At 41.3% G+C, this 72,089-nt stretch overlaps 1 protein-coding gene and 2 long non-coding RNA genes across 5 annotated transcripts in view; 2 read left to right on the top strand and 1 right to left on the bottom strand.

Moving 5' to 3' along the window:
* Window positions 1-26,165: 26,165 nt before the first annotated feature.
* LOC124884206 lies at window positions 26,166-49,982 on the bottom strand. The gene is made up of 3 exons (XR_007042399.1): window positions 49,897-49,982; window positions 49,782-49,826; window positions 26,166-26,381 (listed from the first exon to the last, which is right to left on the bottom strand). It is a non-coding gene; the product is annotated as an uncharacterized LOC124884206 (long non-coding RNA).
* Window positions 49,983-63,362: 13,380 nt separating this feature from the next.
* On the top strand, window positions 63,363-63,959 carry LOC124884205. Its single transcript, XR_007042398.1, has 2 exons — window positions 63,363-63,619; window positions 63,700-63,959. It is a non-coding gene; the product is annotated as an uncharacterized LOC124884205 (long non-coding RNA).
* Window positions 63,960-69,397: 5,438 nt separating this feature from the next.
* Window positions 69,398-72,089, top strand: part of LOC124884200 (zinc finger protein OZF-like) — a 22,173-nt gene continuing 19,481 nt past the window's right edge. For 2 of the 3 annotated variants that reach the window (XM_047391970.1, XM_047391969.1), the window contains exon 1: window positions 69,398-69,673. In XM_047391970.1, coding sequence (XP_047247926.1) covers window positions 69,571-69,673 — 103 coding nt within the window. In that variant the 5' untranslated portion in view covers window positions 69,398-69,570. The remainder of the gene's footprint in view (window positions 69,674-72,089) is intronic. The other variant, XM_047391972.1, reaches the window with a different exon arrangement.

The raw sequence follows: 72,089 nt of genomic DNA, 5'->3' as shown, positions 1-72,089 counted from the left end.
TAAAGTATGCTCAGAGCTAACAATGCCACTACAATAATCCATGCAGATAAAGTCATAGTTAAAGAGGTTGGGTGTGAATCTCACTTTCAAAATCCAGAATGTGTTAGATGGAGGTAATGCACCATTAAACAATGTGGGCTACATTGATAACTGGCGAACATTTTGGGGAAAACCTGGTCTGATCCGGAGAGACGGCATCCATCCCACTTTGAATGGAGCAGCTCTTCTTTCTAGGAATCTGGCTGAATTTATCAGTTCTCCAAACCTCTGACAACCCAGGGTTCAGACCAGGAAGCAGGGTTGTAGTTTAACACTCCTCTCTGCAGCTTCTGTACTGCTACCCAGCCATTACCCTATTAAGGGTAATGCCCACGGCCAAAATTGAATAGGTTAAAAAATAATCTGAAAGGAGAAAATCAGGAAAATCTCATAAAAATAAACACTGTTTGTTGTTTTGTACCGTCCACCAGGGCCTTACTCTCAATTTTTAGATCAGTTTTCAGACCTTTTATCTGATTTAGTGTTAAATACAGATAAAGTTATTATAGTGGGGGATTTTAACATTCATGTAGACGCTGAAAGTGATAGCCTAAATATAGCGTTTAATGCTATCTTAGACTCAATTGGCTTTGCTCAAAACATTAACAAACCTACCCACCTTTGTCTTCATTCTCTGTACCTTGTGCTGACATATGGTACTGAGTGTAAAGACATAACAATATTCTCTCATAACCCTGTTCTGTCTGACCATTTCTTAATAACCTTTGAGTTTAATTTAACCAAGTACTCCCTGTTAAATCCAGAATAGAATTTAAAATTCTCCTCCTCACATATAAAGCCCTTAATGATCTAGCTCCATCATACATCAGAGATCTGATTGTTCCATATGTTCCTAACAGAGCACTTCGTTCTCAGACTGCAGGTTTACTGGTGGTTCCTAGAGTCTCTAGAAGTAGAATGGGAGGCAGATCCTTTAGTTATCAGGCTCCTCTCCTGGGGAACCAGCTCCCAGTTTTAGTCCGTGAGGCAGACACCCTGTCTACTTTTAAGACTAGGCTTAAAACTTTCCTTTTTGATAAAGCTTATAGTTAGAGTGGCTTAGTTTATCCTGAGCTATCTTCCTTATTTATTATTCCTTATCCATCCAACAGGGAGGGAGCCTTCCTCCCTCCCTGTTGGATGGAGTAAGGGGGAGTCAGGTTTAGCCTAAACTGGCTCAGTTATGGTTGAGGTGCAAACACACCCTCCATTTCTGCTACCTGTATGACCCCTTCTCTTTTCCAATGGTTATAATCAGGTTTTTAGTATAACAATGACCATCAGTGGGACCCTTTGTGAGGTGCTTTGAGACGACATTGTTGTAAATAAGCGCCGTTTAACTAAATAATCTGAACTGAAACTATCTGTGTAGTTATGCTGCTATAGGCTTAGGCTGCTGGAGGACATAATGACCACTTTCACCCTCTTCGCTACATTCTCAGACTACTCTCCAATTTTGCATTATTTGCTGTTATTTCAGCTTTTAACTTTGTTCTCTCTGTTCTCTTCCTAGAAGCTACACCTGGCCTGGCTCTGTGTCTACCTGTGACACCTTTCTGGAGAGGGGAATCGTCCGAGCTTCTGCTGGCAACAACTTAATGCTCACCTTCTACCAATGATCCACATGGCCCTGTCTTTTAGTGTTTAACCCTTTCTCTCTCCTAGACATGGCTACTGACTGAGCTTAACTGTAACTAACTCTATGTGCTCTCTTTCAGACTCTAACTTTGAAAACTGGCTCAGAGTTTATCTGTTCTTTCTTTCTAGGTGAAACGACTAAAGGAGCTACATCCATTAACATTTACTTTTCCTTCCCATAGAAAGTACTCCTGGATCAGTGCTTCTTTGTTCTCTTTGTGTCTCTGCTCTGTTCTCTCAAACCTCCAGTCGGTCGTGGCAGATGGCCGCTCACACTGAGCCTGGTTCTGGTTCTGCTGGAGGTTTCTCCCTGTTAAAAGGGAGTTTTTCCTCTCCACTGTCGCTACATGCATGCTCAGTATGAGGGATTGCTGCAAAGTCAACACCAGTGACTGTCCACTGTCTCTACATGCTCATCCAGGAGGAGTGAATGCTGCAAGTCACTGACTGGATTAAATCTGCTGGGTTTCCTTAGATAGAAAAACTTGTTATCCAATTTGAATAAATAACTGAATCTGACTGAACTGTTCAATGGTTAGGTTTAATAGGAATGTATGAACCTGACTGTTGTGAAGAACCTTGAGACGACATGTGTTGTGAATTGGCACTATATAAATAAACTGAATTGAATTCATTACATTGGTTGGCATGCATCATAAAATGAAATGAAGATTATGTGATCTTAAAGTTTGTAAAGACTGTGTTTAGTTTATGTTTCCAACTCTCAGCTTGACAGTCTTCATACAGATATCAGCTATAAAATCAGGATAAGCTTTATTTGCAAAGTTTGTGACTTCAGCTCCACTTTGCTCTCAATGTAGAAACATTTTAAACATCAAGTGGGAAACACATACAGATTTTTTATGTAAATGTGTTCATATATTGTGTTTTGACAAAAGAAAAGGAAAAAGACAATGTTGAACTAGTGCAAATAGGCCTGGAATCAATCTGTGGATTCTGACTGTTAAGGGCAGAACATAGTCGTGCGTACTGTGAGCAACGCGTACTCCACGCAGCCTTCATGCACACTGTCCGTGGATGTTTGAGGTTTTATATAAGAGCTTACCAATTTCCAGCATTTCTGGTGACAAATTGCTACATTTCCCACATTTTCTGCCATTACGTCACTGGATGAGAGGGTAGAATTAATTTTCCGTCTATCTTTCAAAAATCAAAAAGAAAAGAAGGTGGCATATAGGGCCATTAAATCACAGTAGGAACAACGAAGGGGAATACACCTGTCAGTGCGGTGCAGAGAGTGGCAGTGACATTGAGCGTCCGGCAGAGGCTAGACCACAGCTGAATCACAATAAAATCAAGGATGTAAGCCGCTGCTACTGGTCATCTGATTCCTGGAATAAGGTATAAAAGATCAAGCTGGCTGTTAAATTTTAAGAAAATTTAATATCTGGAACATCTTGCTAATTAAGCAATGTTAAATTAGTTAGGAAAATATATAGCGCCTTTCTACTCATAACAACTACTCTAAGTGATTTCCACTCGAGCCACATTCACTCTATCACTCTCACAAACAAGCAGACATTCATTCACCGATATGCAGATCGGTAGGCAACGTGAGGTTAAGCGCCTTGCCCAGGGACACATCGACATGTGGCAGAAGGAAGCTGGAATCAAACCCAGTGCATTTGAATTGCAAGATGACAACTCTACCCATTGATCCACAGTTAACCTCGTTCATGAACAAATCTGCATGAATGAATGTGCAAATAAGTATCCATGTGCATGAGGCCAGGCCTGCTATATTGTGCATGCAGGCTTGACAGTGGAAGAAAGGAGCTATCAGGGAAAGAGGCTGGGTCACATCTTTTCTGTCACTTCAAGTAAACACTATATTGTGCAGTTTTTCGTGCTATCATTTTCTCCACCTGAAACAGAATAATGGGGCCTCGTGGTTGACATGAGGCACAGATTTATCTTTGCATAATCACTGATATACAATAATATTAAAAAGGAATATTATTTTTTGCTTGGTCCCACAGTGATGAAGAGTTTGATTCCTTCTATTAAACAATAGGGAAAATAGGACAGGTGAAACATTCATGCTGAATCCATTTTGGTACATGTTGGTATGCACTCGTACCTCAGCTTAGAAGAGCTACATGTACGCTCTTCTAGTTCCACAAGTCTTAATGTTTCCTTCTTATAGCTTACTATGTGATACTTGTGTTTTACTTCAGACAGCATGAATAAAAACTGTGATTATGTCAAACCTGCTGATCATTCATGATCTAGGTTACTAGTGACAAGTTCTGCTCCAAACTGAAACCAGTAAGGGGATTACGATTTACCTCTGCAGATTTTCTATTACCAGAAGGAGAAGTCAGTAAATCAAAGCAGTGAACTGGCAAAATGATAGTTATAAGACCCCATTATAGTTTTATTCAAGCTTCGTAACAGTCAGTGGCTTGTGATAACAAGGTCAAATTAAATTATAGACCAGCCTTTTATGGCTTCCAGCTAATGTTGTTATTGAACATGTTCTAATAAATGAAACTTCTGAACGTCCTCTGAAAATGTCTGCCGGCAAGAGCCCATTTTTAACTCTGTGGAGTAAAACTGGCTCAGTGTCTTAAAGAAACCTCATACTATTTGTCTGGATTATTGACAATGTGTTTGGATCATGGACTGTAGAATTTGCCTGTTTTATTTTGATTGTTTGGTCATGAAGTCACCACTTTGAAAGTAAATACAAGCAAATAAATTGACTCTTCATTAGTAACACTTAACATTCTTGTCATAAATATGCAACATATTAAAAATAAGGTGTAAAGAAATACATGCTCTGTATATTTTATCTGGACAAACTTTCTGGCTCTTGTCAGACTTAATAAAACCCTCAATAAGTTTGAAAACAAGACAAATTATGATTGTATATCCATTTTTAATAAGTAAAAACCACTTTACATTCAAAATAAAACCTGCAAAATACTTCTGCTATGATTCCTTTCTTTATAGTTTGTATTTACCTTTTCAATCCTGTCCTTTTACTGCACCAAAGTCAAAAAAACTATGTGCTTTTGTAATTTTTTAGGACAATTACATTTTGACCTATGACTCATTTTCACAAACTAAAAATGCCCAAAATGGACAAATGGTTCTTTTGAATGAACAATGACCTTGAACATCCTTCCAAATGAGTGGCTCAGTGGCTTAAGAGAGACCATCACAGTCCTGATCTCATTTAAATAAATCTTGTGTGCAGAGCTGAAAAGCTGTGTATGAGGAAAAACGCCTACAAACTTGACCAGTAATACCAGGAGGGGTGGGCCACAATTCCAGCAAACTACAGTTAGAAGCTCATGGAAGGACACCAAAAACATTTGTATGGGCTGAAACTTGTTCCATGAGAAACTGGATTTGAATTGCTAAGATTGAATTTGTATTTGTGTAATTTGAAATTCAATGCGCAGTTGGTAGCACTGTTGCCTTGCAGCAAGAAGGTCCTGGGTTCGATTCCCAGCCTGGGGTCTTTCTGCATGGAGTTTGCATGTTCTCACTGTGCATGCATGGGTTCTCACCGGGTACTCTGGCTTCCTCCCACAGTCCAAAGACATGCCTGTTAGGTTAATTGGTCACTCTAAATTGCCCTTAGGTGTATGAATGAGTGTGTGCTTGGTTGTTTGTGTGTTGTCCTGCGATGGACTGGCGACCTGTCCAGGGTGTACCCCGCCTCCCGCCCATAGACTGCTGGAGATAGGCACCAGCTCCCCCGCGACCCACTATGGAATAAGCGGTAGAAAATGACTGACTGACTGACTGTTTTGAAACTTAATGTCACTAAACTGAAACGGAATTTTATAGTTTGAAACTGAATTCATTTGCTTTTAAAATGTATTTCGTTGTATTAAAGATTCAGTTGGACTACTTTCACTTTCAGGTCTGTAATTCAATTTCAGTTCTAAAATTCAGTGTTTTGTGTCACACATCCGGGTCCTTGAGGATAGCCTTAGATTAATCAAACACAGATTGATCGATTTACGTTTCACATCAGGTTCAACTTCCTTAACGGCATGTTGAGCTGCAGCAGTGCAGCTACATGAGCTTGGCGGATGTCAATCATTAAGTCAAATGAGTATCTACAGGTCCTTCTCAAAATATTAGCATATTGTGATAAAGTTCATTATTTTCCATAATGTAATGATGAAAATTTAACATTCATATATTTTAGATTCATTGCACACTAACTGAAATATTTCAGGTCTTTTATTGTCTTAATACGGATGATTGTGGCATACAGCTCATGAAAACCCAAAATTCCTATCTCACAAAATTAGCATATTTCATCCGACCAATAAAAGAAAAGTGTTTTTAATACAAAAAACGTCAACCTTCAAATAATCATGTACAGTTATGCACTCAATACTTGGTCGGGAATCCTTTTGCAGAAATGACTGCTTCAATGCGGCGTGGCATTGAGGCAATCAGCCTGTGGCACTGCTGAGGTCTTATGGAGGCCCAGGATGCTTCGATAGCGGCCTTTAGCTCATCCAGAGTGTTGGGTCTTGAGTCTCTCAACGTTCTCTTCACAATATCCCACAGATTCTCTATGGGGTTCAGGTCAGGAGAGTTGGCAGGCCAATTGAGCACAGTGATACCATGGTCAGTAAACCATTTACCAGTGGTTTTGGCACTGTGAGCAGGTGCCAGGTCGTGCTGAAAAATGAAATCTTCATCTCCATAAAGCTTTTCAGCAGATGGAAGCATGAAGTGCTCCAAAATCTCCTGATAGCTAGCTGCATTGACCCTGCCCTTGATAAAACACAGTGGACCAACACCAGCAGCTGACACGGCACCCCAGACCATCACTGACTGTGGGTACTTGACACTGGACTTCTGGCATTTTGGCATTTCCTTCTCCCCAGTCTTCCTCCAGACTCTGGCACCTTGATTTCCGAATGACATGCAGAATTTGCTTTCATCCGAAAAAAGTACTTTGGACCACTGAGCAACAGTCCAGTGCTGCTTCTCTGTAGCCCAGGTCAGGCGCTTCTGCCGCTGTTTTTGGTTCAAAAGTGGCTTGACCTGGGGAATGCGGCACCTGTAGCCCATTTCCTGCACACGCCTGTGCACGGTGGCTCTGGATGTTTCTACTCCAGACTCAGTCCACTGCTTCCGCGGGTCCCCCAAGGTCTGGAATCGGCCCTTCTCCACAATCTTCCTCAGGGTCCGGTCACCTCTTCTCGTTGTGCAGCGTTTTCTGCCACACTTTTTCCTTCCCACAGACTTCCCACTGAGGTGCCTTGATACAGCACTCTGGGAACGGCCTATTCGTTCAGAAATTTTTTCTGTGTCTTACCCTCTTGCTTGAGGGTGTCAATAGTGGCCTTCTGGACAGCAGTCAGGTCGGCAGTCTTACCCATGATTGGGGTTTTGAGTGATGAACCAGGCTGGGAGTTTTAAAGGCCTCAGGGATCTTTTGCAGGTGTTTAGAGTTAACTCGTTGATTCAGATGATTAGGTTCATAGCTCGTTTAGAGACCCTTTTAATGATATGCTAATTTTGTGAGATAGGAATTTTGGGTTTTCATGAGCTGTATGCCAAAATCATCCGTATTAAGACAATAAAAGACCTGAAATATTTCAGTTACTGTGCAATGAATCTAAAATATATGAATGTTAAATTTTCATCATGACATTATGGAAAATAATGAACTTTATCACAATATGCTAATATTTTGAGAAGGACCTGTATAAGAAATCATGTAAACAAATGATGGTCAAACAGCAACTTTTGTTACCTGTAGCTATTAGCTAAACATGCCAGATTAGCATAGTGTGCCGCCGGTGTTACGTCAGCCTGCGTTTCCCCGCCTTTACCTCAGCGTAACTTCTGTTGCCTAGCAACCGTGTTAGCGTGAAGCCGAACAAATGGAGCCTGACGGTTGATAACGCTGTCTCTAGTGTAAATAACTACATGGTTTTTATTTACCCTTTTACATATTGCTGATGGCTTACAATGTTGTTTTGTTTAAAATGTTCTTGTTTTATGACCTTGTTAAAATGTTCAAAATATTTTTGTGTCCATAGATATAAAAATCTAACTCTAGATAAAATACATTGATGACAAATACCATTTGTTTAATTTATTTGTAAAACGTTTAACAACTTAAACTAACATATTACCTTAGGAACAAAGTTTAAATCAGTTTATTTGTAGAGCATACTACTAATAATAATAATAATCATCATTATTATTATAATAAATAAAACAAACATTATTATTAGATATAATCTGACTGAATTATATCTTTTTAACTTCCACCCAGCTGGATTTTGAAAACAATATGCTGGGAGTCAGCTGTTCTCTCGGGGTTTAGGCTCCTCAACCACCCGTCAGCTGACAGTTGGTGAGGCGAGCGGCTGCTGGGGCAGCAGACAAACACATCGGCGCATTTGTGTAATTAAGTGATATCTTGATAAACTGATCAGATATTTCAGGTTTACATAACTACATTCTCGTCTAAAAACATTGTAAAAGTTATTTTTGCTTCACAAAATGCGCAATATATCCAACTTTATTGGCAGCTTTTCTCTCTCCTCCGGCCTTTGCTACTTCCGTTTGAACACTCTACTTCGACCCGCAATGAATCATGGGATAGGGGCTATGGAGGACTGTCCCAATACCCGCACTTCCACCCTTGTCTCCCTAAATTGCGCGTTCCCGTTGATGGGTTCGAGTGCGTAGTGTGTCGGGTTTCAGTCACGTGATTTTGATGACGCACGAAGAGGGCGCGATTTCAGATGGAGGGCATGAAGTAAAATGTCGATGTTGGCAACCGTTGCGGAGAGTCCGTATTGTAGGAATTTAGATCCAGTTTCCAGGCGAAGATACAAACAGTTAATTCACAGATGAGTGAGTTTTCGAGAGAACCACAAGATTTGCCTTTAATCGAGGCTGTTGATATCACGAACTATCTGGCACTTCAAACGTCTTACTACACTAAACAGCAGATGAAAGCCTACAAAAGTCTGGAGGCATAAAACTTTTTTGTCAGCGGGTGGGTCCAGAACCTCGGCACCAAACGGCTCCGCGAAAATAATCGTTTGGTCTTTGCCAAGGTGAGTGTGAGTTCATATATTCATATATTAGTGGAGATGTTAGCGGTTAGCAGTAGTGGCTAAAACAAACATACAACGCCTCTCTACGGCTACATTAACTTAACAATCATTACTACATAAATAGGCATTTCACAACAAACTAATGGTAAACAGAACCACAAAAAAAGAAGTTGGACTGCTACTTACCGCTGACGAAGTGGTCACTACAGACGCTTGCATTAGCAGACTCTGCTCCTCCCGACCGCAGATGTAGATTTGTAATCCACTTTTTAAGTCGTTTTTCGGTTAGTTTTTTACATCTTTCACCTTTATGAATGACAACCTTTGGCCCTCGATAATAATGCTTTTCCTTTTTTCTGCTGGAGCGATTGAAGCAGCCGTAAACGGCACAAAACATGGGCGTGTTTACAGATGGCAAATCCTCGGCTACTTCACTTCCTGCCCTCCATCTGCATTCCGCGCTCTCGCGGCATAGCTATGTGACGTCACGTGAAAGCTAGCCAATCTCCAGAGTGGTCCTTAGCCCCGCCCCCTTTGTGTCCCACATCCACCCTTCGGCGAAGCCCGCATCTAAGCGGACTTCGCCGAAGTATATTACCCACAATTCACTGCTGTAGATCGCGTTTTGAGCAAAAAGCAATCACAACCATCAATGTAATCAACCATCAAATCAGAATAATAAGAACTCTGTAAACTTTAGACAGCAAGCCGACAAATATATTTTTTTACTGGTTTTCCAGGCTCAACACTGTAAGATCCCCTCCTTGAACCGTCACCTTAACGTGGTGGAGGGGTTTGAGTGCTCAAATGATCCTAGAGGCTATGTTGTCTGGGGCCTAAATGCCCCTGGTAGGGTCTCCCATGGCAAACAGGTTCTAGGTGATGGGTCAGACAAAGAATGATTCAAGAACCCCTCATGAAAAACACAATATCGAGGCACGTGACGTCGCCCGGTACGGCGGAGCCGGGGTCCCACCCTGGAGCCAGGCCTGGGGTCGGGACTCGTCGGAGAGCGCCTGGTGGCCGGGTTGCTCCTCGCGGGACCCGGCCGGGCCAAGCCCGAACGAGAGACGCGAGGCCATCCCCCAGTGGGCCCACCACCTGCAGGGGGAACCGTGAGGGACCGGTGCAAAGAGGATTGGGTGGCAGACGAAGGTGGAGACCTCAACGGCCTGATCCCCGGATGCTTAGGCTGGCTCTAGGGACGTGGAATGTCACCTCGCTGGGGGGGAAGGAGCCTGAGCTTGTGCGGGAGGTCGAGAGATATCGACTAGAAATAGTCGGGCTCGCCTCCACGCACAGCGTGGGCTCTGGAACCCATCTCCTTGAGAGGGGTTGGACTCTCTTCTACTCTGGAGTGGCCCACGGGGAGAGGCGGCGGGCTGGTGTGGGTTTGCTTGTTGCCCCCCAGCTCAGCCGTCTCGTGTTGGGGTTTACCCCAGTGGATGAGAGGGTTGTATCCCTGCGCCTTCAGGTTGGGGAGAGGTCTCTGACTATCATTTCAGCCTACGGGCCGAGTGGTAGTGCAGAGTACCCTGCCTTCTTGGCGTCCCCTGTCGGGGGTGGACTCCATTATTCTGCTGGGGGACTTCAACGCCCACGTGGGGAACGACAGTGACACCTGGAGAGGCGTGATCGGGAGGAATGGCCTCCCCGATCTGAATCCGAGTGGTGTTTTGTTATTGGACTTCTGTGCTAGTCACGGATTGTCCATAACGAACACCATGTTCAAACATAAGGGTGTCCATCAGTGCACTTGGCACCAGGACACCCTAGGCAGGAGGTCGATGATCGACTTTGTTGTCGTATCATCAGACCTTCGGCCGCATGTTTTGGATACTCGGGTGAAGAGAGGGGCTGAGTTGTCCACTGATCATCACCTGGTGGTGAGTTGGATCCGCTGGAGGAGGAGAAAGCCGGACAGACTCGGCAGGCCCAAGCGCATAGTGAGGGTCTGCTGGGAACGCCTGGCGGAGCCCTCGGCCAGGGATGTATTCAACTCCCACCTCCGGGAGAGCTTCGACCAGATCCCGGGGGATGTTGGAGACATAGAGTCCGAGTGGACCATGTTCTCTGCATCTATTGTCGATGCTGCTGCCCATAGCTGCGGCCGTAAGGTCTGCGGTGCCTGTCGTGGCGGCAATCCCAGAACCCGGTGGTGGACACCGGCAGTAAGGGATGCAGTTAAGCTTAAGAAGGAGTCCTATCGGCTGTGGTTGGCTTGTGGGACTCCTGAGGCGGCTGACGGGTACCGTGAGGCCAAGCGTGCTGCGGCCCGGGCTGTGGCAGAGGCAAAAACTCGGGCCTGGGAAGAGTTCGGTGAGGCCATGGAGAAGGACTACCGGTTGGCCTCGAAGCGATTCTGGCAAACCGTCCGGCGCCTCAGGAGGGGGAAGCAGTGTTTTGCCAACACTGTTTATAGTGGGGGCGGGAGACTGCTGACCTCGACTGAGGACATTATCGGGCGGTGGAAGGAGTACTTCGAGGATCTCCTCAATCCTGCCATCACGCATTCCGTGGTGGAAACAGAGGCTGGGGACCCGGGGTTGGACTCTTTCATCACCCAGGCTGAAGTCACCGAGGTGGTTAAAAAGCTCCGCGGTGGCAAGGCTTCGGGGGTGGATGAGATCCGCCCTGAGTACCTCAAGTGTCTGGATGTTGTAGGGCTGTCATGGTTGACACGCCTCTTCAACATTGCGTGGCGGTCGGGGACAGTGCCTCTGGACTGGCAGACTGGGGTGGTGGTCCCCCTTTATAAGAAGGGGGACCGGAGGGTGTGTTCCAACTACAGGGGGATCACACTCCTCAGCCTCCCTGGTAAGGCCTACGCCAGGGTATTGGAGAGGAGAGTCCGACCGATAGTCGAACCTCGGCTTCAGGAGGAACAGTGTGGTTTTCGTCCCAGCCGTGGAACACTGGACCAGCTCTATACCCTCTACAGGGTGCTCGAGGGTTCATGGGAGTTTGCCCAACCGGTTCACATGTGTTTTGTGGACCTGGAGAAGGCATTCGACTGTGTCCCTCGTGATGCCCTGTGGGGGGTGCTCCAGGAGTATGGAATCGGGGGCCCTTTATTAGGGGCCATCCGGTCCCTGTACGAGCGGAGCAGGAGTTTGGTCCGCATTGCCGGCACTAAGTCAGACCTGTTCCCAGTGCATGTTGGACTCCGGCAGGGCTGCCCTTTGTCGCCGGTCCTGTTCATAACTTTTATGGACAGGATTTCTAGACGCAGCCAAGGGCCGGAGGGGGTCTGGTTTGGGGACCAGTGGATTTCGTCTCTTCTTTTTGCGGATGACGTGGTCCTGCTGGCCCCCTCTAGCCAAGACCTACAGCATGCGCTGTGGCGGTTCGCAGCCGAGTGTGAAGCGGCTGGGATGAGGATCAGCTCCTCCAAGTCCGAGGCCATGGTACTCGACCGGAAAATGGTGGCTTGTCCTCTTCAGGTTGGAGGGGAGTTCCTGCCTCAAGTGGAGGAGTTTAAGTATCTCGGGGTCTTGTTCACGAGTGAGGGAAGAATGGAGCGGGAGATCGACAGACGGATCGGTGCAGCTGCCACAGTAATGGGGGCGCTGTGCCGGTCCATTGTGGTGAAGAGAGAGCTGAGCCGAAAAGCAAAGCTCTCAATTTACCGGTCGGTCTACGTTCCTACCCTCACCTATGGGCATGAACTTTGGGTCATGACCGAAAGAACGAGATCACGGATACAAGCGGCTGAAATGAGCTTCCTCCGTAGGGTGGCCGGGCACTCCCTTAGAGATAGGGTGAGGAGCTCGGTCATCCGGGAGGAGCTCGGAGTAGAGCCGCTGCTCCTCCACATTGAGAGGAGCCAGTTGAGGTGGCTCGGGCATCTATACCGGATGCCTCCTGGACGCCTTCCTCGGGAGGTGTTCCAGGCACGTCCCACCGGGAGGAGGCCCAGGGGACGGCCCAGGACACGCTGGAGGGACTATGTCTCTCGGCTGGCCTGGGAACGCCTTGGGCTCCCCCTGGAGGAGCTGGAGGAGGTGTCTGGAGAGAGGGACGTCTGGGCGTCTCTGCTGAGTCTGCTGCCCCCGCGACCCGGTCCTGGATAAGCAGAAGACGACGAACGAACGAACGAACACTGTAAGATACCACTGGGTTCAGAGTGAGTCTGGGCAGTCAGTAGGTCATAACACTGAAGTTACCTTTCAAACAAACACTGGTAAATAAGCCTCTTTTGTTCCTGCACCTTCTTCTCCTTAAAACAATTGCTTGTTGCGGTTGTACAATAGTTGTTTTAGCAGCAAGACTGTGAAAACAGCGCCAGTTCCCGCTCTTTTTGATGTTGCAGTTACGGTGCAGAGGTGCAAGTCGATGACGTAACCCCTACTGCCCGAATCCTCTAATTTTGCACACTTATAACCTGAGCACTTCAACCCCTACGTGCACTTGTACAAAGTACTCACTTCACAGAGAGGCATAGGGTGTAGTGTGGGTATTGGGCCAAGGACGCATTTGAAGGAGCCTTCGAAGTTGGATACCCTTCGTCGCCTCATCATGAAGTAATCGGCCTACAAATGCGACCTTCAAAGGATGCAGCCCCTGCATTTGGACCCAGCAATAGCGAATGACATCCGTGAATCGGTGAATCAGTGTTTGATTAATCTGTGGCTTTAAGGAACAGAAATAGAATTATAAAACTGAAAGTGAAAGTAGTCAAACTAAATTTTCTATACAAAGCAAAGCAACTTTCAAAGACAACAGATTCAGTTTCAAACCATTAAATTCAGTTTCAGTTTAGTGAAATTCAATTTCAAACCAATGTATTTAATTTAAAGTTACGCAAATACAGATTCAATCTTAGCATTTCAAATTCAGTTTCTCGTGGAACAAGTTTCTTCCTATACGTTTGACTCAACTCATAAAGTTTAAAAGGCAATTGTTCCAAATACAGTATGTAGTGTTTTACAGCTCTGGTGTCACAATTTCATTTTCTTCCAGACTTAATCTAAATTCTTGTGTTTAAACAGAAACCCATCTGTCTTTAAAACCCATAAACTTATTTTCTTATATCTGCATGCTCTGTGCATTCATATGCAGATTTATTACCAAATGGACTGACTGACAGTGATGCGTTCCCACGATACACCCTGAAGTGTCCCCTGAAACACTGAATAATGCATGCTGTCAGTCTCTGCCAAACACTGCTTCTCCAAAAAGTAGGCATGTAAAGTGATGGCATGAGTAATAGATTCACCTCCCAGTGATCAGGAATATATTGCAAGACAATACATTATTGTAGATTTAGTTTGGTGATAACATTACAAACATACATCAAGTATAATAAGCCAAAAATTTAAGTATCTAATATTAAACTTAAATGAAGTGAAAGAAGGTGCAATGAACCTATTTATTTTAAAGGAATGCTGGTTACACTCAACCCGTCCAGGGTGTACCCCACCTCTCGCCCAATGATTGCTGGAGATAATACATCAACCCACTGGGCCAGTCCACTTTTAGGCCAATAAATTTTTTCATGTTAACACCATAAATGTTTCATTCCATCATTTTCTGAGATGGATGGCTCAGTAACATCTCTTAACACGCCCTCCTCACCGTTATACTTTCTCTTTCTGTCCTCGTGCACAGACACAAGTGCCAGACATGCATTCTCTCTTTTCGTGGGGTGTAAAAGATCACCTTTGCTGAAGGCACACATCCCTGAGAGTGCCAGTAGTGCATTTTTACAAGCATGTGCACAGTTCACTATAAATACAGAGAGAATAATTACAGCGAAATGTTTGATAGACTTAAAGTTGTGTTTGGAATGCACTTCCTCTTTAGGCTTCTCTTCTGTTAGCAGTTGTTTATTACAGGTAGATTTTATTTGCAGCGCCATCCACTGTTTAAAATAAGAACAACTTCAAGTCTGCCTCAAACTGAGCAATAAATGCCAAGAGGACATTTGTTGCAGCCGAATTTTCAAGTGTCAACTTTTGAGTGAATCTTCAGCAGTAACTGGGCACGAGTCGGAGGACACCCTGGACAGGTCACCAGTCATCGCAGTCAGAAAAACACAGAACAAACAACCATGCACACATAAACTCACTACAAAGGATAGTTTTGAAAGACCAGTTATCCAAACAGTCATGCTTTTGCAGTGTAGGAGGAAGTCCCAGTAAAAAGAGAGAACCCTAGGAAGCAGAAGGACCCCAGGCTAGGAATCAAACTCAGGAACTTCTTGCTCAGAGAACGTAATAAAATTATGGAAAGACTTTCTACCTAAATAAAATGTGTTCTTTTAACAATATACTATTTTGTTGAGTGACCTAAATATAATTATGTTGGGGGAACATGATGTATTTGCGTTCTGTAACATAATTCAAGGTTCAATCCAACTAGTGTCAGGATCTGCCAATTTGGTCTTTGTTTTTGTTTACTTTGCTGTTAGAGGTTTTCCCTGTTCCTTTGATTAGTAGTTTACTTTTGTCTTGTTAATATTTGTTTAGATCCTTGTGCTTGTGTGTTTACTTTAGATCTATTTTCTTCCCCAAGTCTATTTAGTTTAGTTCTCTTTTGTTTTGTTCCTTATGGTTATTTCCCCTCTTTGGTTTTATTTAGTTTCAGTTTCTCATTTAGTATTCTTGTGCTTGTTTACTTTTAGTTCTTTCCATGTCCTTAGATTTAGTTCCTTCTAGAGTTACTATTGATGTTAGCTTATGTTCTGTTTAGTTTCTTGTTCCCTGCTTTGTCCAGTTAGTGTTTCCTTTCAGATCTGTTTCCTTAAGTTTGTTTAGTTTAGTCTCTCCTCATGTTTCCATATCTGTTTTCCCTATAGCCATAGTTACCTAATTCCCTCAGTTCCCTACACCTGATCACCACACCTGTCAGTACTCACCCTGATTACCTGCCTCTCCTTCCCATTGTCTCACTACTCACTTCCCTCTGTATAAAAGCTTATCGGTTTCACTTGTTCCCTGTTGGTTCCTCCTGTTATCTTCCTGTGTCTCCTGCTCCGTATCCTTGTGTAAGCCTTTTTGTTTATTTGTGATTAAAGAAGAAGACTTCTAAAACTATGTGGCTTCCAAGCATCTGTCTGCGTCCTGGTTCCAACCAACCACAAACCCAACTAGGTGTGTAAGTGTAAATATTATGAACTAACAATTTCCATAAGCTGTTTAAATGTATATGATACACTTATGAGTTACTGTATTTTATAGGGTAGTTGCAGCTGCTTTAACAAAAAATAAAGTGTTAGTGTTAAATTTCTAGGACTTGTTTGAGCTCATCAGTGACTGCTGACAGAAGATGGCGTCTGCTGTTCAACAGAAACTTAATTGTTTTATTTAATATTGAAATTTAATTGTTTTATCGTTGTATACACAGTGTGGACCCAACAGGTCTTCATGCCAACTATCTTCCTCACTCATTCAATTCAGTTTATTTATATAGCGCCAATTCACAACACATGTCGTCTCAAGGCCCTTCACAACAGTCAGTTTCATACATTCCTATTAATCCTAACCATTGAACAGTGCAGTCAAAGTTAGTTATTTATTAAAATCGGATAAAAAGTTTTTCTATCTAAGGAAACCCAGCAGATTGCATCCAGTCAGTGACTTGCAGCATTCACTCCTCCTGGATAAGCATGTAGAGACAGTGGACAGTCACTGGCGTTGACTTTGCAGCAATCCCTCATACTGAGCATGCATGTAGCAACAGTTGAGAGGAAAAACTCCCTTTTAACAGGAAGAAACCTCCAGCAGAACCAGGCTCAGTGTGAGCGGCCATCTGCCACGACCGACTGGGGGTTTGAGAGAACAGAGCAGAGACACAAAGAGAACAAAGTAGCACTGATCCAGGAGTCCTTTCTATGGGAAGGAAAAGTAAATGTTAATGGATGTAGCTCCTTTAGTCGTTTCATCTAGAAAGAAAGAACAGATAAACTCATAAATATTTCTAAAGACTAGATTCTTGGATTCTGATCAAGTAGCCATAAAAGCTCAAGTGGCTGTTGAGAAATCAGTCTACAATATGCAACCTGGACAGGTCGCCAGTCCATCGCAGTGCAACACAGAGACATACTGAACAAACAACCATGCACACACCCATTCCTTTTAGAGAGACCAATTAACCTAACGGTAACCCACACATGCACAGAGAGAAAATGCAAACTCCATGCAGAAAGACCCTTGGCCAGGAGTTGAACCCAGGACCTTCTTGCTGCAAGGCAACAGTGCTACCAACTGTAGCAACATGCAGCCCAAAGATTATACAAATAACTGATATAAGAGACACTAACTCCACACTGTGAGATGGGCACCACCCCATACAGCCTTTCTTTTCCCACAGATTTGATTAAACTACCTCTATAAAATGTACCCAGCACTTCTTTTATTTAAACCATTACATGACTCTAATGAGGCTGATTTATGTTTCTCCTTGACAAAATCAGAAATGTTCTTTGTGTTGTGATGTTTGCTCTACAGCCTAGTATAAAACAATTTGCCTGGGCTGCACTGGGAGACCAAATAGGTTATTTTATGGCTTCTATCAGCTAGTAGTCAACCCTTTATTTTAGCCTGAATGGCCCCATTAACCTTGGCAAGCCCAGGGGCTCGGTAATAACACCAAGATTTAATGAACTGTCAAACTTTACAGTGGGATGATGGGTAAACCTCAGTGGAAATGCTTGTAATGAGATATGTGTGGTATTACTGAAGCTGTTAAGATAAGGCAGCGGAGGTACACCTGTTTGCACCCACCTGAAGTGTGTAAGCAAATAGGATGCACAAGACTGCTTCGTCCAACCATTAAAACATCATTCAGAGCTGCTATTTGCTTCATCACTTCATATCTTTCATGCTTTGCTTCCAGTCTCTTATCATTCCCCTTCTCGCATCTTTTAATATCCTGTCCTGTCAGGTTTGGCTTCTCATGTCCTCTGTGTCTTGTTCCTACCGCTTAATGTCACACCTGATTTTGTTCCCATTTATGCATCAACCTCTTTATTTTAGGCACTTAAAACACAATAATTTAAATTCAAATGTATTTTCACACACATGTATATACAGACAGAAAGACAGAGGATGGCTGGATAGATGGATGGATACCTACATGAGAGCGAATAAATCAAGAAATAAAAACAACCAGTTGTTTAAAAAATCTCAAGAATATCCAGAAAGTAATCAAACCAACCAACGGAGGAAAACCAACAAATGATCTCCCCAATTATGTCAGAGTTGGCAGTCAAGCGGTGTCAGATAGGACTACGATTCTTGATTCTTTTAATAAACACTTTGTTTCGTCTGGGCACCTGTTTGATTCTGAACAACCTGATCTGTCAAGACAGCAGGATGTTCAGTCAGTGCCTTCACTAAAATAAAGGCCGCTTCATCATCCATCTCTGAGGATAATGAAGCGGCCTTTATTTTAGTAATTTTCGAAAGTGGGAAGACATGCAGCATAGTTTCAACCCGGGACATCTGCATCGAGGACTTAAGCGTCCGTATAAGGGTCGTGCGCTGCAGTGCTACGCCACACGCCACCCCCAGAAGTTCAGAGGATTTCAAAGAATCTTGACACAGACAAATCTGCAGATCCTGATAAGCTCCAGACCTTTTTTGTTAAGGTTCCTGCTAACATCATTGAAGAATCACTGACTTATATTTTTTAATCCCTGTTATTACTACAACTATCGACCAACTTCTGAACTATGTGTCCTGGCTAAAATCCTGGAAGAGCTCATTTGTGAACAACTCAAACATTTTCTAAACCCAATTGATGTTCTGTCACATCATCAGTCTGGGTTTCAAAAGCTGCACAGTAAGATCACAGCTACCATCATAGTGGACAATTATATTATTGAGTCTCTAGATGACAAGAAACACTGTGCTGCTCTGTTTATGGGTCTGTATAAAAGCTTTGATACTGTAGATGTCTTGTTAAATAGGCTTTTAGAAAGTAGTTTGTCCAGCCAGGTTGTTGGCTGCTTTAGAGACTATTTATCTGGTAGAACACATTGTGTGCAGTCAGCAGGGTCCCACTCTTCAGTTGTCTCCATAACACAGGGTGTTCCTCAGGGTTCAACTCTAGGACCACTGCTATTCAATATCTATGTTTATATCCTTTGTGAGGATTTGCCCCATGCCACCACTGTTATGCAGATGATGCTCTCATCTACTGCGCCTCTAATTGTGTGGTGCAAATTATCTGGTCCGGTCACGCCTGACACAACTTAAACTGATACTGAATCTTGAGAAGTCCAAGCTCATGTTTTTTTCTGGAGGTAAATCCTTACCAATAACACTTACTAGGATTACCGTGCACAGGACAGACATTGAAATTCTTAACTCATATAAGTAACTAGGTGATAATAGATGCACTTTCAAGGAGTACATAAATAATCTTGTGTGTAAATTAAAGGTCAAAATTGGTTTCTTCTTTAGAAACAAGTCTTGCTTCTCTTGGCAAGTCAGATTTTTTTCATTTCTGCAACTTCTCTACCTCTGCTGACCTATGGTGACTTGTATATGAATTAATTAGAGCAGAATCTAAAGAAATGAGACTCAGTAAACCACTTGTTACGTTTCATTACTGGTTGCGGACATTATGTTCACCATTATTATTTGTACACTACTGCTGGTCGTCCTTCTCTGTGAGTAGATAATCACACTGGCTGCTTTTTGTGTACAAATGTATTCTGAGACTACTTCCTTTTTACCTGACTGCTTTTATGGCAAGACCCCTCGATCATTACTGACTGAACTCTCAGGATTTTTATCACCTGACTGTTCCCAGTCAGCACCGAACTGGGTAAGAGAGCTTTCAAATATGCCGCCTCCTCTGTCTGATGCGTCTTCCAGAAACACTAAAAGCTGACAGAGCTAATGAACTTTAAGATAATCCTAAAGGACCCGGAAAGATACAGTTTAACTTCTTGTGATTGTTTTTGAGTCGGCACCTTGATCCTGTGCTCCCAGATTTGTTCAGATTATGCTGTGAATGAATGTATTTTGTTTTATCGTTGTTTTATTGTAACTCTGCTGCAATCTTGCGAAAAAGAAAAGAGATTTCTAATCTCAAAGATGTTTTACCTGGTTAAATACATGTCATATAAAGCTCATAGTTGGAACAACTTATTTTTCATCATTAATAGATTCTAACAAACTTGATTAACCAAAGAACAGGTGGTGTTTACAATCAAATAAGGAAAGAAAATCTGTTTTTGTTTCAAATTTTCAGAGAAATCACTAAAAGATTTAATCCTCAAACTGCAGCCAAATAGCTTCTTAGTAGTTTCTAAATAGAGTCTGAGTCCGAAGCTAATAAAAAGTCATTCACTGCCTTTGTGAGTGATGTCTTTGTGGAATAACTAATTTAAGGATGCAGGACCTTCTGGTGCAAACACAACAGAAAATATATATCTTTTTCCTGCCCTTAACAGGTACAAGTAAATATTCACAAATCACTCTAGTGCTGCATTGATAATTGGAGGTTGCAGGCCCAGGCAGAAAAGACACCAGGCACCCCTACAGAATAGCCGTACACCTGACACAGGCAGGTCAGCATCAAAGCACAGGAGCGGTACCCCCTAGGCCACAGGGTAGAGATATGGGGTACAAAACCCCCTTCCCAACCCTGCAGCCATGTCCCCCAGTGCAGGTCAAGCCCGCAGCCTGATCGTCCTCAGCAGCCAGGCATTGGCACAAGCCCCCTGCAGAAGAACCACCCAGTATCAATGAGGAGGAACCCCCAAAGTGGCTCAAACCTACTGAGCAGGCATTGGTAATCCACGGTGGCCGAGACTGAGAAAGATCAAGGGGGTAGCGGGGGCCATATCATCTCACCTGATCAGACATCCCCAGGAAGGTCAAGGGAGCAGGAGCCCCACCAGGGCCAAGATGAGTACCCACAACCCACAGCCAGCCTGGAACATCCCACAGAGCCGCCAGCCAGGAACCCCCCATGCTGCGGCTCTGCCTGAGTCCACAGTCCCTCCTAATTCAAGTGTTGGTGAAGACCCCACTATATAAAATGCAATATAAATAAGTCAAAACTTTCCACTGAAGTCCAGTTCCATAATATAAAGAATCTTGTGAAGTTACCCACACCAGTAAGTGTGATCATAAAAAATTGGCTCAAAATGTAGTTCTGACTCAAATGTGTATTCTGAGAACCTAACATTGCATTCTATCATATCATGCCTGCTTATTTAGCATAATACAAGACTGGTTTGTAAGCAGGTAATTAGTCTATGGTTGCCTTTCCCAACCCCAAGAACAGTTTGGTACTGATTCAACAAGAAGGAAAAACACCAGAGATTAAATAAGTACATTTTCATTTTGTATGGAAAAACAGTGCAGTAAAAACAGTCTGACTCACTTTAATCACAGAAAGACTGTCTACATGTCAGTTCTAAATCATGTTTTAGCTTCACAACATCATATATTTATACAAAGCAATAAATCAACCACCTGCTCTAATAAATATTTAAGGAGCCCTTTCAGCCATCATCTGTTCAGCATGCAGCTTCTCAAAGAGAGGCAACAATTTGCTCCTGTCCTCAGGTTGAACTGGATCATGCCCCAGGATGGTGTCTGTGGATGAGCGTTCCCTTGATGTTGTGTCCCAGTGGATCTGAGTTACTCTTAAACAAGAGAGAAAGGTCCATACATTGCTCTTGCATTGCTCAGAGATCTTTCTGATGTTTTCTTTTTATCCCTGCTCTGTGGCTGCCATCAAGTTACTGTTTCAATCCCACAGGAAGCTAGATGACTGTTACTTTTTTATCTGTTTTTAACTTTTATTTACATTGTATAAATTACAAAACAAAACAAAAATTACAGAACAAAGTGTCTGGTGCCATCATACATCTTTAACATGTTCATTTGCTTATTTTGTGACAGTTTCAATAAATTGTCCATTTTCTCCACAAATCTTCACATTTTGGTTGTTGTAGTCTTAGTGAATACCAGAAAAATGTGCATGTACTGACCAGCAGTGGTGTGTGGTGTGAAGCTTGTCTGTCTTTATTTTAAATTTATTGTTTGTTTTTATCTATTTTGTATGCTTTTACCTAGATTTAATTTGATTTTTACTGTTTAAATGCATTAGTATTTAAATCAGCAAGGTAAATCAGCTGGTGAACCTGCTGTGTGCTGGTGAAGTTACTGGTTGCTCATAAGGCCAGAATTCATTACTCCAGAGACGGACTTCTGCAGCTAAACTTTGGCACTTTAGCTCGAGAGTCATACATCTGCTACCTGTATGACCCCTTCTCTTTTTCTATGGTTATAATCAGTCTGACAGAGAGAGGTATCCCAATCCTAGTGGTTTTTAGTATAACAATGACCATCAGTGGGACCTTTGTGAGGTGCCTTGAGACAACATTGTTGTAAATAAGCGCCGTTTAACTAAATAATCTGAACTGAAACTATCTGTGTAGTTATGCTGCTATAGGCTTAGGCTGCTGGAGGACTTAATGACCACTTTCACCCTCTTCACTACATTCTCATACTACTCTCCAATTTTGTATTATTTGCTGTTATTACAGCTTTTAACTTTGTTCTCTCTTTTCTCTTCCTAGAAGCTACACCTGGCCTGACTCTGTGTCTACCTGTGACACCTTTCTGGAGAGGGGAATCGTCCAAGCTTCTGCTGGCAACAACTTAATGCTCACCCTCTACCGATGATCCACGTAGTGTTTTAGTGTTTAACCCTTTCTCTCTCCTAGACATGGCGATTGACTGAGCTTCTACTGTAACTAACTCTATGTTCTCTCTTTCAGACTCTAACCTTGAAAACTGGCTCAGAGTTGATCTGTTCTTTCTTTCTAGGTGAAACGACTAAAGGATCTACATCCATTAACATTTACTTTTCCTTCCCATAGAAAGTACTCCTGGATCAGTGCTTCTTTGTTCTCTTTGTGTCTCTGCTCTGTTCTCTCAAACCCCCAGTCGGTCGTGGCAGATGGCCGCTCACACTGAGCCTGGTTCTGGTTCTGTTGGAGGTTTCTTCCTGTTAAAAGGGAGTTTTTCCTCTCCACTGTCGCTACATGCATGCTCAGTATGAGGGATTGCTGCAAAGTCAACGCCAGTGACTGTCCACTGTCTCTACATGCTCATCCAGGAGGAGTGAATGCTGCAAGTCACTGACTGGATGCAATCTGCTGGGTTTCCTTAGATAGAAAAACTTTTTATCCAATTTGAATAAATAACTGAAACTGACTGAACTGTTCAATGGTTAGGACTAATTGAAATGGATGAACGTGACTTTTGTGAAGCCTTGAGACGACATGTGTTGTGAATTGGCGCTATATAAATAAACTGAATTGAATTTCATCTAGAAAGAAAGAACAGATAAACTCTGAGCCAGTTTTCAAGGTTAGAGTCTGAAAGAGAGCACATAGAGTTAGTCACAGTTGAAGATCAGTCAATCGCCATGTCTAGGAGAGAGAAAGGGTTAAACACTGAAAGACAGGGCCATGTGGATTATCGGTAGAGGGTGAGCATTAAGTTGTTGCCAGCAGAAGCTCGGACGATTCCCCTCTCCAGAAAGGTTTAACAGGTAGACACAGAGTCAGGCCAGGTGTAGCTTCTAGGAAGAGAAAAGAGAGAACAAAGTTAAAAGCTGAAATAACAGCAAATAATACAAAATTGGAGAGTATTGTGAGAATGTAGCGAAGAGGGTGAAAGTGGTCATTATGTCCTCCAGCAGCCTAAGCCTATAGCAGCATAACAACAGAGATAGTTTCAGTTCAGATTATTTAGTTAAACGGCGCTTATTTACAACATTGTCGTCGCAAGGCACCTCACAAAGGGTCCCACTGATGGTCATTGTTATACTAAAAACCACAAGGATTGGGATGCCTCTCTCTGTCAGACTGATTATAACCACTGGAAAAGAGAAGGGGTCATACACCTAAGCTAAGCCACTCTAACTATAAGCTTTATCAAAAAGGAAAGTTTTAAGCCTAGTCTTAAAAGTAGACAGGGTGTCTGCCTCACGGACTAAAACTGGGAGCTGGTTCCACAGGAGAGGAGCCTGATAACTAAAGGATCTGCCTCCCATTCTACTTCTAGAGACTCTAGGAACCACCAGTAAACCTGCAGTCTGAGAACGAAGTGCTCTGTTAGGAACATATGGACCAATCAGATCTCTGATGTATGATGGAGCTAGATCATTAAGGGCTTTATATGTGAGGAGGAGAATTTTAAATTCTATTCTGGATTTAACAGGGAGCCAATGAAGGGAAGCTAAAATAGGAGAAATATGATCTCTCTTTTTAATTTTCCTCAGAACTCTTGCTGCAGCATTTTGAATCAGCTGAAGGCTTTTAACTGCATTTTGTGGACATCCTGATAGTAAAGAATTACAATAGTCCAGCCTTTAAGTAACAAATGCAACAAATTTATCCCTGATAATTTGACCTATTGGAAGCATATATATAGTAAAGAGAATTGGCCCAAGTACTGAGCCCTGTGGTACTCCACAATTAACCCTGGAGTTTAAAGATGATTTATCATTTACATGAACAAACTGGAATCTGTCAGACAGATAAGATTTAAACCAGCCTAGCACTGTTCCCCTGATCCCTACAGCATATTCCAGCCTTTCTAAGAGAATATTATGGTCGACTGGATCAAATGCAGCACTGAGATCTAACAGAACCAGAACAGACACAAGTCCATTATCTGAGGCCATAAGAATATCATTAGTGACTTTCAGCAGAGCTGTTTCAGTGCTATGATGAGCTCTGAAGCCTGACTGAAACTCTTCAAACAGGTCATTGCTGTATAAATGTTCACACATTTGATTAGCAACTATTTTCTCAAGAAGTTTAGATAAGAATGGAAGATTGGATATAGGTCTGTAATTTTTCAAGTCATCTCGATCAAGCGAAGGTTTCTTAAGTAAAGGTTTAATTACAGCTAACTTAAAAGCCTGTGGTTCTGATCCATTTACTAAAGATAGATTAATCATATCTAAAATGGGGCTGGTAATCAGAGGGAACACTTCCTTAAATAATTTGGTTGGGATTGGGTCTAACATACAAGTTGAAGGTTTAGATGAAGCTAATATTTCTGATAACTCAGGAAGCTTCACAGGATCAAAACAGTCCAAACACAAATCAGGTTCTACAGTTACTTCCAATGTTGTCTCACTTGCTGAGGATGAAGTAATCATCTTCGGGAGTATGTCAAAGATTTTCTTTTTAATAGAATCAATTTTATTTAAGAAGAATCCCATAAAGTCATGACTGCTAAGAGCTAAGGGAATGGATGGCTCAACAGAGCTATGACTGTGTAAGTTTATCAACTGTACTAAAGAGAAACCTAGGATTATTCTTGTTCTCTTTTATTAATGATGAGAAATAAGCTGTTCTAGCTTGGTGAAGTGTCTTTTTGTACAACAGTAGGCTATTTTTCCAGATTAAGTAGGAATCCTCTAGGTGTGTAGAGCGCCATTTTCTCTCCAATTTTCTAACATTGTGCTTTAAAGTACGCAGCTCTTAATTAAACCAAGGAGTCTGCCTCCTGTAAATAATTACCTTCTTTTTCAAGGGGGCTGCATTGTCTAATGCATCACGCAATGATGAAGAAACACTATGAACAAGAGAATCAATTTGTGAAGGGGAAGAAATGAAATTATTGCCCTCCATTGTGCTTTTCAGTGATAATGAGGAAATTAAAAATGGAACAGATTCTTTAAAGGTTGTTACAGCATCGCCTGATAATGATCTACTATAATGAAATGTTCTTTCAGGTGTGGAGTACTCGGTTAAATTAAACTCAATGGTTATTAAGAAATGGTCAGACAGGACAGGGTTATGAGGAAATATTGTTATGTCTTCACACTCAATGCCATACAAGAGTGTATTTGTACGCTATATGTTGACCGGTGGAAAGTCGCTGCAACCATTTTATCTTCCCTGTGAATTCCCCCACTCTTTACCACAGTTGTGTACATTCATCTGAAACCGGACCCTGCCTCTGCCTCCAGCACCATCTTTGATGTAGCACAGAAACGGTAGTCCATCTCCCCTGATGCACCAAACATTGTTTTAGGTCATTTTAATCATGTTTCTCTCAAAAGACATTAAGGAACTTTAAGAAACAGCATGTCTCCTGCACAACATGTCGAGAAAAGACACTCGATCTATGGATCTTAAAGAATGCCCATAAAGCTGTCCCTCTCCCTCCTTCAGGCTCTGCCATAACTGTGTGCAGACTGTTCTGCAGAGAGAAAAGCCTAGGACCAAGGATATAAAACCCTGGACTTAGGACTCAGTTCTCTCTTTGTATGATTGTTTTAAGTGTACTGACTAGAACATCCACCACTCATTGGTGAATGTGACATGTTCATATACTGCATTTTGCAAAGATATAATTCCATGTAAGCAGGTTAAACACTATCCAAACAAAAGGCTATATGGGTTTAAAAAAATCAAGTCCTATTTACAGAAGAAATCACTTGCTTATGAAGAAGGAATGCTCTCTGATCTGCATTCAGCCAGGAAAAAGTTAAAACTGAAAACGGAACATGAATTGATATTCCTGCTCTGTGGATTCAGCAGAGTCTTCCTCCCATGTGAAACGATGAAGGGGGTCTGATTACGGTCAGCTGTTCTCTGCCTGCTCCCTCCTGCAGATGCTGGTTCTCCTAAGGACCATCAATACATTTTAGAACCAAACACTCTGTTTCATGGTGGTATTGTTTTGTGTTTTTATTGGCAAATGTTTGTCCATCTGAACAGATGATTTTATATGTGATCAGCTCGTTTAAGATGTTATTAAATACAGCGCCCCCTACCTGCGTGTATTTCAGAAAGCTAATGTATCCTTTGTCTTTTCTTTCAGCCTTCAGGCTGATTTATGATTAAATAGTAAAATTATATATGGGTTTGCCCCGCTCCGGCCATTGTGGTCCTTAATATTATTGATTTATTAATATTATTAATGTTATTGTTTTATTAACTTTTCCCTGCACTACCTCGGCAAAAACCTTCTCATTTATCCTGGTCCAATGGCCAATTACTGAACAGCAGTCTGTTAACGTCACATGTAGTCCCTACTCACCCCTGATGGTACCTGGTGTTTCATTTCATTTATCAACTCTTTAGAAACAGACCATAGTCTGTGAAGTTTCTTTTTATTAAAGAGCTTATTGTCTGGGTAAGTAACCCTTTTTGGTAGGAATAACAGTATCAACACACAATGTTATAAAAGCTAAACTGCATCATACAGTTCATCAATGTCTTCAGTAGTATAATCTGTCCGATCCAAACATGCCTGGAGAGATGAGATGCCATTCTCAGATCAACACTACACAGGCTTTACCCGTTTGAATGAGGGTTTGTATACAGGCACCAAAAACACACCAGCTTCCCCATGACCCACTATGGAAGAAGCGGTATAGAAAATGACTGACTGACTTTCAACATACACGATAGGTAGGTGTAACCCCATTATAAAGGCATACACTCACTAAAGCCTGCTTTGAAAGAAAATGAACTCCAATTGAAAACATTAGGGCTTGTTATTGTGAAACTTAAAAAGCTCGAGGCTAAGGTAAACTATTTAACAATGCACTCAGGTAGCTAACTGCTGAATTGATGGATCTCGTTATTAGTCTGAGACAAAACACTGAATTGCCTTGCTACGAATGAACAGAACGCACACTCAAATATATTTCTAAAGGACTGTAACTTAGACAAGAGGTGCACCACATGTTATTTACGCCATAATCCAGAAACAAATCAGCAAACCGGTTTGAAATCACCACATTTTATCTACTGAGAAGGTGGCTCAGTTATGGGGCGTGGTTCTCAAGCAATGGCATGAGACATGATTTAGAGAGCTCTGCACCAGCCTGTAAATTCTGAATTAATATTTAGGGTATTCAGAACATTACTAATGTTGAAGTACCCCTTTACCAGGGCCTTCTGCACGTTCGTTTATTCACCGTAACCTGGAGGAATTCACAACACATTAGAATAAATCACACTCAGACACCGTTGTATTTAAGTTAATTACCTGGGCCCAGGGAGAAGATAGCTCATGTGATCAGGACACACCGAGATTTCTTCTGAGCTTCTCACTGGGCTCATTGCTTTTATTAAAACACACATGAAAATGGGCAGTGCCCTGTTTACAGTTTTTTCTCACATGTAGTCACGTACACACTTTTCTGGCTTACCATATTTAGACAGTCATTGTCCTGCACCTGCACCCTGTTTTCTACTGATATGAGAAGGGAGTACTCAGCTAGTTAATCTTTTCACATCCCCACAGTTCTCAGTATTTTTCTGCTTCATCACACTCAAGGCCAAGTTTGTGTAATAACAATTCTGCAGGCCACATAATGTCTTATACTAACACAGGTTATACATTTTATTTCCCACACTGGTTATGAACATAATAATAATGATGCACACACATAATATATCTCCACACTAATCACAGTGGTTGAGATGTGTCAACAGAAGACCCGAGTGTGTCGCTAGCAGAGGAACTCAACTGATTCTTTGCTCTCTTTGAGACATTACCACAACAGTCGCCCCACCCACACGTGCTTGGATAAAGAACATTTCAACCAACAACTTTGTAGTGACAAACTCAGACCATACTAAAGTACATTGCAGTGGCATGATAAAGGAAAGTAAAGAAATGTTTAAAAAAAAGTTGCACTACAGACTAAAATTTATAATTTTTTATATTTTAGGGCTGTTGGAAAAATGTTTTTCTTGAACCCATTAATTGATGCACGCGGTCCTTTCAGGTCCATAATTTTACCATAAAGTCAAATATTTATCCTTAAGGAGGAGCCAATTCCTTAGAACTCTGATTGTCTCTCCAGGCAGAACTGTGACGTGTCTGGGTCATGGTCCTTTAAAACCTGCAGACGTCTCCACGGGAGTTTAGAGCTTTCTGGCACTCTAATAGCCTTTCTCCTAGAAATCTTCTCAGGAAAACCTCAGAGGGGTTATACACCTTCAGGTTTCTTGGTGTCATCATCTCTGTTGATATCTCATGGACAGACCACATCAGAGCGGTCATAAGGTGACCTGCACTTTTTGAGGATTCTCAGGAAGAACAACCTGGGCTCCAGTCCACTTCTGATCTGCTACCACTCGTCCTTTGAGAGCCTGCTGACATACTGTTTCTCAGTATGGTACAGCAGCTGCACTGAAGCCAAAAAGGGAAAGCCTCAGAGGATAGTCAGTACGGCACAGAAGATCGTTGGCTGCCCTCTCCCCTCGCTGATATATATCTACACCTCCCACTGCCTCAGCAGAGCACACAAGATCACCAAGGGTAGCTCACACCCCAACTGTTTGACCTGTTTCCCCCCAGGAGGCACTACCAGTGCATCCAATCAAAAACCAGCAGGCTAAAGAATAGTTTCTTTATAAGGGCCATAACCACTCTGAACTCACATATACACTGATCCCCACATTTACCCTCTCAACAGCTCCCCCTAATGGACCTACCCTCTAACAACCACTCTGCAACATATTCATGTTCATTTGTGCAATATACTCACATACTTCAATACTTTTAACCTATGCAATATTACTCATTTGGACCTCATGTAATGTACTTTTTAAGTATTATGATTTTCTATTTGTACTGTGTGATTCTACGTTTTTTTACCTAATACTCAGACCTTTCCGTACTGCGAAGAGGCAGCTTTTAATCTCATTGTACAGTTGTATGATGACAATAGCGGTACTCTATTCTATTTTATTCTATTTCATCTGTCAGGTGGATGGGTCTATAGTAAGTTTCTGCAGATCTTGAAAGCATTCTGCGGTTATGCACTTATTTGAATTAAATGTGCACACCTGAAACATTCAGGTCAGAGGTTCCTGAGGATTAGGGTTGAGAACCAATACTGTGAAATTCTGCTTTCACATTCTGGACATTTTTTTTTATGTTAAAGGGTTAAAAAGAGTTAATGTAGCATCATCATGAATAGCATGAGTAGCTCTATTTTTTGGACTGGACACTAAAAGCCACCCTTTAGCTCACTGTTAGGATCCTTAGGAACCAAAAACGTTTCCTTGAAGAACTGAACTTGATGTCTTATATACCAGTGTCAGATACTCAGATCATGTTTGGGCTTTCAGTTGTAAGTGGCCATTATGTTCTAGTTGTCTGTCTATGTTAATGTTCTGAAAAACTTCATGCAAACACACCAAGAACTTTAAGATTATTAAACAGTTTTATTGAAGACCTGAATCTGTGTATTAATTGAATTTGCAAAAATGTTGATAATAAATCTGTGAAAAACTTGAACTTTCATTGGAAATGAAAAAATATTCATCCAACTTTTTTCTTATAATTTTGCATAGTATTTTGACAAAATACTACCTGAAGTGCTGAAAACAAAGCAGGTAATGGAAAGAATGGAGCAGAGGTGTGTCATTGGTGCTCTTTTTAATGAATACCCTAACACGAATGGTCACATTTTCCCAAAGCAGCTGCTCTTGCTTCTGGTCTGAAATCTAGATTTAGCTTGCTCTGTTTGTATGAATCTAGCTGCCTATTTAAAATGACTGCTAATAGGTCAAGTTTGTGTCTGACTGCAGAGCTGCTCGAGCCTTGTTCAGCATAGTTCACTAAATCTGTCTCATTATGGGTTCACGCTGCAGAATGAATTTAAAAACAGCAAATTAAATTTCTTATCTCAAGTGTCCTGACACTTTTTCTGTTACTCTCCTGTCGGACTTGGGTAAATATTAGCAGCAGCATCTAAACCAGTAAGTAAATGTAAAAATGTGTTTGTATTAGCCTTCAAAACATTGCTTTCCTAATTACTGTGATTTTCCTGACATGTGGCAGATTTCAGAGAAGCAACTGTTCTCTCCACCCAATAATGAGTCATTTTTTGCCGATCAGGTGGTGCTTCTTTCTCACAGCCAGACAGGAGGAAACATGGTTTGGTGAATTTAATTGAAAACAGGTTTTATGAGCTGGGCAAGTGGCTCTCTTTGATTTACCTTGCTCATTAGCTCCAACTTCAGTAGAACAGGGAAGGTGATGGACCATTTTTTTAATAGGCAGCACAAGTTTGGATTGGTTTTATACCGACTTTGTGCTTTAAAGATTTTAATTCAACACCGCTTGGATTCTGACCACTGAGACTATTTCTCCCAATCACATTCCCATAAGTAACAACATTGTTGCCCAAATGGGCAATGACGTCTGCTAGGAGCAACCCAGAGTCCCCAGATAGAACCTCTTCTTTATTGAGGACCAAATATTAATTTAGGCAACAAAAACTTAAGAGCCGTTCACGAGCCAAAAGAGCTGGCTCTTTTAAGTGACCTGAGCCATAAAAACCGGTTCTCTAAAAGAAGCCAATGCTGGTCTATCATTAATCTAAATGAGCATTAGCTCAACCACCATGTGTTTGCCCGCAGTCTCCCCCCAGGAGGGTGCCTCAGTCTGCCTAGTATGGTTGAGGTTTGAAAGTATTGTGCCCTTGAATCCTTGAACTCCTTAAATCATTATTTCACTGACCCTTTCCCGGAAATTTATTAGGCAAGGCAAGTTTATTTATATAGCATATTTCACTAGCAAGACAATTCAAAGTGCTGTACATAAAAAGCAAAAGCTAAAGAGACTTAACAGGAAAAGTGCATTGCAGTGGCATAAAGGTAATTAAATAGTTAACCAACACAAATAATTAAAGAGAATAAAAATGAATAATTAAAATGATAAGATGACAATAAAAAAGATCAAAAATGAAAAATGAATGATAACATGATTGATAAGAAAATGAAAGGAAAATTGGACTGAAAACGTAACTAATAATGTTTAGATGGCCCAGTCAAAGGCCACTCTAAACAAATAAGTTTTTAATCTTGATTTAAAGCAACTTAGGGTTTCAGCGGTTTTACAGTTGTCTGGCAGTTTATTCCAGATTAGTGGAGCATAAGAACTAAAAGCTGCTTCTCCATGTTTGGTTCTGGTTCTGGGAATGCAGAGTTAGAATTGGAAGGCAGGCTGTATGATGTTCATTGTGTTCATCAGAGAGACAACTTGGGGGCAAAAGGTGTCGTTCTGGTGCTTGGTTTTAGCAAAGAGCGCTCTGTAGGGCTGAGCTGAAGGTTTAGACATGAAGTCTAAACAGTTTATGTCCAGGATGTGTGGGGTCTGCAGAGATGTTAGCTGCCTTTTTCCTGACCCTAGACCTGATGGTTTGTTGCGGTTTGGTCCTGTCTGGCTTTGTAGCTAAACTGAACTACACATTGATGGACGAACACAGGACAGAATAAACAGTGGCAGTGTAGAAGATGACCAGCAGCTCCTGTAGATGGTTGTACTTCTTGAGTTTCTGAAGGAAGTAAAGTGTTGTGCTACAACAGGTTTGGTTTGCCTATGAATAACTATTAATAAAGTTGGAATTTGTAATTGAAATGATGGTCAGGGCACCACCTGATTATCAGGAATTAATAGCCAATCAGCTCTCAGTCTTATTATTATCATTGTTATTGTTTTATGAATACCTGCCTGGTGAGGTGTGGTATTATAGAACTTATATTATAGATAGATTATAGATGGAGTGAATTCAAGCACTGGTGTTCTCAGACAGAAAGCCCTGAACACATAAACAGAATATATACAAACAATTTCTCTCCAAAATAATTCAACTTACAGTTAAAACTCTTCAGTCAACAAACTCTTTTTCTGGAATAGTAACATTCAACTAAACAACTGAGTAAAAATGAAAAGAATAAGGAAAACTAGTAAAAGTCAGGAAAAAATGTATTTAAAAAAATTCAATTCAGTTTATTTATATAGCGCCAATTCACAACACTTGTTGTCTCACAACAGTCAGGTTCATACATTCCAATTAATCCTAACAATTGAACAGTGCAGTCAGAGTTAGTTTTTTATTCAAATTGGATAAAAGGTTTTTCTGTCTAAGGAAACCCAGCAGATTGCATCCAGTCAGTGACTTGCAGCATTCACTCCTCCTCCCTCATACTGAGCATGCATGTAGCGACAGTGGAGAGGAAAAACTCCCTTTTAACAGGAAGAAACTACCAGCAGAGCCATCTGCCACGACCGACTGGGGGTTTGAGAGAACAGAGCAGAGACACAAAGAGAACAAAGAAGCACTGATCCAGGAGTCCTTTCTAGGGGAAGGAAAAGTAAATATTAATGGATGTAGCTCCTTTAGTCGTTTCACCTAGAAAGAAAGAACAGATAAACTTTGATCCAGTTTTCAAGGTTAGAGTCTGAAAGAGAGCACATATAATTAGTCACAGTAGAAGCTCAGTCAATTGCCATGTCTAGGAGAGAGAAAGGGTTAAACACTGAAAGACAGGGCCAAGTGGGTCATCGGTAGAGGGTCAGCATTAAGTTGTTGCCAGCAGAAGCTCGGACGATTTCCCTCTCCAGAAAGGTGTCACAAGTAGACACAGAGTCAGGCCAGGTGTACCTTCTACGATGAGAAAAGAGAGAACAAAGTTAAAAGCTGAAATAACAGCAAATAATACAAAATTGGAGAGTAGTGTGAGAATGTAGCAAAGCGGGTGAAAGTGGTCATTATGTCCTCCAGCAGCCTAAGCCTATAGCAGCATAACTACAGAGATAGCTCAGGATAAACTAAGCCACTCTAACTATAAGCTTTATCAAAAAGGAACGTTTTAAGCCTAGCCTTAAAAGTAGACAGTTTGTCCATCTAGAGCCCAATGATGGCCATTGTTATACTACAAACCACAACGATTTGGATACCTCCCTCTGTCAGACTGATTATAACCATTGGAAAAGAGAAGGGGTCATACAGGTAGCAGAAATGGAGGGTGTGTTTGCACCTCAACCATAACTGAGCCGGTTTAGGCTAAACCTGACTCCCCCTTACTCCAACCAACAGGGAGGGAAGAAGACGGAGGTAAAAAAATAAGGAAGATAGCTCAGGATAAGCTAAGCCACTCTAACTATAAGCTTTATCAAAAAGGAAAGTTTTAAGCCTAGTCTTAAAAGTAGACAGGGTGTCTGCCTCATGGACTAAAACCGGGAGCTGGTTCCACAGGAGAGGAGCCTGATAACTAAAGGATCTGCCTCCCATTCTACTTCTAGAAACTCTAGGAACCACCAGTAAACCTGCAGTCTGAGAACAAAGTGCTCTGTTAGGAACATATGGAACAATCAGATCTCTGATGTATGATGGAGCTAGATCATTAAGGGCTTTATATGTGAGGAGGATAATTTTAAATTCTATTCTGGATTTAACAGGGAGCCAATGAAGGGAAGCTAAAATAGGAGAAATATGATCTCTCTTTTTAATTTTCATCAGAACTCTTGCTGCAGCATTTTGAATCAGCTGAAGGTTTTTAACTGCATTTTGTGGACATCCTGATAGTAAAGAATTACAATAGTCCAGCCTTGAAGTAACAAATGCATGGACTAGTTTTTCAGTGTCACTCCTGGACAGGATATCTCTAATTTTGGCAATGTTCCAGAGTTGAAAGAAGGAAATCCTAGAAACCTGTTTAATATAGGATTTAAATGACATGTCCTGGTCAAAAATAACACCAAGGTTTTTTACTTTATTATCGGAGGTCAATTTAATGCCATCCAGATTAAGTGATTGACTAAGCAGTTTCTTTTTTAAAGACTCCGGTCCAAAGACGACAACTTCTGTCTTGTCTGAATTTAGAAGCAAAAAATTTAAAGTCATCCAAGTTTTTATGTCTTCAAGACATGCTTGTTGTCTAGCTAACTGGTTGGGTTCATCAGGATTTATGGATAAGTAAAGCTGAGTATCATCAGCGTAACAGTGAAAATTTATCCTATGCTGCCTGATAATTTGACCTATTGGAAGCATATATATAGTAAAGAGAATTGGTCTAAGTACTGAACCCTGTGGTACTCCACAATTAACCCTGGAGTTTAAAGATGATTTATCATTTACATGAACAAACTGGAATCTGGAAAAAAAATAAGAATAAAACTTAAACTAATAAAACGATGCAGTGATGTCACAGGTCAGTGTGAATATGTATGTTTGCTGGCCTCTCCCCACACTGGAAGAACTTCGCTCTGTCTTCAAAAAGCCAAGAACATCATGAAGGACACTTCTTAGCCGGGTCACGCTCGGTTTGAGCTGTTACTGTCAGGCAGACGCTACAGATCAGGTAAAGCAAGGACTAGTAGATTTAACAACAGTTTCCATCCAAAACCAATAGCTAAAATAAACACAGGCAGAATGTAGAGATATGCAATAATGGGAATATGCAATCAGTAAGAATGTGTGTGGATGTGTTTTTATTTTACCTTAACAAACTAACTGGTAAATGGACTGAACTCCTACAGCACCTTTCCAGTCATACCGACCATTCAAAGCACTTTACAGTAGAGCCACATTCACCCAATCAAACTCACAGCCCGGTTTTCTGCATTGGTTCGTTTAATGTAATGATGGCAGTAAGTGATTCATTTATATTAAGGTAGGCACTTTTACTGCTAACGTCTTTGAAACATGGAAACAATACAGCCTCCAAGCCTTTGATGCAGCCTCAGCTGATCAAACTGATCTTTTACTAATAGTTGCAAGTTAGCACATATGTAAAATATTTCTCTTTACAGGGGAAGCTTATTAATGCTGCATAAATATAATGTCCTTTAATTTTGTTTGTCACACAACTGAGCTGAAATGAAACCCTGCTCAGTGCTGTTTACCAAGGAACTGCAAAAGGAGATGTGCTGGATGCTTTGGTAGTGACAGTATATCCATCAGCCTTCCACCTGTCCATGAGCTGCACGCTCATTATTTACAGCCACTCTGCTGCTTTGTAGAGGTGTTTAAATAATAGATCCAACATGTTGTCCACACCTACAGAGTGAGGCTTTGTGGAGGGACGGTGATCCCACTTAGAAGAGTCAGACAACAAAGAGTTGAGTTCAGGGACCCTCGGGTGCAACAGTAGAGATCAAACAGATAGTGGCTCTGGCACCGAAAGAGCCAGGAATGCATGAATACAGATACCATGCCGACTAGTAGATGAAAGGAGAGGAGATAGTGGATACAGAAATGTATGGACAGGTGGATCTGTGATAAACATTCACTGCAGGTGAACAGTGCTGTCATCACAGAAGCAAAAAAATAAAGAAGCTTATTTTAACAAACATTTGACATTTGTAGGAACATGTATGCATCCTAATTAAAGAGTTTCATTTGAGTTTGTTTTTTTAAGTCCAGACATAAAGCTGGGAAGTCATGCCACATAGTGATGAGAGCTTTCTAAGCAGCAATTAAGCAGGTCAGTAGAGTAAAAGTAAGTAGCAAAGATTTGCAGAGATAGGAGGAAAGTCCACAGGTAGAATAGACAATCTAGAGGCGAGTTGTTTGATTTAATTATGTGAGGTGCGAAGCAGATCACATATAAAGCCACAAAGTTGTAGTAGTTGGCCCTGAAAAACATGAAGACACCTCAGCAATTTCTCCAAAAATCAGCATCTCTATGTGTATGAGAGGCATTAAATTCATTCTTTCCAACACAAGTCCCCCGTTGTCTACACATGATGTACCAATTAGGTGATCACCTGGACAAAATCCCATTTAACAAAAGGTATAAAAACCATCACTGTACTTTTGCAATAGCACCAAGTGGATGACAAAATCAGTGAAAGTACCTCTATTTAACTACTGACCCAGCCAAGAGTTAAAAAGAAATGTTCTCAGTAGAAAAATGGCTCAATTCCAGCATCTGGTTGATTCCAGCCTTAAAACATCTCAGGACAACAAATCTACAGACCAGCAGAGGGCTCTTCACTGACTACCCTTTACTTATTAAAATTCACTGAGGAACTTTAGGACGGCATCAGGTGATCTATGAACAGACGGCAGTTAGAGTGAAGAAGTAAGGTAAACCTCTAGGACCAGGGCTCTAGTTCTGTTGGACAAACTGAAACTGAAGCTCGCTGTTCTCGACAGAGCAAAGAGCTTAAAGGGTAAAGGCATCTTCATTTATGAAGACTTTCAAACTAAGAAGTCATCCGACAAAGAAGAAAGCAACTTCTCCCAGAAATGAAGGCAGCTCGACAGAGAGGTGACGTCGCTTACTTGAGATAGGACAAATTAATTTTCTGAGTCAGATTCTACAAAAAAACTCATGGAAATAGTGTCAAAGACTTGTAATCTATCCAGTGCATTTATGTTGCTGGGTTAAAGTTCATGTCCACAGATAACTAAGTTACACATAAAATCCTTCTAAAAAAATGTTTTTAATCTTTTTGAACGATTATTGTAATTTTGCTATATAGGATTCTAATTTTGATTCACATTGTTTAAATTTTTTTTTTTTATAATGTGATGAATTCCATTATGATCACCTATGTGAAACGTTACATCTAAATATATTCTCCACATTTCATTTAAATATAAGAATCCCCCCATAGCAAGTATGACAAATTTATTCATTACGTATCCTCACTTGATCAATGAGTTTCTGTAACTGCTTTACTTGAAACATGGCTTACTGATATTTCCAGAGAGATATATAAAGTACCAAAGTGTAACTCAGTTCATTATGTAAGAGAAAGTCAACCGGTAGGTTGTTTATTACGTTTTATTCAACATGATTATGAATTCAGATCAAGGCATGACCTTGTTCTTGACTCAGTTGTTGGGGTTGAAACTGTTTTCATTGAACGCGTTGGTTCAATCAATCATCAGAATATTATTGTTGGGATTGTATCTTGCCCTCCTGATTCATTTATTCATCTTCTATACTGCTTCTTCCAAAGTGGGTCACAGGGAAGCTGCTGTCTATCTCCAGCAGTCTATGGATGAGAGGCAGGGTACACCCTGGACAGGTCGTCAGTCCATCTCAGGGCAACACATAAGCACATAGGACATACAACCATGCACACACCTATTCACACCTAAGGGCAATTTAGAGACCAATAAACCTAACAATCATGTTTTTGAACTGTGGGAGGAAGCCAGAGTACCCGGTGAGAACCCACGCATGCACGGGGAGAACGTGCAAACTCCATGCAGAAAGACCCCTGGCTGAGAGTCGAACCCAGGAGTCCTACCAACTCTGCAACAGTGTAGCCACCTCCTGATTAATTTGTAAGATAATTTATTGATATTTGTCCATCTACCTAGAATGTTTTAATAAGAACCATAAACTGTTATATTTAAGGAGATTTTAATATAAACCTCCTTATAAAGAATTCAAATAATTTTCATGTGATTTTTTTAAATACTTTGTATTCCGGTGTTTTTCCCCCCTCATCCATAAACCGACAATTGATAAAATTTTTGCTAATTCTCAAGGGGCATTTTCCTATTTTTCATTATTGTATAATTAAGGCTGTTGGATGTAATATCAGCAAGAAAACAATGTATAAAATGAATCTGAGAGAGTCAAACATCTCTAAATTTGAGTAAATGCTCTCAAATATGTACACATTTTCTACGTCCTCGACCGACATTGTAGTCAGGAACACAATCTTCCACTGCTGCCAAGAATCCATTGTGTTTCCAGAGAAGAACGTCCCGCCTGGATAAGAGGGTCTCCTTTACCCTGTCTTCCCGTAGGAAAAAAAAACATAAAATTTGACCAATTACGTTGAGAGTCCAGCTGACCAGATCCATAATTTACAAGTTTGGAGGATATGCAAAGCGAGGCTCTGAGAAAAATACAGACAAAAGCAGAAGCAGGGATCAGCAGGGAGGGAGGGAGAGAAAATGCGTGTGTTTTCCACGAGAGCAAGAGAAAGGAGAGAAATCAAGACTCATCAGACCAGGTGACGTTTTTCCAATCTTCTATTGTCCAATTTTGGTGAGCCCGTGCGAATTGTAGCCTCAGTTTCCCGTTCTTAGCTGACAGGAGTGGCACCTGGTGTGGTCTTCTGCTGCTGTAGCCCATCTGCCTCAAAGTTGTGGGTTCAGAGATGCTCTTCTGCATGCCTTGGTTGTAACGAGTGGTTATTTGAGTTACTGTTGCCTTTCTATCAGCTCGAACTAGTCTGGCCATTCTCCTCTGACCTCTGGCAATAGCAAGGCATTTGCGCCCACAGAACTGCCGCTCACTGGATATTTTCTCTTTTTCAGACCATTCTCCGTCAACCCTAGAGATGGTAGTGCGTGAAAATCCCAGTAGATCAGCAGTTTCTGAAATACTCAGACCAGCCCGTCTGGCACCAACAACCACTCGAAGAGTTTTCTTTATTTTCATGACTATGAATATTTTAGCTTCACATTGAAGGCATCAAAACTATGAATTAACACATGTGGAATTATATACTGAACAAAAAAGTGTGAAACAACTGAAAATATGTCTTATATTCTAGTTTCTTCAAAGTAGCCACCTTTTACTTTGATTACTGCTCCACACACTCTTGGTATTCTGTTGATGAGCTTCAAGAGGTAGTCACCTGAAATGGTTTTCACTTCACAGGTGTGCCCTGTCAGGTTTAATAAGTGGGATTTCAAGCCTTATAAATGGGGTTGGGGCCATCAGTTGTGTTGTGCAGGAGGTGGATACAGTACACAGCTGATAGTCCTACTGAATAGACTGTTAGAATTTGTATTATGGCAAGAAAAAAGCAGCTAAGTAAAGAAAAACGAGTGGCCATCATTACTGTAAGAAATCAAGGTCAGTCAGTCCGAACAATTGGAAAAACTTTGAAAGTGTCCCCAAGTGCAGTCGCAAAAACCATCAAGCGCTACAAAGAAACTGCCGCACATGAGGACCGCCCCAGGAAAGGAAGACCAAGAGTCACCTCTGCTGCGGACGATAAGTTCATCCGAGTCACCAGCCTCAGAAATCGCAGGTTAACAGCGGCTCAGATTAGAGAACAAGTCATTGCCACACAGAGTTCTAGCAGCAGACACATCTCTAGAACAACTGTTAAGAGGAGACTGTGTGAAGCAGGCCTTCATGGTAAAATAGCTGCTAGGAAACCACTGCTGAGGACAGGCAACAAGCAGAAGAGACTTGTTTGGGCTAAAGAACACAAGGAATGGACATTAGACCAGTGGAAATCTGTACTTTGGTCCAATGAGTCCAAGTTTGAGATCTTTGGTTCCAACCACCGTGTCTTTGTGCGGCGCAGAAGAGGTGAACGGATGGACTCTACATGCCTGGTTCCCACCGTGAAGCATGGAGGAGGAGGTGTGATCGTGTGGGAGTGCTTTGCTGGTGACACTTTTGGGGATTTATTCAAAATTGAAGGCATACTGAACCAGCATGGCTACCACAGCATCTTGCAGCGGCATGCTATTCCATCCAGTTTGTGTTTAGTTGGACCATCATTTATTTTTCAACAGGACAATGACCCCAAACACACCTCCAGGCTGTGTAAGGGCTATTTGACCAAGATGGAGAGTGATGGGGTGCTTCGCTAGATGACCTGGCCTCCACAGTCACCGGACCTGAACCCAATCGAGATGGTTTGGGGTGAGCTGGACCGCAGAGTGAAGGCAAAAGGGCCAACAAGTGCTAAGCATCTCTGGGAACTCCTTCAAGACTGTTGGAAAACCATTTCAGGTGACTACCTCTTGAAGCTCATCAACAGAATACCAAGAGGGTGTGGAGCAGTAATCAAAGCAAAAGGTGGCTACTTTGAAGAACCTAGAATATAAGACATATTTTCAGTTGTTTCACACTTTTTTGTTCATTATATAATTCCACATGTGTTAATTCATAGTGTTGATGCCTTCAGTGTGAAGCTACGATATTCATAGTCATGAAAATAAAGAAAACTCTTTGAATGAGGTGTGTCCAAACCTTTTGGTCTGTACTGTATATATTTATATATTTATATATATATATATATATATATATACAGGGGTTGGACAATGAAACTGAAACACCTGTCATTTTAGTGTGGGAGGTTTCATGGCTAAATTGGACCAGCCTGGTAGCCAGTCTTCATTGATTGCACATTGCACCACTAAGAGCAGAGTGTGAAGGTACAATTAGCAGGGTAAGAGCACAGTTTTGCTCAAAATATTGAAATGCACACAACTAAACACTTCTCCCAGCCATGCCTGTTCCTCATTGACCTGTGCCAGCACAACTGACCCGTTTGGAAGGCAGGGTGCGAGAATCATCTGAATGTCTTTGTAATTGGCTCCCGAGTAAGACTACTACTTCACCGAATCCATGGATTCAGAGTGGTCTACACTCGTTTCGACAAGTCTTAAACCGTTCTTTCTAAGCTTCTGCAGAAAAGGAATCTGAGCCAGAGGTTCCCCCAGAAAGAAGTATTCACAGAAGATCAACAGGGCTTCTTTTTACACAATGCCCGCCACCAGGGGTTTTACCGAAGGTCTCTGTGGTCCTGTCCGCATGTTAGCCCCCTGTGTTAACCCGTGGACCGCTGCAGATAGGAACCAGCTCCCCTGCGACCTGTACAAAAGAAAATGGTATAGAAGATGGATGGATGGCACTAGAGGCTTTTATATTAAAGTGGAAAGTCTTGAAATGCAGTAGGGGGAAGGGGAAGATGTGCAGGAAGGGTCTCGCTGGGTTAGGACTCGGTCCTGGGACATTTATGTCGAGGACTGAGGCCTCCGTACATATGTCGCATGCTCTACCGCTAGAGCCATGAACCCCACCTTTTACTACTATTTTAAATGATCGTGTTTTATCCATGCATGTAGCATGGGGTCTTTTGGAGCTGTGATAATATTTACACCCTGTGTGTCTATGAATCTAATAGTAATGGGCTGAGAATTATTGTCCATCATTTGTGTTTGACCACCATTATGGACCTATGAGGACTTCCCAAGAGTTTGCATTTCAGTTTTTGTGAATGAAGTATCCTGGCATGAAAGAACCTTGTTCTTGCCACCTTGAATATTGTTCATGTGGAGTATGTATTGTGCTGTTTTTAGGTTCTGGACAAAGCCCTGTTATGGGCATACAGTGGTTGGACAATGAAACTGAAACACCTGTCATTTTAGTGTGGGAGGTTTCATAGCTAAATAGGACCAGCCTGGTAGCCAGTCTTCATTGATTGCACATTGCACCAGTAAGAGCAGAGTGTGAAAGTTCAATTAGCAGGGTAAGAGCACAGTTTTGCTCCAAATATTGAAATGCACACAACATTATGGGTGACATACCAGAGTTCAAAAGAGGACAAATTGTTGGTGCACGTCTTGCTGGTGCATCTGTGACCAAGACAGCAAGTCTTTGTGATGTATCAAGAGCCACGGTATCCAGGGTAATGTCAGCATACCACCAAGAAGGACGAACCACATCCAACAGGATTAACTGTGGACGCAAGAGGAAGCTGTCTGAATGGGATGTTCTGGTGCTAATCCGAATTGTATCCAAAAAACATAAAACCACGGCTGCCCAAATCACGGCAGAATTAAATGTGCACCTCAACTCTCCTGTTTCCACCAGAACTGTCTGTCGGGAGCTCCACAGGGTCAATATACACGGCCGGGCTGCTGTAACCAAACCTTTGGTCACTCATGTCAATGCCAAACATCGGTTTTAATGGTGCAAGGAGCGCAAATCTTGGGCTGTGGACAATGTGAAACATGTATTGTTCTCTGATGAGTCCACCTTTACTGTTTTCCCCACATCCGGGAGAGTTACGGTGTGGAGAAGCCCCAAAGAAGCGTACCACCCAGACTGTTGCATGCCCAGAGTGAAGCATGGGGGTGGATCAGTGATGGTTTGGGCTGCCATATCATGGCATTCCCTTGGCCCAATACTTGTGCTAAATGGGCGCGTCACTGCCAAGGACTACCGAACCATTCTTGAGGACCATGTGCATCCAATGGTTCAAACATTGTATCCTGAAGGCGGTGCCGTGTATCAGGATGACAATGCACCAATACACACATCGAGACTGGTGAAAGATTGGTTTGATGGACATGAAAGTGAAGTTGAACATCTCCCATGGCCTGCACAGTCACCAGATATAAATATTATTGAGCCACTTTGGGGTGTTTTGGAGGAGCGAGTCAGGAAACGTTTTCCTCCACCAGTATCACGTAGTGACCTGGCCACTATCCTGCAAGAAGAATGGCTTAAAATCCCTCTGACCACTGTGCAGGACTTGCAATGGTTCAAACATTGTATCCTGAAGGCGGTGCCGTGTATCAGGATGACAATGCACCGATACACACAGCAAGACTGGTGAAAGATTGGTTTGATGAACATGAAAGCCATGGTTCTCGACCGGAAAAGCGTGGCTTCCCCTCTTTAGGTTGGAGGGGAGCTCCTGCCATGAGTTCAAGTATCTCGTTCACGAGTGAGAGGAGATAGGGTGAGGAGCTCGGCCATCCATGCACTGTGGTCATGTTATTTATTTGTAACGCAAAAACATTTTGTTTTTTAGCTCCATGCAGGACCCACTGTGAGACAAATGCCAGAACTTCAGGTGCCGTCAGCCAGATCTTGCCGATAGGGCTACAGCCAATAACTCTTCTGCCTGATCTATTTATTGGATCATTTAGTTGGTGTTGTAATTATGAATCTGAGAATATTATTTAATATTTAATATTAATATTTTTATATTTTATCAAATAATATTTGGGTCTGTTAAGGATTGTCCTGTGAATACCAGCCCAATAAGGTGATGGTATTAGGACAAAATAGAAAGGTGTGAGACGAGCTCTGACATTATTGAACAGCATAAACTCTGCACATATATTGAATGAATTCACACAATTTCTTAAAATACAAGAATTTATTAACAAAAATAAGTCAACTCAAGTCAAACATATTTCAATCAACAAACTCTTTACTTTGCTTAAACAATCCAACTAAACTATCAAGCAGAATTAAAGAATAATGAAGACTAATGGACTATGTACAATATAAACAAGTTGATTAAAGATGATTGAAAATCATGACCAAAAGAGTGATGCAACATTACCATGCAATGTTTATGTTTGAGAACCAAGGATTATCTTGAAGAATCTGGAAATTAAGTTAAGTTAGTCTTGGAACCAACTTAGACAATAATCAGCAAATGTTTAGACAACCATTCACAATGTAAGATCAGATCAAATGTTATTTTAATAAAATAATGTTTTAAATAATGATCTGCTGAATAAAACCAACCTTCTGGATGACCATTTCTCAACGGTGTCTAATTAGCAGCCTTTAGTTATTGAAATAATATTCGAAAAAATATTATTAATGGAGTACTTTGGAAAAGAGCCAAATCTTTCTGGAGAAATGGGTCTTAATGGTGTTTACTCAGTTATCAAATTTAGTAAATGATGTTTAGGGACTATTATTCACTAGCTTGAAAACCAACAACCTTTCTGTTGAATACTCTTTAGTAGCAAGCACTTGTTCTTACCGGTTAGCAGTTAAGCTAACAAAGAAGCGGAGAGCTTAGCACCAGAATCAACACATACCTTTAAAATACCAGGGTTAATAAAGGGGTTAAAATGCATAAGCGCGGACGGCGCGTTATGAGCGATGTTCTGGTTAAAATCACCCTTTAAATAAAGTTTGTCTTAACTTTAAAAACATACAAAGAACACAAACCGGCACGTGTGCTGTAGCTAGCCTACTAGCACTAAGATAGCCGAGTTTCACAAAAACAAAACTTCATAGGATGAAAACGTTCATATTATTTCATCCTAACTGTTAATCTGCCCAAACCTAACCTCATGAACTGTGGAGAGGAAACGTCCAAGGGGCGAAGCTTGAAGAAACGTCCACAGTCAACAAGCGGTTAGCTTTCAGCTAACCTCGGGGGTCGAAGTTGCGTTCGCTCTGTGAACAAAAGGGTTAGCTCTGGAGAGCTGGGCGGCTCGTCCTGTCCGCTGCGGTCTCTGCTGTCTTCCTTCCAGGCTGGGAGACCGCGTCTTTGTCGGGGTTTCTCTCGAACACCGTTTGCGTCTGCGGGGGCTCGGAGAGACAGTCAAGCAATGCTTGTACCTTAATTATCCCCATTCATGAATGAAAATACCGGATACACAGACAGTATTTCATCCGTACTTATCTTTGCATATGATCGATAATTGTATGGCTTTCTTGGATCCAGTTGAATTTATGTATTTTTGCCAGCAAAAGACATCAGCGCGCTTTGTTCCCCTCCTATCCCGATGGAAAAACTCCCTTTTAACAGGAAGAAACCTCCAGCAGAACCAGAACCAGGCTCAGTGTGAGCGGTCATCTGCCACAACCAACTGGGGGTTTGAGAGAACAGAGCAGAGACACAAAAAGACACAGAAGCACTGATCCAGGAGTACTTTCTATGGGAAAGATAAGTAAAACATTAATGGTTGTAGCTACTTTAGAGGCTTCATCTAGGAGAGTAAGACGGCCAAGCAGATGAACTCTGAATAATGGATCATCTGTAGAAGGTGAGCAATACGTTTTTTGGAAGCAGCAGCTCAGCCGATGTCCCCCTCTAAGAAGGTGCCACAGCTAAACACAGAGCCAGGCCAGGTGTCGCTTCTTTGAAGGGAAAAACCGAGAGAGAACATAGAGTTAAAAGTTGAAATAACAGCAAATAACACAACATTTACAACATTGCAACATTGCATGCTTTTTGGCCCATGGATTAGTATCTAGAGTCGTTACAGCCGATTTCAGTCCCCGTTTTTAGGGTCTTACATTGTCTCCGGAAATGTCCCCGATTTTATCATTTTATGCATGAGAAAAAATGTTGCATGTGTGTACTGGTGTTGCTGTAGCTGGGGGTTAAGTATAGATCGAGCTCAGAAAATCCAGCCCAACCAGACCCGGGTCGGCGGCTATAAGCCCGACCCGATCCCAACAAACACACCCAAATATAATCCGACGTGAATAAATATTTCATTTATTGTATTTGTGCTTTCACTGCAAATATATAAGCATTTGTGATTTTATATATATATATTGTTTTAAAACCCTTTGTTTTAAAAATCAAGGCGTGAGAGCGAAGCTTACTGAAGTAGGTTACAGCGCTGAGCGCTGCCACCCAGCTCAGGATCAACTGATCAGCTCAAGGTCTTGGCAGACTACTTTCTGGAATATTATTACAATACATGTGAATGAACGTTATTTATGTACCTGTCACAAAATGTCCACTGCACACTCGGGCGTGAGTGAGATTCAAGCCATCCAAATCCACCTGGAAATCCGATTCAGCTACAGTAGTCAGTGTTTTTGTTTTCTCACACTGATTACCTATTACCTGGCAGACGATAGACTGAACGTTGGTCTCGACCACCACGCCCAACATAACCCACAATTAAGCAAGTTTTCACCATAGTTATGGTAGAATGGTCCAGGGTTTTGCTTCATTGATTACACTAAAACAAAGAAAACAAGCTGCAGCTGCCACCCAAGTTGGTGATCCTAAGGTGCGGTCATGTGACCGCGATGTCATGTGAAAACCCCCCATTGGAGAGTAGTATGAGAATGCAGCAGAGAGAGTGAAAGTGGTCATCATGTCCTCCAGCAGTCTAAGCCTATAGCAGCATAACCACAGAGATGGCTCAGGATAACCTAAGCCACTCTATAATAATGAATTTTATCATTAACATTTTCATCAGTAATTTAAATTGAGTTTTTGAAATTGGTTAATCCAGACCACAGTCAGTGTGATATTATTTGAAAGACACTCATTGATTCACGGTAAGCACTGCTCAATGACAGTTTATATTTTCTGTTTATCATTATATTATTGATCATGTATTCCATGAGTGACAAACATAAGTAAATTAAAAAGAAAATTAAAACATATTAGCATGCATAATAAGTGTCTGTTCTGTTGGTGTTAACAGCTGCTGGAAGCCAGGCAGGGTGTACACTGGATCATGATTGGACAGAAAGCTACCACCACATGGTCCACAGGTGGAAAGACATTTCATCCTATAGCTGGGCACTTGATTTCTGTAAATTGATTGTAAATATGCATTTGCTTTTTATAACATTAAAAACATTTTAACCAACATTTCTTCATGTTACTCAAAAATCTATGTCTTTTAATTAGTTTAGGTTATTAACATGAATAGAACTTGTAACATAGGCTATATCACAGAATATTCTTCAGTAAATGATGTATTTTAATGTTTCCAATTACCATGCGGCTTCTGAACTCCTGCTTGCATGTTGGTCCTGCTAAACACTCTGACGCATGTGGCTAAACATGTTGTCACCTTATGGAGTCTGACATCGTTCTGGCAAACTCACATCTCCAGCTATTATTATTATTACCTATTACACTGTTTTTATCTTTGGTTCCTAAATGTTGTAGCTGGTGGGAACATAATTAGTGTGGTACAAAACACTTTGAGGGGACGTAGCTGCAGCATCCCAGCAAAAGCTGTCTAATCCGCCACCGGTCATTTCACTGCCAGCCTGGCAGTGCCAGGTGGCGCTGTCTGCTCTTCTAGTGGCTCCAACATATAAGGAGCTGCGCCCTAAATTTGTGCCATCTGATGACAGCAGACTTTTTTCCTCTGACTCTGCTTCGTCTCTCTCTGACAGTGACTGAATTATACCTAAACAAACATCAAATTCTTCGCAACTGTCTGTGTTGTCATAAAATAAATTGTGGGGAAGTAGTCTGGAAGTGCCTTTTTAGTGAAATTTATGACTATATATCTCAGCAATTGTTCATTTCAGCAGCATGAAATTACGTTTTAAAATATTTTAACAATGTTCCCTTATCATTAATGTCATTGGATTTATCATAAAAATCCGATGTCAGATGCACTTTAAATCATCCTGCTAGCAAGCTAATTTTTAGAGTTCAACAGCTGAAGGGAACTGCTGCAGTGAAGCATCTTGTGTGATGATGTCTCTATTGTTAAGGTCAGATAATTTTTTGGAGGCTTCAACTGTGTACAGTCAAAGAAATCTGGGTCAAAATGGTTCTGGTAATGTTTTTAATATTTATCATGACCATTCATTGTTATTCTAATTTATTCCACAAGATAATATGGTGCTAAAATGTTATTTCCATGTTGCCCACCATCATCATTAAGGTAATTCCACAAATGAACTCATGTAACAAAAGAAGACCTATATTTTTTATTATTATGTCTACTTTTGGGTTTTATACGTAAACAAACCGATCTCCAAATTGAAACACATTTTGGTATCATTTGAAACAACCTTTGGACACAGCTTGGAAGCAGATTGTTTGTAATCTTAAACATTATTTGTAAAAAAAAATGTTCCAATCCCCAAACCTTTAAGTCTTTGATGTGGAGAAACTTGTTGTTAGTGGGAGCTTGGTTGTCTGCTTTTTAGACAAGCTTGAAGTGCCTGCATCTGACCTACTTTCAAATTAGTCCAACTAAATATTGTTTGACCACTTGAGGGAGACATAGAGCATTAAACCTTCATCTCCACTACACGGTACATCAAACGTGACACACAAATGTCAAATTTATAACAGGACTTGATGATTCACCTTCTTTATGTTTGTACCTATAAGAAAAGTTTTTTACATGGTGAATTAGCAAACAGTTTGGCAGGAGCACTGCTGATTTTAGCCTCCTGTTTTCCAATTGCCAACTCAGCTCTGTGCTCGCTGCAGTCTTTTTAGCTGTTTTTAACTGTTTTCTTTTTCATCAAGAAGTGAAGGTATACATGTGGAAGCTGAACAAAGTACTTCCTCTCAAGATGACATCCCTATCATATACAGCAGATGGAAGCAGCTTTTTTACTGAATCAAGTGTAAGCAGAGACCTATCACACCAGTCAGCCTGGAGGTTGTGCCTCTTTGAAGACGTTAGATAACTGATGCAGAAGATATCAGAAGTCAGCCACCAGCTGTTAGCTTCAGTGACCTTTCTACACTCTGTCTTTATACACTTCCTGCATTGTGTGCTAGCTTTTGCATACAATCTGGCCCAGATTACCTTTGCTTTGACAAACTGCAGCACCTTTACTTTATGTTGAGACAGGTGTGACTGAACACAGCAGGGAGCTGCAAACTGTCCTGAACCCGAGTCTCAGAGTTTTAATAAGGAAAAAATAAACCCCTTTCTGGTTTTCCAGAGTTATATTATATTCAGTTTCATCTCTCTTTTTGTGCTCCTTTAACCTACAACCCTCTGCTTTCAGCACATCTGTTTGGGTCTTATGTCTGTTTTGCTTGGCATTGTGTAATGATTTGTTTTACTCAGAATTAACACAATCTGATCAAAAAAATGCAGAAAAAGTTTATTTGTGTGTGTATACATAGATACGCTTCATCTTTATTGGCCGTAGTTCAGAACGACAACGCTACCATATAGAATAGAATAGAATAGAATAGAAAACAAAAGAGGTCCCAAAGAACTGTCCTAGGGCACTCTACAATTCATCCGTCCAGCCTCAGAATAACTACCATTAAAATAAACTTTATACTCTCGATTATTAACTCTCTGTCTACCTTAAGGCCGATGACTGAAATTCATAATAATTAAACTTTTTTAAAAGACTTTTATCATCAAAAGTCACACTTAAATCTAAAAATATTGTGCCAACCAGCTTCTTCTTATGAATTTTCTCTTACCGATGATCAGTAATCTAAGTATGTGCCATAATTGTGCATAACCCATTTTATATGCATGTTGATTAACTGTATTCAATTCATAATCTGCAAAACATTCCTGTATTTAATCATACACTGCTTTTTCTATCATTTTACTTAATGCAGGTAACAAGCTTATTGATTGGTGGTTCTTTATTGTTATGATTCAAAGGGATAATTGTTGGTATGTTCCGTTGTGATGGAAAGATGCTTTTCCTTAAACTTGTATTGATTATATGAGAAACAAGCAGTGAGATTAAATCTACCACCAACTTTAACAATTTCATTTCAGTGTTGACAATACCAGAAGGTTTATCTTTACTTTCTAACAACATTTTTAACATCATCTTCTGTCACTTCAACAAATTTGAAAGTACAGTTTTTAGCCTGCATTATATTGTTTCTAATTGATTCATATGAAATATTTTCTTCATGCCTGAACTTTATGGTATTTCTCAGTTTTTGAGTTTTGTTTTCAAAAACAATATTAAAAACGACATTAATTGGCTACTTCTGTGTTACAGTACCTCTGCTGAATCAGTTAACATTTTTAATAAACCTAAAAATGTGAAACAATCCTCTCATAACTCACCCCTGATCTCGACTAAACATCACTTCCTACCCGTCAACGGACAACCTGTGAGTTTGAGTATTCAAGTTAACGTATCTACTGGATATAAATGTTAAATAAGATATTTCATACTCACCACTAGTTCATAAAACCTTTGCTCCATCTATTTCCTTCTCTTGTATTTGTCAGAAGGGTGTTTCGAGTCATAAAACAGTTGTGTTCTCTGCTTTCACAATCAGTCGCTTGTCACCAGAGGTGACAGTAACTTAGTGGGAAAAGTAGTCGTCTTGAAATCCGAAAGTTGTGGGTTCTATTCCAGCTTATAACTTCAAGTTGTCTACCAATCTGCGTATCGATGTATGAATGTGTGCACATTTTTGAGTGTGATTGGGTGAGTGTGGCTCTAGTGTACAGTGCTTTGAGTGGTCGGTACAGCTGGAAAATCGCTATACCATTTATTCATCTTGGAAATGAACCAGGTGAAACTTTTTTCGAACCAACATGATCAGAAATTGCTTAATGTTCACATTGCGATTTGACCATTTTAGTCTGTATTTACCCCGGAGCAGATGTGTTTTACTTTGCAGCCGTGTCTCACTTCATCTCTGACTCATGACATTTCCCTCACATTACAGCGTAGGTCTGACCAAAAAAGGCCCCTGGTCTGTCGTGGTTGGACAGTTGGAGGCACAGAGAATCATGAGCCCTCTGCTTGACCTCATCCACTTCAAAGTTTTTTGATTGCTACAGACATCATATGACCCAATTTTGTTGTCAGATTTTATATCGGATCCACCATGTTTTGGGGGTAAGTGTTATAATTCAGTCCTGCTGAAATGGCCCTGTATGAACTGTATGAGAACCACCATTTTGTTTTTCTTTTACAGCTCATACTGAACCAGATAAATATGTAATGAATTAAAGCTTAAATGTTTAAATCCATTTTTGTTAATCCTTAAACCTTAATATCCTCCTCAACAGAAATTTAATTAAATTTAACAGAAATGCTGAGTTGGCATTTTGTAGTAACTTAATACCTTATATTTGGTTACTACAAAATGCTATAACTATATTTTGACTGCTACTAAACAAACTCATGTTGGTTCAATAAAGATCCAAAAATGTCCAGACTTCAAACTGTAGCAACTTTCATTAATCTATATTTTGTTTTTCCCTCTTCCTTGCTCTAAAAAAAATTCATCTTATTGTTTCTCCTTTCTCATATGGTTCCACATCTCCTGCCAGCCTTTCCGCTACCTATAAAAACCAATACATGAATATTTCAGAGCTGTGCTGAAGCTCTGAGGATGCGATGCGTGGCTCATCTTGCATAATTCCTTCTTGCTGTGACTCTAAAGGGATCTGAACAAACAACACGAAGCTGCTGCTGTGGAGGGAACAAAAAGGAAAAAGGCGATGAAGGAGAGAGGGTTATAGATGGAGATTAGTACGAAACTGTGAATATGCTCATTAACCTCTTAAGCCCACAGGATTTTCCACCTAAAGAATACACAACAAACAAGTATGGCTCCACAGTTATGTCTAAATGCAAACCTTTGATGCCTGTGTAAAGGTAAGACATAAACGAATATTTTTCAAGTGGAACCACTATTACAAATGTTACAATGCATCAATTTATTTGTGATTAAACAGAGAAAATACCAAATTTTGTTTAGCCTCGCCAAATTTATTTTCTAAATCAACATGCAAAACACCATGAAAAACCTTGTGAAAACCCAGAAAAAGCCTCAGGTTTTATAAATCCACATATTGAAAACAACTGTAGCACAGTAGGGCTGAATCAGTAGAAGCACATTTGTTCCATAAATGTTTTAGTGAGCAATGTGCCAGACAGAGCTGCCACTTGCCAAATGTGCCAAAACTGTTTTCACATCATAAAAGGGAATCTTGTCAAATAAAATTGCTGATTTCTATTGCAGGACTCCAAACACATAAGACATAGCCTTTAGTCGTGACATTTACTTGTGTATCATCAAAATGTGCCATTGTGCAACGCATAAAATTGTCGGGGTCTGTGAGTTTACTGTGTGTTTGTGTTACCTGCTATTTACTCTGCTTGGTCACCAGATGGTGTTGGAGCTCACAGAGGCAGAGAGGACAGGTGCTTCACATTTACTGATTACCTGAAGGTGTATTTGGACTGGAAGCTGCCAGCACGTCAACACCTGAGTATTAGCCACCAGTGGTAACAGACTCTTGCCAAACTCTAACTCTAGTTTTGCTTTCTTGTAGTGATGTCAAAATGAGGCTTTTTGAAGCATAGAATCATTTTGAACCATTGTGACATAAAGTGGTTCACTACCCGAAGCTTCATTCAATTCCCTTGGGTGACATCTAGTGGCAGTAGTGATTGTTGCACCAAATTAAGCCCTGCAAATGTGATTCACCTCTTGTGTAAATAATAGCACTTATGTATGTATATATGCGTGTTGTACATATGTGTTTTTAGTAACTCATTAAAAATTCTGAGTAATTAACTCATGAAAAAATAATAATTTAAAAATAATGTGAACTGAAGGGGATTACAGATGAAAAATAGCCATTAGACTAATTCTGGCTTCTTAAAGTTGAATTGTCATTTATTTTATGAAAATCCACTGTCCCATTTTAAATAAATGACTATAAAAAATAAATGAAGTGAAAATTATGCTGCTATAGGCTTAGGCTGCTGGAGGACATAATGACCACTTTCACCCTCTTCGCTACATTCTCACACTACTCTCTAATTTTGCATTATTTGCTGTTATTTCAGCTTTTAACTTCATGTTCTCCCTCTTTTCTCTTCCTAGAAGCTACAACTGGCCTGACTCTGTGTCTACCTGTGACACCTTTCTGGAGAGGGGAATTGTCCGAGCTTCTGGCAACAACTTAATGCTCACCCTCTAAAGATGATCCACATAGCCCTGTCTTTTGGGGTTTAACCCTTTCTCTCTCCTTGATATAGTAATTGGCTTTTACTGTGACTAACTCTATGTTCTCTCTTTCAGACTCTAACCTTGAAAACTGGCTCAGAGTTTATCTGTTCTTTCTTTCTAGATGAAACGACTAAAGGAGCTACATCCATTAACATTTACTTTTCCTTCCCATAGAAAGTACTCCTGGATCAGTGCTTCTTTGTTCTTTTTGTGTCTCTGCTCTGTTCTCTCAAACCCCCAGTCGGTCGTGGCAGATGGCCGCTCACACTGAGCCTGGTTCTGGTTCTGCTGGAGGTTTCTTCCTGTTAAAAGGGAGTTTTTCCTCTCCACTGTCGCTACATGCATGCTCAGTATGAGGGATTGCTGCAAAGTCAACACCAGTGACTGTCCACTGTCTCTACATGCTCATCCAGGAGGAGTGAATGCTGCAAGTCACTGACTGGATGCAATCTGCTGGGTTTCCTTAGATAGAAAAACTTTTTATCCAATTTGAATAAATAACTAACTTTGACTGCACTGTTCAATGAACCTGACTGTTGTGAAGAGCCTTGAGACAACATGTGTCGTGAATTGGCGCTATATTAATAAAACTGAATTGAATTGAATTGAATGACGTATTATAATTTTTATGCGTCAGCAGCTGCGGGCAAAGCAAACGCTGCACCTGTAAAACCAAGATAACAACCCGTTACTGCACCTTTTGCATAACATGATACCATGACTATAGCACTACTGCATAATAGGCTATAGGCTTTCTAATAAACACTTTGAATGTACATTACCTTATTAGGTGGCACCAAATCAAAATATTCCCACACTTGGGAACTCTTCCTAGATGGTTGCTCCATGACAGAATAATCCACCAAAACTCCGAATATCCAAAAACGAGAGCTGTTTGTAACGTATAATACGTGTAGAACGGGGATGTGAACCGGAGCTTGAGCCATCTTAAATACACTGAATCATGGCAGATGTTTGAAACTCCGCCTGTCAACTCAAAGCAGTCAGCTGACTCGGTCTGAGGGTGTGTGGGCCTAGTGGTTAGAACAGGAGGTTTGTGTTCCAGAGGGGACACAAGGGGCCAGGTTCATATCCCACAGATTGCCACTCTGGGTCCCTGAGCTAGACCCTTAGCCCCAGAACGCTCCCCGGGTGCCGCACAATGGCAGCCCACTGCTCCCTATAAGGGATGGGTTAAATGCAGAGGACATATTTTGTTGCGATGTACATGTGCAATGACCAATAAAGATGATTATTATTATCAAATAATAAGCAAACCCTGTCCCTCCAACAAACTCTCACGCAAGTACCTCCAACCTGGGCTCCTCACCATCAATCCACTCTCCGTGATCAGAGCTCCTGAGGATCTAACTTCACAGAACTTCTCCTGTGTTGTGCTCTCCGATCCCACATCTCTCATCCCTCTGGCGGTTCATCTTCCTTCGTGAACCGAGATTATTAAACTGTTTATTTCCTCTGGTCTCACCCTTTTTTCATCTTTTGTGCAGTTGGAGAATTATTGGTCCCGGATTCCTAACCCATTTCACTCCCGTGAAAATAAATATTTTAAACATACTGTTTTTTTCTCCTGAGTGCTATTCTGCATGTGGGTCAGATCTATAACAAAAATCAAGATAATAAAAAGAAAATGAGTGTAATTCTATCTCTATAACTAGAGGGATTATATTGAAAAAAGAATATAAGCAAATCTAATGTAAACAAGTCTGTAAAAAGAAGATTCAATAAAACAATGTATACAAATGCACAAAAGAATTGTCAATGGAAAACTGCTCTCTGATAAACACAATGAACACCTTACAGCCAGGGTAGCCAGCTAATCTGCTGGAAACAAATGCACATGTTGCACTATTCCAACCTGCCTCCCTGCTTATCTATCTATTAAATGCCTGCTGCTTCTGCTGCCCTGCCAATTTTTTACCGCATTCGGGTCCAGTCAGCGTACTGCGCCGACACATCTTTTTCAGTATCCATGCGTCTCACCACCAACCTGACAAGATGTCTGAGCCTAACATAGACCCAGCAAAATTTGAACAATTAAAAGCCAAGGTTTTGTTCATCCGTGGGGTTGTTTATTGCCAGAACACCAAACTATCCTCCCTCATTGAGATGTTCATCCAGATTTGGATGCTCAGCCCGACGGCTTGCTGGCCACGCTGGATATGCTGTTTGAATGTCACCCTCTAAGTATACCACCTCCCACACTGAGGTTGCCATCTTAACCTCCCTTTTAACTGCCTGTGCCCAGATTAAATTACCATCCTGTAATAATTACACCAAATTTGTGGAACACTCTTATTGCCCCTAGTGACAATGTGGAGGTGGAAGCCCAATTTCTTCATTTGCGACAGTGAAATCAACCTGTTTGTCTCTGAATTCCAACTCTAGTGGTCAAATTGAACTGGGGAGAAACCGCTTTCCACTAAATCCTTATGGAGGGGTTGGCCAATTATATCTGTGATGACATGGCTCCTAAAACTCTGAAATGAAATGAAAAAGTCGATCTTGTTTTAAAGATCGATCAATGCGTTGCGTCACAACGTCATCCGAGTCCTCGCACCTTGACATCTTTTCAGCCCCAACGATTTACAGCTCCTCCATCTCCTTCCTTTTCTGAAGGAGCAGCTGCTACCTCAAGCAGTTTTCAACTAGTGCAGGTAGGAAGTTCATCTAAAAAAGAACGGGAACAATGCTGGCTAAAGGCCTCTGTGCCTACTGTAGATAAGTCGCCCGCAGTGTCCCCTGCATCTAGGAAATGATAAGGCCAGGTAGATATTGGGGGAGTCCTACCTTGCCCCATTCATTCCAGTGGTCCTTCTCATTTACAGTTTAAGGTAGGGCTTCCACTGAGCCACTAACATTGTTCACTGAGGCTCTTCTAGATACTGGCTGAAAATGTTATTGACTGGAATCTGGCCTCTCAACTGGATATCCCTTTGACCTCAGTGGACCATTATATTCCTGTCAATTTGTTGATGGGCATCCTCTTCAAACCTACCCCATCCAACACCAGACTCAGCCCATACAAATATCCATAGGGGACCAACTGGAAGAAATCCAATTTCTCATCTCCTCTCCACTCATCCTGGTATATGCCTGGTTTTGTTGGCACGACTCCCATATTTCAAATGCTTGACAAGTGGACCAGAACCAAATATTGTGCATAAATCATCTCATTCCCATGACCGGATCATGTCAGAATCAGATTCAGAATCAGAATCGGCTTTATTGCCAAGTTCGTACATACAAACAAGGCATTTTACTCCGGTACACTTTGCTCTTTGGTTTGTTTTTGTATTACAGAATATACAAATTTACAATGTACAATATACACATATCTAATAAAAAAGGTGCATTTGCAACATCTGTATGCTGTTGTTTTGTATTCTATTGAATGTTCAACAGAGAAACAGCCTGGGGGAAGAAACTGTCTCTGTGGCGGCTGGTTTTAGTGAACAGTGCTCTGTAGCGGCGGCCTGAAGGTAAAGCTCTGAACAGTTTATGTGCAGGGTGTGTGGGGTCTGCAGAGATTTTAGCAGCTCTTTTCCTGACCCTAGACCTGTATAAGTCCTGGATGGAGGGAAGGTCAGCCCTGATTATTCTCTCTGCATTCCTGATTATTCATTGCAGTCTGGACCTGTCCTGTTTTGTGGATGAGCCAAACCACACTGAGATGGATGAAGACAGGACAGATTGGATGATGGCAGTGTAGAAGATGACCAGCAGCTTCTGTGGAAGGTTGAACTTCTTGAGTTGCCTCAGGAAGTACAGTCTCTGCTGGGCCTTCTTTCGAACAGTGTCTATGTGTGTCCCACCCAATCTCAGCTTTTTGACCTAGACCCTCTCCCACCACTTCTGGTTTCTTCATTGTCAAGAAGAAGGATGAGGGGGCTCCAGCTTTTATCACCCTTAACACTCATTGAGAGTACCTGGTCATGCCATCCAGCCTGTGCATCAGTCCTGCCATTTTGAAAAACCTTTTAAACGACGTCCTGTGTGACATATTCAGCCAGTGGTCGTTTGTCTACCTGAATGACATCTTGATCTAGTCTCGATCTGAAGTAGATCGTGTCTGCAATGTGAGGGCAGTGCTGAACAGGCTGCTCTAGTATCTGTTGTTTCATAAACTGGAAAAATTCGCCTTCCACCAGTGCTCCACCACTTTTTTCGGGTTCACCATCTCTTCCGGAGGTCTAGCTATGGATTTGCAGAAAGTTCAAGGGGTTGCTCATTGTCCTCATCATACAAGCCTCAAGCAGCTACACAGCTTTTCATTATCTGCCGTCTTCTATTGGAGTATCATTTCATTTGACAGGGCTGGGGTTTTCAGTATTTGGACTGGGCTGGCTGCAATCCTAAGTGGGAATGCCATCATTGTCTTGGACAGTCAGATGTCGGTCGGGCAGATGGGGGATCGTTTCAGGTCCTGTTTAGGTGACCACAAGGATTGGCTTTCAAAGTAAGATCCACCCACTTGTTCTCTGCTCAGACTTTATTTCTTCATGTCACAAGCTCAAAGATCTTTAGATCACAAGCCTGCCATCTCCTCAGGAGCTGTAAGTGTTGATCTCTGCCGGGCTTTTTAACCAAGCAGACAGAGATTTAAAGAGGAGCGGCAAATGTAAAGGAGGTGGACTGGCAGTACTTGTGAACAACAGATGGTGTAATCCAGGACATGTTACTGTGAAGTGTCATCTCTGCAGTCCAGATTTTGAACTGTTGGCAGTAAGTTTTCGTCCATATTATTTACCCAGAGCGTTCACCAGTGTTATTTTGGCAACAGTTTACGTTCCACCTTCCGCTGTTGCTGACACTACATGTGATGCCATCAGCTCAGTTGTTGCTAAGCTACAGACACAAAACCCCAATGCTTTTGTGGCAATTTCTGGTGATTTTAACCATGCTTCACTCTCTGCTACACTTCCAACGTTTCAACAATTTGTCAGCTGCTCTACCAGAAAAAACAAAACATTGGATTTGTTTTATGCAAATGTCAAGGACTCATGCATCTCTACAGCAAGATCTCCTCTAGGCAAATCAGATCACAATCTTGTTTTTCTCTGCTCGAAATATAAGCCCCTTGTTCAGAGGCAACCTGTAATAAAGATGACTGTGAGAAAATGGTCACAGGAAGCTGAAGAATCTCTGCAAGGTTGCTTTGAGGCTACAGACTGGGATGCACTGTGCCAGCCACATGGAGAGGACATCTATGCCATGACTGAGTGTGTAACAGACTATATAAACTTCTGTGTGGATAACATCATCCCCACCAGAACCGTGAGATGCTTCCCCAATAACAAACCTTGGATCACCAGTGACCTGAAGGACCTGCTTAACAAGAAAAAAAGAGCCTTCAGAGAGGGAGACAGGGAATTATTGAGGATTATACAGAAGCAACTTAAAGTCAAGATAAGAGACAGCAAGGAGGTGTACAAGAAGAAGATGGAGAGCAAGCTCCAGCAAAACAATATCAGAGATGTGTGGACAGGGATGAAGAAGATCACAGGCTTCAAGCAGAAGAATGATTAGACCAATGGAGGTCTGGACAGAGCCAATGAACTGAACACATTCTTCAGTAGGTTCAGTTCAGAAACAAGCTTCGCATCCTCCTCTCCTGCTCACAGCCAAACAGACATTCCATCTTCCTTTGTCCCACAGGACCCACAGCTGTCCAGTAACACCTCACATTTTTTATCTTCCACCTCAGCAATAGACCCTTCTGCTTCTACATGTTTGCCTTCAACCATATCAGAAGATGCTGATGCTTCCTTTGCTTCCCCCTTCCACCTGTGTGTCTCAAGAAGTCAGGTGAAGAGACAACTGGAGAGACTGAAAAGGAATAAGGCTGCAGGTCCAGATCATGTCAGCCCTAAGTCCTGAAGGCCTGTGCAGAGCAGCTCTGTGGGATTCTGCAGCACCTCTTCAACCTTAGCCTGGCCCAGAAGAAGGTTCCGCTGTTGTGGAAGACTTCCTGTCTTGTTCCGGTACCAAAGAAAACTCACCCATCAGTCCTCAATGACTATAGACCTCTTGCCCTGACATTTCACATCATGAAGGTCCTAGAGAGACTCCTGTTGGCCCACCTGAGTAAGCAAACAGTAAACCATCAGGACCCCCTTCAGTTTGCTTATCGCTGTGGAGTTGGAGTTGAAGATGCCATCATACATCTGCTTCAACAAACCCACTGTCATCTGGACAAAGCCAGCAACACTGTGAGGATCATGTTCTTTGATTTCTCCAGAACATTTAATACAATCCAACCTGATTTGCTTTGTCAGAAACTCCAGAAGACTCAGGTGGAGGCCTCAACAATCTCCTGGATCAAAGACTACCTGACAAACAGACCACAGTTTGTGAGACTGAAGGGTTATGAGTCTAACCAGGTAGTCAGCAGCACAGGAGCACCACAGGGGACGGTACTCTCACCATTCCTCTTCAGTCTGAACACCTCAGACTTCCAGTACAAGACAGACTCCTGTCATCTGCAGAAATACTCGGATGATTCTGCAGTCGTGGGGTGGATCAGAGATGGACATGAAGCTGAGTACAGGAAGGTGGTGGACCGCTTTGTGGCATGGTGTGGAAACAATCATCTCATTTTGAACGTGACTAAAACAAAGGAGATGATTGTAGATTTTAAGAGAAACAGGAATAAGTCAAAAACTATTTCTATCATGGGAGAAGAAGTGGAGGTGGTGGAGGAGTATAAATACCTCGGTGTTCACCTGGACAACAGACTAGAGTGGAGATGCAACTGTGAAGCCATCTACAAGAAGGGACAGAGCAGACTGTACTTCTTGAGGAAGCTTAGGTCCTTTGGTGTTTGCAGCAAGATGCTGCAGATCTTCTATACAGGTCCTTCTCAAAATATTAGCATGTTGTGATAAAGTTCATTATTTTTCATAATGTCATGATGAAAATTTAACATTCATATATTTTAGATTCATTGCACACTAACTGAAATATTTCAGGTCTTTTATTGTCTTAATACAGATGATTTTGGCATACAGCTCATGAAAACCCAAAATTCCTATCTCACAAAATTAGCATATCATTAAAAGGGTCTCTAAACGAGCTATGAACCTAATCATCTGAATCAACGAGTTAACTCTAAACACCTGCAAAAGATTCCTGAGGCCTTTAAAACTCCCAGCCTGGTTCATCACTCAAAACCCCAATCATGGGTAAGACTGCCGACCTGACTGCTGTCCAGAAGGCCACTATTGACACCCTCAAGCAAGAGGGTAAGACATAGAAAGATATTTCTGAACGAATAGGCTGTTCCCAGAGTGCTGTATCAAGGCACCTCAGTGGGAAGTCTGTGGGAAGGAAAAAGTGTGGCAGAAAAGGCTGCACAATGAGAAGAGGTGACCGGACCCTGAGGAAGATTGTGGAGAAGGGCTGATTCCAGACCTTGGGGGACCTGCGGAAGCAGTGGACTGAGTCTGGAGTAGAAACATCCAGAGCCACCGTGCACAGGCGTGTGCAGGAAATGGGCTACAGGTGCCGCATTCCCCAGGTCAAGCCACTTTTGAACCAGAAACAGCGGCAGAAGTGCCTGACCTGGGCTACAGAGAAGCAGCACTGGACTGTTGCTCAGTGATCCAAAGTACTTTTTTCGGATGAAAGCAAATTCTGCATGTCATTTGGAAATCAAGGTGCCAGAGTCTGGAGGAAGACTGGGGAAAAGGAAATGCCAAAATGCCAGAAGTCCAGTGTCAAGTACCCACAGTCAGTGATGGTCTGGGCTGCCGTGTCAGCTGCTGGTGTTGGTCCACTTTGTTTTATCAAGGGCAGGGTCAATGCAGCTAGCTGTCAGGAGATTTTGGAGCACTTCATGCTTCCATCTGCTGAAAAGCTTTATGGAGATGAAGATTTCATTTTTCAGCACGACCTGGCACCTGCTCACAGTGCCAAAACCACTGGTAAATGGTTTACTGACCATGGCATCACTGTGCTCAATTGGCCTGCCAACTCTCCTGACCTGAACCCCATAGAGAATCTGTGGGATATTGTGAAGAGAACGTTGAGAGACTCAAGACCCAACACTCTGGATGAGCTAAAGGCCGCTATCGAAGCATCCTGGGCCTCCATAAGACCTCAGCAGTGCCACAGGCTGATTGCCTCCATGTCACGCCGCATTGAAGCAGTCATTTCTGCAAAAGGATTCCCGACCAAGTATTGAGTGCATAACTGTACATGATTATTTGAAGGTTGACGTTTTTTGTATTAAAAACACTTTTCTTTTATTGGTCGGATGAAATATGCTAATTTTGTGAGATAGGAATTTTGGGTTTTCATGAGCTGTATGCCAAAATCATCTGTATTAAGACAATAAAAGACCTGAAATATTTCAGTTAGTGTGCAATGAATCTAAAATATATGAATGTTAAATTTTCATCATGACATTATGGAAAATAATTAACTTTATCACAATATGCTAATATTTTGAGAAGGACCTGTAAGTCTGTTGTGGAGAGTGTGATCTCTTCTACCATCATCTGCTGGGGAAGCAGCATCAGAGCCAGGGACTTAAAAAAGCTCAACAAGCTGATAAAAAAGGCTGGCTCTGTTCTGGGGACTCCTCTGGAACCTCTGGAGATCATTGTGGAAAGATGGATTCTTCATAAAATGAAGAACATTATGGAGAACCCTGAGCATCCTCTTCATGAGACTGTCCTACAACAACAGAGTGTCTTCAGTCAGAGGCTTCTTCAGATCTGCTGTAAGACGGAGCGCTACAGGAGATCCTTCCTGCCCACAGCCATCAGCATCTACAACAGCTCTTTGAGGAAACCTTCATAATATGAGCTACAACAACATTTAATTTACCTTTGGGATTAATAAAGTATTTTTGAATTGAATTGAATTGAATTGAATTCTCTTCTCTCTCATTCCAGCTGTGTTTCCTGTCCTTTTGTAATACGAACTCCCTTTCAAATCTGCATTTATAGCTCTGGGTGTTGCTAAATGAAACTGCATGCTTCTTTCTACCCACCACCAGGGTCTAGTCAGCACTCTACACAGGTGCATGTATTTCTATATTCATGTGTTTTGCCACCATGCTGACAGAAATTAGATTAATTTATGGTTGGGTCTAAAAGAGGAATATTACAACTTCTTCCCCCTCTGCCACATCTGTCTTTCAGGTGAAACACATTTTAGAAATATGACTTTGTATGTGTTGAAAGCCCTGAATGATGAAGATGCTTTGAATTTTTCATGAAGATGTAATACTGAAATAATCCTTTGGGTACCTGTAATAATACCACAATTGTTCCATGTGTGTTCAGAAGCAGTAGCTTGAATAATGCAATCTAAAATCCCAGAACATCCCAAATGTTCATTTCTGCTTGAAGTTTGAGGCAAAAAACAGACCAGCTTCTGGTCCCACAACAAGTAGGCAGAAATGTGGAGAAATGTGTAAATAAAGCAAGTAGTGGGAGAAGGTGTGCTGAACACGGAAACTTGGAGGCAATGTAGAGAAAACGGAGAATTAAATGAAGGTATGCAGAGAGAGGTGGAAAATATAAGAATGAATGGGAGTAAAATGAATGAAGGAAGGAAAGAATGATGCAAACAAATAAAGGTAGAGAAGCTGTAGTTATTGTTCTCAAAGATCAAATTGAAAAGTATTTTTATTTTTCTCACAACCTAATTTTCCAGTCAAGAAAAGTGAGTGTAAAGAAAAGTCTGAGCCAAAGTCTGTTGGAAGATGATCGTCACATTCCTCATCACATGGTGATGAGGAACGTGAAGATCGTGATGAACGTGACCAAGGCTCTGCGGGCAAAAGAGGAGACAAGGTGTCAGTTCAACTCGACTGCACAAAAGATGGAAGTGTTTCAATTGCAGGGAAATGAAACCGTGTGCAGCTAATGAGACAAACATCTTCTGGTGGGCTGTCATTCAGATGACATAACTAGGAAATATTACATAAAGATACATCTGGAGTTTCTATCCAGGTTTTAGTGCCAATTGAAATCATGGAATCCATGATGGCTGCAGTAAAATAAATGAAGTCAGCTTTCCCATTGGGCACTTCCTCCTCTGTGACTTAAACTCCCCACTGCAGGGAGGAGCGGTCAGCCAAGGCCAAGGCCAAGGCCTGTGAGTAGACCAGCAGGGGAAGCTGTTTAGATCCAGTGTGTCATTCAGCTGATGCTCTGTTTAGATTGCTAAGTTTCATTATGATGGTTAATTGGGTAATCGGTTAATCGATAATTCTTCTCCCTGATTTACTTGAATCATCTGCTGCATGGTTGCCCATTAGCCAATCATTATTTAGTTTTCTGAGTATAAAATAGCCAATGACAGCCAACGTTGTTACAATGCTGAGCTCTGCACTGATACGGAGTCTACTCCTCCTTACCTGCATTCTGCAGGTATAAGTATCACTTGCTCCTTATTGAGCAGCTCTATCCACCACATTGATTTATGATGGTTAAACTTTTATAGGTCATCCTGTTGTGGGTCCTGTTTCTCCACCTGAATTGGAGCTGGTATGTGGGATGGAGTCGACTAAGGCTAAGCTTAATGCTTCCAGGTTGTGTGAAGAGTTGGTACATGCATTGACTCAATGTCATGAAAACTAGTTCTGTTAACATTTGTTTTATGACTCACAGGAACTTTGGACCTGGTTGACCTTTTAAAAAGGCCACATCAGGAGGGCTATCTAGCCACTAACCGCTCCAGCTGGCTGCAGGAATGTTGTTGCTTTACCTTTTTGCTTTAGTCTCCTTTTTGTGTGTCTCTAATGTTTTTGCTTCACGCTTCCTTTTCACGGCTTGACTGGACTCATCAGACGGTTTCACCTATCTGAACATAACCCTCTTACTGGACAGCAAGATTGAGGGGATGATCAGCTGGTGGCACCGGGCCTAACACAGCTCTTACCAAAGCAAGGTCGTCCTTTATATACGTGATTGTAGATATTTTTTAATAATAACTTGTTTTACGTTTTAATGGTTTGTTTCTCTTTTCAGCTTCTGGCGAGTGTGGATCCCTCTTGGTGGTGGTGTCCCTTTCCAGTGTGACGTGTCATTTTTTTCCCCTTGGGTTTATGTTTTTTTTCTTCTCTGTGTAAACGTTGGTGTGGGCCACGGGTGACCTGGTGATGCTGGGATGACTTCTCCTTTTAGTTTTCCACTTCCCTCCAGTAAACCTCAGCTGACTTGTATTCTAAGCTTAAACTTTTGAAAATTGTTTTATTATTAATTATAAATAAACTTTTGTGTGAATGGAACTACATCTAGTACTGTTGCCTTGCAGCAAGAAGGTCCTCGGTTCGACTCCCAGCCAAGGGTCTTTCTGTATGGAGTTTGCATTTTCTCCCTGTGTATCCATGGGTTCTCTCCGAGCTCTCTGGGTTCTCTGGCTTCCTCCCACAGTCCAAAAATATGTCTGCCAGGTTACCCTTAGGTGTGAATGGGTGTTTGCATGGTTGTTTGTCCTGTATGTTGCTGTGATGACCTGTCCAGGGTGTACCCCACCTCTCGCCCGTAGACTGCTGGAGATAGGAACCAGCTCCCCTGAAACCTACTATGGAAAATGGACGGACGGACGGATGGATGTTTTTTGAGGTTTCTGCCGTTCAATAAATGAAACCCCCCAGGTAGCGTTGTTGGTTTCAAAATCAAAGTGTTTAATATGACCTTCCATTTTGTTGTCACCCTAACTCTAACCCCTGAACCCACCCTAACCCTAAGTATCTAATGCACTCTGCAATGAAGAAGTAACACTATGAACAAAAACATCAATTTGTGAAAGGGAAGAAATTAAATTACTTTACTTTAAATTAGCTTACTGTTTTTTTCTGTGACAATAAAAACATTAAAAATAATACAGATTCTTTAAGAATGTTACAGCATTGTATAATAATGATCTACTAAAAGGAAATTTTCTTTCAGGTGTGGAGAACTCAGTTAAATTAAAATCAAAGGTTATTAAAAATTGTCAGAAGGGACAGGGTTATGATGAAATATTGACGCTTATCCTTAGCCAGCAGTTTCAGGTAGGATTTGATGTCACCCGTTCTGGCCCCTGGCAGACATTTGACTATGGTCGCTGGTGTCTCTAGTGCCACGTTTCTGACTGTGGAGCTGCCAATTACTAGAGTCAACTTCCCAGCAGGTGTGTCCCTGAGCGGGAAAATCTGTTAGAAACGCGGTCAGGTTGGTGGTGACCTGTGGGCTGGGATCAAGGACTATGCTTTCTGCGTACCGTCAACCAGCCGGCTTGAGGTCCCGGCTGCGCGGGCTCTACTGAAGGACTGCAACAGGGAGCTGCCCTCGGTGGCTCCATGATGGCTAAGAGGTTTCGACCATTTGCTGGTTTTTGAACAGTGAGGAGCCGGCCTCCGATTCTGACATCCTCACCTTTAAAGCTACAAAAATCCAATATTTATTACACGTACCATTATCACTAAAGCAGGCAGAGGAGTGTTAAGAGTTTTCTTTAAGTTACCTATGTCTCCAAACAGGAACATAAGAAGCTTATTAAAAGCCTTTTTAGACGTTTTACTGCTGAATGCATACAGAATTAAGGTACATCACACCCGCTGACCACATTGTTTCAACCAGTTAGAGCCGCTTCAGGCTGCACATAAAACTTACTGATAACATTATAGGCGTGTGCTCCACTCTTTGCAACAGGTGGAGCCAAGAATATAAAAACTGAGGTTTTTCCTTTGTTTGAGGTTCATCCACAAGAGTCGAGGATTGGGCCCCGGTACCGAGTGTTGTAATACTTTTCTGCTTTTCTATATAAAATATCTCAAATTTAATTAAAGAGTTTTAGAATGTCCTTTATAGTTTAAAGGGTAAATTGAATCTCTTTGCCTTGAATAAAAGGACCTGAGTAACCAAAGTGGGACGGTTAGAAATTGGTGTTTCCACCAGGTTTCCACAGTAAAGAGGAAACTCCTTCTTTCCTGTTTTGTGACTAAGGAGCTTTTCATGCAACCAGCGGCCGCATCAATAAACCCTTCTTTGGGTTTCGAGGTCCCTTTCTGTTTGCAACAGAGTAAAAGCTGCCAGGATAAAAGCTACCAACCGCTAAAGATAAATCAGGGAAACAAATGGACAGCAGGGTAAGTTAATTAAAACACCTAAGGGTGAATGGTAGAGGAAGTGAGAAATATGGCCAGATAGTGTAGGATTAAGAATAAAATAGCGTTGTTTTGTGTGTGTGTATAGGAAAATTGGGGAATAAACCAGTTTTCACTGTCTGTTGATTATACTGATCACTGGACAGGGCCCATAAAGTGTGTTGTGCAATAAACTTTGGTGTCAGGAAGATTTAGATTACAAACTGTCACAGGTACAAGGTCAAAGCAAGCAGACTGACTAATATTCACACTGGCGAAGGAGAAAACCTTCTGGCGTACTTAGACTGACCAGACCTTACCTCACTAACTGCTTTAACAGTGGGACTCCCCCACCTAGTCAGTCAGAACCAAAAGGAAGGAGATAAGCTGCCAATCAACACAGCATCAGGTGAGAAGGAACCTCCACCCTAAACACACACCAGAGCAGGCTTTAATTTTATCAAACACGGGCAATCCTGATCAGGAGGCCCAGGAAATGTTGGAACTTATGGAGTCTAATCCATCGTTTCAGCAATCAGAGAAACATAAGAGGACAAAAAGACATACAGGGGGAAATGTTGTCCCAATAATCATTGCCAGTGGTTCAAATAATTCAAAGCGCAGTTAGTGTGTGAATTAGAGCCCACATAAGATGAAAAGAGGGAGAAGATGAAGGAGGAGAACAGCACTTAGTGAAGGAGAGAGTACTGCAGGTAACAGAGAAAGTGAAGAGGTTGTGTCAGAAAAGGAAGCTACTGGATGGGATCCAGGTTCAAGACAAGAGTAAGAAGCTAAGTGAATTGTTCTTTAAATGGACATTAGAGTTGCAAAAGGAAGCAGAGGAGAAGGTGAACTGGTGGGCAAGAAGCACGTATGATGATGGAAAAAAGTCACACATACAACGGTGGTACGAAATGGATTATTGCAAGCTGATGCTTTCCTTGAAAATCAATAAATATATGCCATTTAATTGCACAAGGATACATTAAAAATAAAAGGTAAAATACTACACCGATTAATATAACAGTCTAAGCCAAAAATGGGCTCTGGCTTTAAAAAATAGATAATGCTGTGAGATATAAATTATAACTTGGGATAATTTTGAAAATCTTCAAACAATAGTTTATTTTCTCAGGTTTAACATTTAAAAGACTACTAGGAGTACAATACATTATTTCAAATTAGTACTAAAGGTCATAGCAAATTATTCATAATTAAATTAAGGAAATATTATCAGCATGTGATTTTAAAAAGAGGGGCCCTAGGCATAATTTTGCCCCCAAACTCTCAGAAGTTTAATAACTCTGATTTAAAGAAAATTATGTATGTTTTCCTTTTTAAGCGCTATGATGAAATAAATAATGACAAGAAAATTAAATCTAGCTTCTTTTGTTTAATTTCTAGTCAAAAATGAAAGCTGCAAGTTTTGTTTTGTCTTAATGTTTAGGTATACCTTACAAATGTCAACACCGGCTTAAAATAATTGTCTCCATTTAACTTGAGCAAGAAATTCTTAAATACAGCTATGATCAAACGAAACTAAAGAGAAATATAACAGCAACTCTCAGACTTATATTTGCTGTCATTTCTGAGTTTAAAGTATAAAGAATTAGTAAAGAGTTTCAGCAGCAGAATATTTGGATTCATATCTTTACTAATTTCAGATCTCTTTGAATTGTTTGCACTTATCTTTAAACAGGATCCAAACCATTATCAAAGCACAATAGATTGATCAAAACGCTAAGATTTATTGCTGTAGAAATCATATTTTTGAAAAGAGATTGTTAAAATTTTCTTTAAATTCTTGAAGCTTCAGTGAGTCACTCAGTAAATTTGACTACATTAAATCATTCAGCAAATTTGATATTTACAATGGGACAGTACCATGATACCACCTGTAGACTGTATTGGTTCCGCCTGGTTCTCCCACCTACTGGATATACACACACACACACACACACACACACGCCTTGGTTTCCATGGAAACACTCAGGATTACTTTTTCTCTTTGTAATACCTGACTCAATATTACCCAGGTAGTTCTAATATCTTTGAAGTTGTACCTACAGATACACCACCTGTTTTGTTACAATATAAGGGTGTGAGTATGTGAAACAACAGAGTAATACAGTCATGAGTATTTCTCAACAGTTCACAGAGATACACACCAAGGAGGAAGATCAGAACCACTCAACTGTTGAAGTGGAAAATAAAGGTCAATAAACTTGATTGGTTTCTCCTAGGTGGAAGGGACATAGCAGCAGAGGTAACAGCAACTGTGTAAAAGTTTGACTGGCTGAACATAGATTAAGTTACTGGATTCTGTAGAATATAAACTATCTATGTGTGTAACTGGAATGTGTGGAAATAGGGGGGGTCAAGCTTAGGGAGTGAAGCATAGAAGGGGCCTAGGGGAGTGAAAACATAGGGAGTGAGAAGCATAGAGAGTGCAAGGTCATAAATTAGAAGAGGACAGGGAAGGCCAGAGACAGTGGAGGATGAGTTGCATGTTACAATCAGAAGTATTCCTTATTTGGACCTAAGGGACTGTTATGTTATGTTATGTTATGTTATGTTATGTTATGTTATGTTATGTTATGTTATACATGTGTGACATGATATATCTATATGTTGAACTCACCCTTGAGACTGAATAAAACGAGCTGAAAGCAAGAGTTGATCAGAGTTGGGCTCACAGGTACTTGGCTGGAGTCTCCATCTCTCGCTCTGCAGAGGCGAACATAAGTAGATTGTACTTGTGTTTATTTCACTCTTCGAAACCTGTACCCAAATCAACGGACCCGGGGAAGCAGAGACGGCTTCAACAATTCACAAAACACACTGTGCTCAGACTAAAGACCCCATGCAGAAAACTTTGACTGAGGTTCAGACTGACTTAATAACCTCACTGACTGACAATGATGGAGACTGTGATCACTGTTTTGTTATCTGTAAATGTTGTTGTGTGCCTTGTATTGGAGCTCTGATTATTAGGTGAATTGACTGTGCTGTGGTGGCACTGGACACGAAAGGATTGGGAGCACCCCCGGCCTTCCGTAAAACAGATCTCAATCTCAATGGTTCATTACCTGATGATTAATTTCATTTCTTAAATTAAAATACTTATATACTTATTCTAGAGAATGCTTATAACTTTCTGATATCTTAAATGTTTTAATTTGAATATTTATATTCTAATATTCATTTAAACATTACAGACATTTATAAATAAAATACAACCTGAAACACACAAAGTATAATATATAATGTTACTTTACATAAATATGTACCTTGATGTACAAATTAAATGCTCAGTATTTTGTCAACATTGTCATATTTGTTTGTCACAAAAACTCTCATAGATTTTTTTTTTTGTTTTAGTTTTAGAATTGCTAAACTATATAGTCACCAGCGATAAAACAAAATGTCTTTATATCAAGCCCATAACAGTTCTCTACATGTTAAAAACATTAATTATGGGCAGTTTGGTCGTAAACAGGTTTCTAACCTGTTAAACCGCGGCTCCACGTTCACCACTGTTCTACTTTATCCCTAACCAATATGGCGGATGCATTGACGTGAAATTGATGCCCACGTGACTGTGGGACTTCCGCCCTTTCCGCCCCAGAAGCGTTAGACGTTAGCTACCTTGTTGGATAGCATCAGCAGCATGTGTTAAACGCTGGAAATGAGTGAGACAGCTTAAAGTTCGGTTCGGTCAGCTCGGTATGTGTTAGAGGAGGATCTGGACTGATTGTAGTCGTCAGAGATGTGGACACAGCGGATCAAACGGCGTCTGGAAGCAACAGCAGAGCAGAGACACGAAACGCTGGATCATTCCTCCGATCCAGACCGTCGGCTCCACCGACCAGGTTTGTAAATGTTTATCGGCTGTGGCGGGGTCCAGTTTGGAGACAGGAGGGTTTCCAGCTGTTGAGTGGAGCCAAGAGTGAGTTCTGGATCGGGTGTGGTGCGGTCGGGGATGGGTGGAGGGTTACAGCTGACATCTATTTAAATGGTCTTTTCTTGAAATCAGCTGCGCATCCTGCTTAGTCAGTGCTTAATGGTTGACTGTAAAAGATAGATCAGAAATACCCTTTATTGTTCCTGAGGGGAGGACTTCAGGTGTCCCAGCAGCGAAGTGAAAGACAAGTTAAAGCATGGAGATTCACACAAAGCTGAAAAATAAATAAATAACAAGCAAATCAAGAATAAGAGACTGTACACTCAGGGCAAATTTACATTAGTAGAATAATACTGTACAGATATTCAAAATAACATACTCAGGATTTTAAAAAAGCAGGGTTAGGGTGATTTTAAAAACTGAACAACATGTGCATGTATATTTGTGCATAAAAAACAAACTATTTACCAAAAAAAAAAAAGCTGGTAAAAAACAGCAGAGATGTAAACATAGATTGAGTTTGTTGGGAGCCGTAATGGTTATAAAGTCTAACAGCTGCTGGAACGAAGGATCTGTGATAACGCTCCTTTGGGCACCTAGGATGCAGCAGTCTGTCACTATTGGAGCTCCTCCAGTGTTGCCAGATCTTGCGAGAGAAACAAGCAACCAGCTCTGAAAACAAGCCCAACGGGCAATCTGCCACACTTTTAAAACCGCTTGTATTCAGTATAAATGCATGCATTTACTATGGCATTATACGTAAGCAACAGCAAAATTTATGCTAAACCATACAAATTTTGAAAAACTTCAATTCTTCGAATAACTCAAACCATGATCAAAAGAAAAGTGCATTTTACATACGTAACAGAAAAATGACAGTAAACACAGTCAACAAAAAACTTTCTTTAAACCGTTTAAAAGAATAGACCCACATTTTATATTGTCCCCATGTTTTCTAATTTTCACGCTGTCTCGTCACTCTGAGTTCTGGTGTGAGTGAGTGTGAGGTGTGCCGAGTCAACTCAGGCGGGCGCGATAACCAGAGGGCGTGGAACGGGCAAACTACCTACCACTCAGGTTTTGCTTTATTGTGGGGAGCTGAGAGAAAATCAAGGGGTTTCACCAGGAAAGAAAGCCAAGCCCAAAGAAGCAACTTCTCATTTTAAAACAAGACCAACTCAGGATGTTTGACATGAATAAAAACATCAACTTGCTCAGCTACACCAGCCACAGCATCCTGACCCACCTTATCACCGCGTGGGATGTTGGGATGTATGCATCATCACCAAAGGACACAGCATTAGAAGATTAGACTGGAATTTGCCTCGTCATCTGTGGTCACACTCATCCCCGGCTGAGACTTTTCATGCTCACAACGTCGGGGTAGATGTTCTGAAACATAAAGTCAGAGGAACAGCTTCTATCCTGAAGGAATCTGGATGATTAACTTCTCCAGACACTCTGTATCTATGTATACACTTTGTACATTGTTTTAAAGGGTTTTAAATGCTTCTGCAAAATGGTTATATTCTTTAATCCTATTTTAACAATTTTTGCAAAATAATTTTTTCTTCAGTAAGAAGAACAGCCTGATCTTGCTGCTTTATTAGTAGTCGATACGAATGTTTTTCCCTGTTGCTTTCATGACCTTTCTCACAGTGATACGTCAAGTTTGCTCACAATCTGCTGAGTTTCCCTACAGATATGAGAAGGTCCAAACCACATTAGTCGGAGGAAACGCTCTCAGCAATTTTATTGCAGCGCGCTGCACACTCCTCTGTGCCATTTTGTATTAACATTTTTTTTTCAAACCGTGACAGAAAAATCTAAAGGTCATCAGTCATTTTGACAGATTACAATTCCCACCCCTGACCACTTGGTGGCGAGTTAGCATTTTAATTAGCTGTTTGCTACCGCGGGGGCGCTGAAGCAGAGTGGTTGCCAGATCAGGAAACGCTCAGTCAGAGAGTCTTGCCGATTTCTGATCAGTTCAATTGAAGAAATGTTCCCTGATTTCAAAACTTTGACAGAAGTGCCGCTAGTAATCCCCGTCTCTAGGGTGGTGACAGAGCGCAGATTCACCCTCCAGAAACAACTTTAGAACCGCTACGAGAAGTCGTCTGTCCGAGGTAAAAGTCAAAAACTTCATGACAGCAATCCCACTCCAAACATTTGATTTAAGCAGAAGATGGTGAGCAATTCAGGTCCATTCGGACCAGGAGCAAGTTGTGAGACTGCGTTCGGGTCACAGCAGCGGATCTGTTCATAATTTAAGTGCAGTTGTTTAAGTTCATTGTTTAGGTGTAGTAACTGGGACTGCAGTCAGTGTCACTGTGGAGAAAAAGTTAAATGTATTCATCTGGTTGATGTGGATTCTGTGTTCA

The sequence above is a fragment of the Girardinichthys multiradiatus genome, chromosome 18, assembly GCF_021462225.1.
Source record: "Girardinichthys multiradiatus isolate DD_20200921_A chromosome 18, DD_fGirMul_XY1, whole genome shotgun sequence".
Lineage (NCBI taxonomy): Eukaryota > Metazoa > Chordata > Actinopteri > Cyprinodontiformes > Goodeidae > Girardinichthys > Girardinichthys multiradiatus.
This window is presented reverse-complemented; position numbering and strand designations above follow the sequence as displayed.